The 72,089-nt window shown below is 37.9% G+C and overlaps 2 protein-coding genes across 2 annotated transcripts; both read left to right on the top strand.

Moving 5' to 3' along the window:
- The first annotated feature begins 3,871 nt into the window (after nucleotides 1–3,871).
- LOC149285274 (histone deacetylase 7-like) lies at nucleotides 3,872–28,163 on the top strand. Its single transcript, XM_089495622.1, has 21 exons — nucleotides 3,872–3,956; nucleotides 4,803–4,920; nucleotides 5,187–5,302; nucleotides 6,136–6,258; nucleotides 6,736–6,845; nucleotides 7,468–7,639; nucleotides 8,604–8,809; nucleotides 9,261–9,464; nucleotides 9,879–10,095; nucleotides 11,272–11,405; nucleotides 11,513–11,633; nucleotides 13,293–13,342; nucleotides 15,338–15,445; nucleotides 16,461–16,516; nucleotides 16,660–16,747; nucleotides 18,264–18,383; nucleotides 19,266–19,363; nucleotides 25,867–25,985; nucleotides 26,126–26,259; nucleotides 26,898–26,982; nucleotides 27,997–28,163. Exons 1-21 carry the CDS (start codon nucleotides 3,872–3,874, stop codon nucleotides 28,161–28,163), a joined length of 2,631 nt encoding a protein of 876 aa, XP_089351748.1.
- A 19,099-nt stretch (nucleotides 28,164–47,262) lies between these two features.
- LOC149285275 (twist-related protein 2-like) lies at nucleotides 47,263–47,751 on the top strand. Its single transcript, XM_089495644.1, has one exon. It carries the CDS (start codon nucleotides 47,263–47,265, stop codon nucleotides 47,749–47,751), a length of 489 nt encoding a protein of 162 aa, XP_089351770.1.
- The last annotated feature ends 24,338 nt before the right edge of the window (nucleotides 47,752–72,089 follow it).

The following is a 72,089-nucleotide window of genomic DNA, read 5'->3' on the forward strand; positions in this document are numbered from 1 at the left end:
AGATTACTTAAGGAAGTGTCTCATCTCTGTTCTGAAGGTTTTCCCTGTGCTTCCTGTTATTGCAATTACAACAGTGATCAACAAACACTGAAGGTGTTTTAGAAAACCTGAACAACATTGTCTAGAAGGAGCTAAAGTCCCTTTTGCTCCCTTGGGTCAGATTTGTGGGAATCCCCGTTAACTGCAAGGGACAGATACCAAAGTTTTGCTAACACTACCGGCAAACAAGTTGACATACAGATGTATTGAGAGCAGATAGTTATTAAGCAGGAAGCATGAGTAAGCCTGGACTATTTCTAGAGAACTTGGGTTCTCTAAAGTCGGTGAGCTTTTTGGGAATATTTACTGTGAAAGGACTTCTAGATTACAAAAGGCCTAACAACAAACTGCAGACAACCGCACTCTCGGAATTATATGTGTTGGCAAGTTTTCTTCTCCTGGCTTTATAAAAAGACCTTCTTAAAGCGTTTCTGACTCTAGGCTAGGGCTTTCCATGCCACGAGCAATCTAATAGGAAATTCCACACCTGGGCCATTACACCAACATTTCAGAAGAATATTTCCCTGCTACACAAACAATGACACAGTCCTTCAGGTGAACTTCTCAACGTGTCATCAATGTACATCTCTATAGACAAATATCGTCCCATGTTGGGAATTATGGTAACGTTTCCCTGCTCATTGTACTAAAACACAAGGTTGGGGTTACCTTTAATACATAAGACATTATATTTTTAATAATACAATTCCAAGATCAACAGAGCTTGGATCATAATACTTACCAGCATGGACTGGCCTATGTCATTCATTTCCACGTTCCTTTTGCTTTATAACTGGTGCCGAAAATATGATAAGCTTTATGTGTGTGCCCAAAATGCCCGGCTTTCAGTCCCACAGCTACATTCATTATTTTGTTTTTATCCCCCTCAAGGCAATACAGATAATGATCAGTTTTTGTTGTATAGCTTGGTAATCCATAGGACAATAAGCAATATTATCATAAAGTGACTCACTGTCAGGCAGATTTTCTAAAATGTGCTAAACCAGTCTTATCTGTGAGATGTTTATTTTGAAACCCGATAGCTTGCATTTCAAGTTTTAAATAATGCAAGTAAATATGCCCATATTTTTCTAAATGCTTATACGCACACCTGTTGCATTCCTGTCCTTTTTACGCACAGTAGAAATGGTGTCCGATATGAGATCTTTTTAAAAAATATTGTGCTGTTTTCTTTTTTAAATGGTTCTAGTTTTAGCCCAATCTACTAGCCCAACACCTCAACTACCTATCATAATACATGTGGTAGACAATACAACGGCTCAGGGTTAATCACTGTGGAGGAACGGACTTCATTAGCATTGCCATAAAGGAGTAGCACAGTGTGATGCTTGTGCAGGGAAAGTCACTCCAGATATCGCATGACCAACAACAATGGTGATCTCCCCATCTGCAGATAAAGGAAGTTTATTGGAATTTTTATGGGTCAATTGTAACCACTATTTTTGTTCCATAGGACATCCCTTTTAAACTTGATATCAGCAAAGCTGGGGGCTTTTGGGTAGAGTTATGTGCCCCATTCTCATGGTCTCACTCAAGCTTCTATAACTGGGTAGAATGCGAGTTTGCCCTTATCCACTTTTTACTGTTTTTTCTTTAAACTTGATTTAGTGTGTTAGTCTCACTGCTTATCGTCGTCCAGGTAGTTGATTCATAATGTACAGAAATCTCTCGACGGAGCAGAAAAGGCATTTGCCGTACTCGCAAATAATTAGCTGGTCAAGAATTATTGATGATCTCCTTCCATTCATGGAAGGTGAGGAATGCACCTCTATGGACACATCTCTGTGACTCTCATGATTTAGAAGGTTAAACATTAACTGATGATACTTCAAAAGAAAAATAAAAGAAATGACTCTGGAATATTTAAAGTATTTTTTACTGTATGAGATAATAATCTTCTGTATGCAAATAAAAGTGAACAGAAATATTTTTTTTGTAAATTCTGCAATGTTTGGGGTTAAACTGTGCACATTCATCTCCCGAAACAGGACAATAAAGGTGTAGTGATCACTGCTTGATACATATGTGATTTAATCTTAAAAATGTTCTTCTCCACAAAGTCACAAACTAACTTGTTATTTTCTTTAAATGTAATTTCCTTTTCATCTCTGCTAATTATCTATACTATGTGTACAAAACATGTGAATTATTGTTGGTTCTTTTAAATTGGGGCTAACATTGTGAACATGGAGCTATTCAAAGTTTGAAAAAAAGTGGATTTATCTCCATAGTAACGACCTGTATGGTCCAATCAACAGGAACATTCCATTGGTTGCTACAATGATAGGGCCATGTTTCCATGACTTTTTCGTAAATAACCCCTCTTGTTGTCAAAAACCAGTTTCTTTAACGCTTTCTTTTGTCCGGTGTTGTATTTGAATACAAGGAGGATATATAATAACTGAGCAGAATTTATCATTCTTTTAGTGATTCTTTTATGTATAATTGTTGCAGCATTAGCTTGATTGGGTAAAACTATTCTAAGATTGTGATGTAATGTGATGTAACATTTAACAAGAAAAGCACCTTACATTTATACATGTGTAATAGCAATCTGAATTAAATGCACTTGTGTCAATGCGGACATGTCTAAGACTGAGTCATACAGACAAAGCCAAGTTATGTCACTTTTTGACTCCTTTATTTGCTTATGGCTGTTGTAGACACAGCCTTTACCTGTGTAATAGCCATGCACAGGGATGCTGCCTTTCGAGAAGGAAGGTACATTGCCTTTCTTTTGTATGTTTGACTTAGATTGATGCTTCCTGGATCCAGGTCTCTGAAATGAGAGCATTTGATCCAATTTAATCTCCTGAGCCACGTTTCCCAGTTTTCAGTATGTTTTCACATCAGCACATACATCTCAGACGTTAGCAGATCCTCCTGTGCTAAGTAAAGACCAGCCCAGGCCTTTGGGAGGATATCCTGAAGCCCACATCCGTTGCCTTGAGAAATGGAGGTGGGAACCATTGACCTAGAACGTTGCTTCTGGAGTAGTTTACTGTACTGCATATTAATTGGAGAATTGAGGCCTAGTTTGAGAGCAAGCAAGAGATTTTGGATTGATTTTATGTTCATCGAACTTTCTTTGCATTGACTCGTTCTGTTCCTATACACAACATTTCCCTGTTTTGTCTTCTAGTGGATTTGAGTGTTCCAGTCAGTGCTGTCCTGACTCAAACAACCCCCATGGAGTTCCACCTTGTTCAGCACCTCAGCCAGCGCCCGGACGCGGCAATCTTAAATATGAAACAGACCCAACAACCTATCTTCCAAACCATCAGCCAGCACCAGCAAGCAGAGCACAAGATGCGGGTATGTTTATATTAACCTGATACTTTCCTGGGTATTAGTGTCACAATGTGGTGGGAACTAAATTATAATTTGATATGATTTGTAAGGGTGGCATCAGGTTGCAAGGAACACTGAGAGTTTTTTAAGGGCCCCTGTCTACCAAGGTCAAGGTTTGGGTTATGTGTCACTATACTTGGTGTACTATACTAGTGCATTGTAATGGCACAGAATCTCAGAGCAGTCTCGCTACACGGGCATCTGCATGGGAAGGTGTGAGTGAGAACATAAGGCTGTGCAGCGATGAAGTAGGCATTACAAGAGGTGGGGTGGCACTGGCATCTCTAGCTTTAACAAAACTTAGGTTATATTGTCCCCTTTGACAAATGGGTCGTTATGCAGTCACAGATAGATTTTATGGTCAGACCATCACAAACACAAACCTATATCGACAAGCGCTCTTAGACGCATACAGCCTCAGTCATTTATTAATCACATGCTTACCCAACCACAGCTGAACATGGAGTCTGCTTGCCGAAACGCGGATCATGGACGTCAAGAGCAAAGTCTGCGGCAGCTCGTGCACAAGGAGAAAAGCAAACCAAGTAAGGATGCATCTTGCAACATGGTTGTCACTGTTGTGGATGTGAAGAATAAACGTGTGTTAGCTGGATACAATGAGAATGCCAATTGTTTATAACCCTTTAAATGCTGAAAAACCTTGCTAATTACTCCTATAATTTATGTTAACTCATATTGATAGTTTTGTCCATTTCAAAGGGCTTTTCAGAGGCTGGGTAGCTATATATTATCATTTCTGGCTAAGTGATCATAATATGTAGTACAGCATTTCTGTGCAATCACAGGCTTACTACACAGGCGCTGTACGAAACATCTGTGAACGTTCTGCGCCATTTTGAGAAATGTTGTATCGTAATGCAAGGGCGCCCTCTATAGATAACTCAGCAACAATCCAACAATATATAGGTTTCATGGTCACAAATAAAGCAGATCTAGACGTTCTAAGCGGTCTGTGTTTTCTCTGGATATTTAATATTTCTTGTGCTTCTTAATATTCAGCTTGTGCCTTTGGCTCTGTCTTTTATAGGGAAATACTAGGTAAATGATAGAGAAAAAAATTGACTGCCACTTAACTGCCCCAAATTTAAATTGTATAGCTCTGTAGAACATATTCATAAATAAAGGTTAATAATATGTATTATTCATAAGACAGATCAGGAATATATGTGAGCATCCAGAATAGACTGTTTGTGTTCATATTTCAATCCTGTCTATTGCTTTGTACTACTTATTCATCGTGTCTGCTGCTCTCATGTTTCTTCCACAGTTATTCTCATCTTACAGTCTTGTCTCCAGGTGACTGGAGTCTGTGTATATGTCTGCAGGAGTTTACCCGTGTAAATACAGATTATTTTTCCGTGTCCGTTCAGGTGCCATGGCTAGTCCTGCAGTGAAGCAGAAGTTGCAGGAGATGATCCGCAATAAACAGCAAGTTGCACCAGATCGCAATAATATTGTCAATCACAACAGCCCTGCCCTGCTGTACAGGTATGTCCACGATTAATGGTTTCATAGCTAGTAAGGGTTTACTCATTATACAGTATGTTTTCTTCTGAACTAGTCTTGCATAAAGTATAGTTCAAATGGGTGGAAGAGGCCACTAAAGAGGCCTAGTAAGTTTTTATTTCAGGAGGCGATTTATAAAATCTTGATTAGGCAAGGTTATAATCTGATGCTTGGCTCCTTAACCTACAAACACTTATTGCTAATGTTTCTGTTGTTTAAGCATTGTATGATTGTGGTCTCTTCAACAGGCCCCCAGAGATTATTGAACAAGAACCGCACCCATCCTCCATCATGGCTAACCTCATTCCTCAAGTGGGTTCCAACAGCTGTAATCCATCCGAGCATTTCCCTCTCAGGAGGACAGGTGCGATTTCATTTAGAGCATTGTATTGTCACTTAAACAGGAGTCAAGATTGGGTCATAGGATCAACTTCTTACAGATGTAGTCCTCCTTGCATCGCTGTTGAGTTAAGCTGTTCCACCAGCCCTGACACCTATGTCCACTAACTTGCATGGATTTTTCTGTACTTAAAGATCTACTGGATTTGAAAAGTTCATTTTTATAGCCATTATAAGTGTGTAACAATAACCTGCCCTCCTTAAGTTACAATGTTTCGCCTGTTCTCCCATTAACAGGTTGTTCAAACCTGGGTAGTCATCTGTCTCTGTAACCACAATAATAGACTCCCATTTCAGTCTACAGTGATATACAACATCAGTGATTGGAAATTGTGGGGGGGGGGGGGATAAGGTGTCTTACTGCAGCACCATTGGCAAACTTTCCCCTTTTGTTACTTTTATTTTTAACCAGATGGAAAGGAAAAACTATACAGTTTGGATGTTCATACTGTGGCACTTTTATTAAAAGGCTTTTTTTTTTTAGCAATTAAAATTGTTTTCTAATGAGTGAGTTTAATTCTTAGTACTCAATACTGTGCAAACAAGATGAAGTTTAGTATAGTAAGAAAATTATTTACTCCATGAAGGTGGAACTTATATCGAATTGTAAGCCCATGTCGATCCTGGTACTATCCATTCTTGACTCAAGGGGAAATGTACCCACTCCTGTTATTGTTTAGGTACGGCTTCACCTCTCATTTTACTGATGTCCGTTCCCTACAGGGGGCCCAGATTTAGCCCCTACACTTTGTACAGTGTCACATAAACTCTATGCACTGCCCTTTATCTCCCCTTCAGCCTCTGAGCCTAACATGAAGTGGCCTACCAGGTTCAAGAAGTCTGGAGAGCGGAGGAAAAACCCACTAACCCGTAAGGAGAGTGCTCCACCTGCGCTCAGAAGGAGACCCCTAGATACGCAGGGTGGGTTTATTACATATAAATGGGTCCTCTGTGCCTCAGATTAACCTACATCGCACATTTCTAGCATAAATAGATTGGCGAGAGTACATTTGAGAGAGAGGAACTAATTGAGAATACATTGCTTGTGAAGGTTGGAATCGGCCACTAGTTATCAAATATTACATTCTCTGACGTGAATACAATATGTAGAAGTAAATGATGAATTGACAACCATGCTTATTGACCAGTTATAAGGCGCACTCGCCAAACGAAAACAATGTGGATCACTATTGTCCCCACAGTACATTGTTGAGTTGTAATGACTCTGTAAGCCCCCTTGTTTATCCAGCAGGAACATTGTCTTCAAGTGCCCTATTTTTGTTCTATCCAGTAAACTTTTCCCTTTAAATAGTATTTCTATAAAACATATTTTTAGTAATCTGTGTGAGACCTGCTTGTGGCATCCTTTGTAAGTACAATCTGTCTGTTTCATTGCAGACTCTTCGCCCAGCAGTAGCAGCACCCCAGTTTCTGGATGCAGCTCCCCAAATGATAGCATCCCAGCCGAAAACGGAAGCCTTTCCTCCCTCCCAGGAGCTGCCTCTGAGGTAAGGAGCTTCCCATGTTGTACACTGAGAATAAATTGAAATAAGCTGCTGGAGTAACACCTTTTATACACTAAATAAATACTGGTACACATTTAATATATATAATGTATATATATGATATATACACAGCATTCTTAATGGTGGAAGCAATGGGTAGGGTGATAAAGGGAAATTAATTAATTAATTAGATAATGCTAGCCCTGCCACCGATCGCCCCTTCTATGACATTCATTTTTGGGCTTAATATGTCTAAAACAATTACACAGATTGATAAACTACTGTATTTACAATAAAGTCATTAACTTCTACTAAAAGCTGCGGCGTTTCCCCTTTAACAGAATAGGAAAACAAGCCAGCGTATAGATTAATCATTGGCCTTTTTGCATGCTTTTTTCCTTTAGTAAATAGTATTTGAGATATGTAAACATGTCTAATGGGTTTTATTGGGTACAGTTATTGCAACATAGGCTGTCAGGGCAGGGCAGTCTCTGAACTGAACAATGCTGATACTTGTCTGAATCACTTGAGTTCCATCTGAGTGTTCCACAAACTGAATTAAAAATAATTGACATTTTCTAATATCCTACTTGAGAGTCTGGCTTAAACGGTATTCCTTATTCAGGGGGACATGGAGAGGAGAACATTGCCAGGTCTGGTTCATCGTGTCCCACTTGTGTCACATCCCACGATGTTCATGCCAACGATAGAGGGTCACGATGGTACCAACTCTATTGCAACAGCTCGCCTGCAGCCAGTGATCATCCTGGAACCCTCAGGGACCCCGTTAGTGGCAGGTATGTGCTTTATAAATCAAATCGAATGCCATTGTGGAGACTTGAGCTAAATTGATAATAAGAAATAAAGTTAGCAAGCAATATTTTTATTCCATTTTCATTTTTGAGCACATCAGCGAGACACAGCAATCTGATTCAGACATGCATGGTTTTAGTTTAGTTTACTTCTTTTTGGGGCTGTGTGTCAACAAATATGGCCAACAATATCAGATAATAAATGCCTTTAGTATCATAATCCATTAATAGAATAAGCTATAATAGAATGGGGAATTTTATTTACTTAAATCATCAGAGAATTTGTATTTCCCAAGAAGCCTAGTGGAGTCAATGTGTATGTATAATAATGTATAACAGCTATTCCATAGAAAAGAGCACCAAAATGTATATATTTGTTAACTTTACATTTATTTTTGAGCTTCTTGTTAAACTAAGCAATACAATGGTTCAAGAAAAAAATGAGATTTAAGTAAAAATCAACAACTTAATTTTCTAGAGAAAGGCAACTCTTGGTTTCAATAAATTCTTGCACATAAACCGAGCATAAATTGTTTTTTGGAACAGATATATTCCACCGAATTACACTTTATCAAAGCACAGCGCTCTTTACTACCATCTCGTGGTTGCTAAAGGGTAGCAATAGTTTTATTCTAATTCACTGAGTTTTAGCAATCGGTGTATTTCTGTTTAACATGCCGATTTAACATGTTGTAGTAAAATTGGCAAAAAGGATGTGTTTGAACAATGACATTTGTCTAGAGTCTTAAAGGAATCACTCATTTGAATGATAACACAGGTAATGAATTGATATCAATTCTCTACTATATCAATTAGGTATCTGACTGTGTTGTTCACCGTGTTTATTGATCTGTTTCCGATGCTTTTAGAACAAAGGTAATTACTGTAACGTGAAACAGTATGTCTGTTTTTCCGTCACTAAATATATGTATATGATTTTTTATTTCAGTTCAAGGCTTGGGATCTGTGCCTTTACAGTTTGCTCCCTCCATCATTAGTACCCCATCGTCAACCCCGGGTCATCACAGGCCTGTAAGTCGGACCCGTTCCGAACCTCTCCCTCAGAAGACCAAAAACCTCTCGCAGCACCTGTTTCATCAGCAGCAGTACCAGATTTTCCCGGACCATATTATGAAACAGCGCTCGTTCAATAAGGTGAGGGCTACTTCATGGCCATCAAGGGTACTGTGCTGTTAGATTCCAATAGCGCAAAAAAAATAAAAAAAAAATATATATATATTTACAGAGCATTTACCCTCCGGCTTAGCACATCAATTATATACATGGTCCGTCACAGACAAGGCAAAGCTATGAAAGACATTCTTTATCATTACCTATACAGTTTAATTTTAGTACTCGGAATCATTTGTAATGCAAATAAAGACCATTTTGCATAGTGTACACAGCTAGCTTGAGCAACGTTCACATTATTTAAAGACTATGTGCCAATTTAGACTCCTAGCACCGCAGTCTATATTTCTCTTAAACGGTTCTGTTAATGGGAAAAATAGTACAAATGTCCATAAACCATAAGTGGAGTACAGGAGTCCATGTGGCTTTCATGCATGTGGTCAGGCGGTTCTAATGTAAATCTGTTCCTTCAAAGCAACGTTCGTCAAAAACCAGCGAAAGGCGAAGGTTAAGCCAGATCCCATCGGAGGAGATGGACGACAGTGGAGCAGCTAGTGAGATGTCCACGGAAAGCGGAGGAAATCCCACAAGAGCGCGCGGAGAGTCTTCGAGGGGCAGTCAGCTCGAGGCACACAGCGGCAGCCAGACGGTGGTTTCGCAGCAACACTTTATACAGCAGGTACACTCAGCCGCGCAGGCATCCCGCTTTCCGCACTGCAGTCAGTGATATAAATATATCACACACACACACATATATTAGAAACCCATTGTATGTATAAACAATGGGAAAAGTATCTTACATTCTTGGTCTCAGGACGTGCGTGATTATTTCTCCTGATTAAGTATTGTATCTCCCCATGAAGTTGCTAATTCTTTTTGATAAGTTAGAAGGAAATTGCCTAGACATGCTAGTTTGCCCCTTTGCAGTGAAATACTTACCACCTCCAAGACATTTATGATGATTCCTAAGGTAAAAGCATGTGCAAACGTAGTTTTGATAAGTTAGTTAAGCTTGGAGCTATGAAGATGAGCTGAACTGTAGGTAAGCCTGATACAGTGACTGTACTATGTGATCTTTTTGGCTTCCTTTTAGGCATATGTATGGGACCAAAGTCACCATCGGAACCATCAGCATTTGAAAAGGGCTTCACCGTTCGAAACTCTGATACCAGTACAGGGATGTGAACATCCTCCTCTCACCAGAGCAAAGTCTTCTCCTGCTTCAGCTTCTCTGCCTCCTTCCGATCCTTCTTCCAAAACAATATCGCTACCTGTCCCAGAACAGACAACCAAACCTCGCTTTACGACAGGTAAGTGGAGGGATCACAGCCTCACAGGTGCCTTCCTAAAGATAGACACCGATAATGCTACTTTCCTTACAATAATTCTGGATTATAGATCACAATTGCACCATATGTAGCAGTGTTAGCCATGATACTGCAGGTACCAAGCAGAGTCAGTGGTGCCCCTATTACCCCAATTAGCTGAGTAGTTAGTAGCAATGCTAGTTAGGGTTCCTAAGTCATCTGGAAAGCGTACACTAATTTTACTCAGTTATCCAATAAAGGCACCACATGGACCCTGCTTGTTCCCTGTTTTCCATAGCATTACATATATAGAAATAAGAAAAAATATTATTTCACTTAAAACACCATCATACTTTTCAGGTCTGTACAATGGGTAAGCAGGACTTAACAGTTAGAGCATCACATAACCATTTAGGCCTACAGAAACAAATCTGTGTAGACGAGTTTACAATCTATTAGGAGGTGTAATGGGCAGTTTGTGTTTTGGTTGGATACCTTGTTAATACGAGCATCTTCCTCACACGATTACTGATCAGACCACTATGCCTTATTACCGGCTCCTGCATTGATAGCTTGCTGTATCACCCAGCTTCTGCCACATGATGGCAGATTCAAACCTTGCAGGAGAACCAGGCGCATCGCTAAATAGTGCCCCCTAGTGTCCACAACGTTTTCTAGGACAAATTCACTAGCGCAGTGCTACGCTCCCACAGGGAAGTACTTTACATATGTTACATAGTACATAAGGTTGAAAAAACACCTAAGTCCATCAAGTTCAAGCCTTCTACCTTACCTTCCTATTCTTGATCCAAAAGAAGGCAAAAAAAAAACACCTAATGAAGCTACTTTGAATTCTACCATCAGGGGGAAAAAATCCCTTCTTGACTCCAAAAGTCAATCGGATTTCTCCCTCGTCTTACATAAATGGTCCGTATGGCAACTCCATGTGATATTTATAGTCATTCCTAATTGAGAAGCTTGTCAATATCCATCACAAGCTAGCTACCTTATTGACAAAAATGTCTCGAAATATATTTCAACTGCAAAAAAGTAAAGGCATTGTACATTGTTTCTCCAATTTATGATTGCTATAGTAAGCAAATACTTAGCACGCCTATAAAAAAAAAAACGTAATTTTGTCTAGCAATACATTTCATCACCCTTGTTATTATTTGGCAGGAATTGTGTATGATTCCACCATGCTGAAACATCAGTGCACTTGCGGAGACAACAGCAAACACCCAGAGCATGCTGGGAGAATCCAGAGCATCTGGTCCCGTCTGCAGGAGAGAGGCTTGCGCAACCAATGTGAAGTAGGTCATTCCTGCGACGCGATGGTCAGGGAAGGTGTATCAATAGCGAGGGTCCTTGACTGGACAATTATTAATTGTGTTATTCTTTTCTTGTGTCCGTGTCACAGTGTTTGCGCGGCAGGAAAGCTTCTCAGGAGGAGCTGCAGTCTGTACACACTGAGACTCATGTTTTGCTGTATGGCACCAATCCTCTCAACAGACTTAAACTGGACAATCGCAAGCTGGCAGGTATGTCCTATTGCTTTTATCATATTGACATTTACATCTGAAGGAGGCAAAAACTACTCGTTGTGTCCTCTTGGCAAATGGATGAGATACAGTGTCCATTATTAAGTGTAAACCGTGTCAGGTGAGCGAGCTTCCTGACTCCCTCTAGTGGCCATTAGAAGCAAAACATCTTATTAATGCTAACCTTTATAAACGTACACAGCACCATCATTTTCTGTAGCGCTCATTATCACTAACAGATGAGTATTTGACAGATTGAGAGTAGTTTCAAGAACGCTATCACTTAATAATTAAATACAAGAAAAGAGTTACAGGTTAAAAGAGTTAAAAGGTTACATTAGATTTTTGTCACTCAAAAAAATGTCACCAGGGTATTAAAAAAACTAAATTATGATTGTTTATTTTTATTTGTGAGCTTCCAATCTAGCCGTTAGATTTATACTTACTGGGAAAATACTTTAAAGCAGCTAAACTCTTATAAAAAACAGAACATGAAGGCTTTTCTACATTTTTTTATGTTTTTTTTTTCCTCTAAAATATTCTACATAATATAGTAATTTTCTGGTAAACTTCACCAAATGTCGCTAATAGTGACAAACTATTCCTATACAAAAAGGAATATAACAAAAAAAAACATTAGAAAAACAGCTTTATATAGTACTATTAGTTGTAATGTGAAATATAACAACAAAAATAAAAACTTTTAAAAGTTGCTTTCTGCAATACTATTAGCTATTACCGGAGGTAGCTTGTGTACTTTAAGCATTAAAAATAATGAAGATTAATTGAGCTTAAGTTATAGTAATTTAATTTCTTGCGCAGTGTGGTACAGTAAAAATAGTATTAACGGTACAAGAGTCTTTTTGGCTTGAATGAGCAGTCCCAGAGGTTAATGAAGATTCTCTGGTTTTAATGATGATACAAATATATAGCATAGTTTTGGTTTTGATGAACATTTACCTACTTATTAGCATGAGCGATCATATAATGGACACAGAGATTAATAATTGATGCAGAGATATCTCTTAAAGGGCATCACTAATTGTAAAGCTAGGGTATAGCCTCTCCCTGTGGAATTAAAGGAAAAAATACATCAGCTTTAGGCATTTGGGGAACTGAAAAAGCAAGAAAATAATTTATAAAGATATGACTTTATTAGAAAAAAAATAAACCCCGCAGCTGCATCGGAACTCCCAAAATTTAAGTCAATCCGAGAAAACTCATTTTTTTAAAGATAAATATTTCAAGTTTAAGTTGGCTGCTTTAGACTTAAAGGGAACAACAAGTGCTGAAATGGTTTATTTCCTTGTCAGCTATGTTGAAGAAGTACTATTGAGTCAATCCCGCACAGTTAAAATCAACCCAATATATAAATATCATATCTAATTATAGCTGTGCATTTACATTCAGAGTGGGATTCTACAGAATGACAATCCAACAGAATATCAAAACTGAATGCAGTGTAAGAGGAGCTGACAAAAACAAGACATCTAACATATCAAACATATCTAAAATGTAATGATTATGCAACTGCAGCTTCCGTACAAAATGCATGTTAAAAAAGCATAGACATGTTTATTCAATGCATTTGCCGTTATCCACCAATACGTTTAATTTTTTTTGCCTCCAAATTGATCCAACAACGTATTGTATTTGCAGGCATTTTAGCACAGAGGGTATTTGTGATGCTGCCTTGTGGAGGACTTGGGGTAAGTAAAAGTATTTTTTAACTAATAATTTTTTTATATAGCATTAGCATCCATAAGTGCCCCTCATCGCTGATTACACTGGAAAATATAACATGGTCCTCAACTTAGTGACACATACCTTCTGTTGGGCTCCCCCAAAGATAACTAACTGTGTCCCTACAATTCACTTGTTGCTGAATATGCATGTCTACCCCTGTACTCGCATTTCTCTTCCCGTTTTTCTACCAGCACATACTTCTTCCTATGTTCCTGTCACCATCTTCCAACCACCACTCTATTACACACATTCATTTCTCACCAGCTTTCTATGCACACAAACAACTGTATTCAGGCGCGCTGCAATGTGACTGAATGTAACATTCCTATACCTTGCTCATGCCTTTCGGTTTTCCTACAAATGCCTCATGTAGATGAATAGATGTATCATTCTCACGCTGACTATGCTTGGAAGTTGTCCTCTAACAGTAAGAAAACAGACCCCCCCCCCCCCCCCGCTGCCTTCCCCTCTTACTGTAAGAACAGGGGGTATATTAGAGATGTGGGTATTATTTACCATTCCCCTAGAGAAATCAGTCAGACAGATATGAGAACCCTTCATCTGACACCAGAAGCACATACTTCTGTTTTCATTTCTTTTTCATTTAAACAAAATAATGGACCACAGCGTCTCTCTTTCTGTAAACAATTTTAGGTCTTGTATCAGATGTACATTACCGACACATTGTAAATATTCCAACCACAAATACCTTTCGTTCTCACTGTCCTACATAAAGGGTAGGATGTGACATCAAGGCTGATGGGGCCACATTCTTTACCTTTTGTTACAATGGGGCCCAACATTGAGTCACCCAACCTAGTCATGTGCCAGGCTATCTAAACCTCAGGGGATGATTGAGTTAAGGCCTCGCACATGGCTTTGATTATCCCAGAATCCCCCAGGTTTTTCCGTGTCTCCTTTGTTATTTGCCTGGCTCTGACGCGACCCTGATGAAAACAAGATGTTTCACGGGAAATGAAAGAAGAAGAAGAAAAAAAAAGATAAAATAAATTCCTTTCCAGTGCGTTTATTCCTGAAAACAAACCATAATTGAGATCAGAGGCACGAGCGGGCATGGGCTTTCAAGGCTGTAGCCTCACCCAAAATCATTAAGTGTTTTATTCATATGCACTTCAAATAGCGAGATGCTCTCATTCTCCGGTAATTCACTAATACATCGTGGCGTTAGGTTACCAGATGTGATCCGGACCACAAGACTCTGATGAAGCTGTTGGTAAACTATGCGCCTATCAGCACAACACTTTGCGAACTGTTTTCATCGCAATTGCTGAAGTGGCATTCAAAATTGCTAAATCATCATTTTATGGAATTATTATTACTACTATTTGTAAAGATTTTTTTCATTCGGAACATTGTATTCTGATTAAAGCCTACCAAAGTTCCATTTACAAGTTGATGCGAAAAGTCAAAGAATGAAGTCCAGATGACATCTATGTTGTTCCACGGAGCTTCATTAACTTGACGCTCCATAGCAAAACAGTTCAGATTCCTCATTCTAACTGCATCTAAATCCATCTCCCATTATATGCGTTAGAAATATTGTTAACACATTGAGTACCACATTAATCCTGCCACACATAATTTGACAGTCTATAAGAACCATCCGGCCCATCTAGTCTGCCCGCTTCCCCAGAAGGTAAACTGAAAAAAACTTAAAATACCCCATTCCTCAGAAGGCACGCATATTCATACGTATGGGGTGAAATTTATAATATATGGGCTATTTATGTTATTAAAAAAAACACTTTTTTAGGTGATACGTGTTGCCAATATTGTAGTTTGCGTGTGCATAAAATCACATTAGAGTGTTTTATCTTTATGTATATGTAATATACATATAAGGTGACAATAACAGGTTGAACGTTGTATGTAGCCCAGTAAATTGCGGATGCCGGTAATTGTTACGTTAGCCCTGACCAGCCTCTTTGCTGTTGTAGGTGGACAGTGACACCATTTGGAATGAACATAATTCTTCAAATGCCGCTCGTTGGGCTGCGGGCAGCGTGATTGATTTGGCATTTAAGGTCACCACTGGTGAATTGAAGGTAAGTGCTAGAGAAGTATAGGAGAGGAGGATGTCTCATTGCCTTCAACAATCACCAGTCAAGTAAAGAGAAGAGTTACAAGACGTTACTAGAGATTTCCTATAAGGCAATGATAAACCAAGTGGTATTAAAGAACATATTTCATACATTGGTCATAAAACATAACATTTTCAATAGAAAATGTCTACTATGTAACAAGGTCAATTTCACCAAAAATATTGGTGAAGTTTAACCGTAATGTGCTTAATCATTAATTTAATTTTTGTATTTATTCTGACTTTTTTCTTTTTTTCTTTTTTTTTTTCTATTTTTTTTATGTATCTTTTCCTTGCCATTTTCAGTAGAAAATGTCAGATTTAATATTACTTGATTCTTATTTGTAAATGTAGTTGTCAGTTTAAAATTAGTGCAATTTTACACTTAAATATCGTTACATTTTTATTTGTAGATCACCCGCAGATTCTGCAGTGCTGTTTTAATGAGGGAGAATATAAAATTATCACGCAAAAATATCTAAGAAATGCTAGTACATAAGGAAGCATTATTTAAACTTAAGAGAGTGAAGTTTAGTACATTTATCATTTTTGCATTTTTTTTTCTGACGTATTTTTCAGCAGATTAAAAAGGGTAAATAAAACCCCAAATTTGTATGTGTCTTTCGCATGCAATCATATCTTTTACTTCTATTCAAAGGAGGTATTTCACAACTTACATGAAAGTTTACCTTTGATGTGTAGAAGTAAAGCAAAATTGAAAATGTGGCCATGAGTGTGTTGATATACAGAAATATATCATGGGTCAAATTTTATAAGACAAATAACAGCAGCACGTGTTCAAAAGTACGTATGAATGTGTGTTAGATTTGAAACAACGGTCGCAGTTATCGGACTTAGGTGCTAGACAGACTACTATGGATGTACTCAACATGTCCAAATAAATTAAATCCCTTTGTTGTATTTTATTACCCACTGTGCACACAAACATTTAATACTAATGTTTATTTTCATCTGTCTAGAATGGATTTGCATTGGTGAGACCCCCAGGACACCATGCGGACCCTACAACTGCCATGTAAGATCACATACATTTACTGATTTATAAAAAATATGCGACAGCTCCCATGAGCACAGTAGACATTTTAAAAGTGTTTTCAGGCACAAGTGTCGAATCGGGTATTACTGTCTATCCTGACGTTGGGTTTATTGTCTCCTTAGGGGATTCTGTTTTTTTAATTCCGTGGCCATTGCGGCAAAGCAATTGCAACAAAGACTAGACATCAGGAAGATTCTTATTGTGGACTGGGTGAGTACGGCTGTGCTGTGGCACTAGTATACACAGGACATCATACACCATGCACCCACCCCCCCGCGGTTAGGAGCGAATGATCACATGCACGGGAAACATCGTATATACCATATACCGGATATACCATCATCAATATAGTCAGCTTCCATGCAAGGGCCCCCAAACTTAGTGTTTCTGTATGCCAACTATGTAATCTTATAAGAGCTTGTATTTATTGTATTAAGCTCTGTGCTCCAAGGGCTTTAGGAAGAAGTCAGTCCTCCTTTGGGAGTTCCTTGTATGTGTTTGGAGGCATCTCCTTTCTGGATGGAGCATGTTGTCTTCCAAATCTGCTTTGCACTACCATATTAATGTGACACCTAGCTGGAATCATCACCCCCCCTTGAAAGTTGCCAGCTCACTCCGATGGTGTCCCTACCAATGTACGCTTTTTTTTTTTTTTACCACATTCTGTCTTTTTCCAAGCACCTTACAGCATTTTTGATAAGGCTTTGCCCATTTTCAGCCTATGTAGCATTTAGAAATCTTTAAAGAAAATATTCTATCGATATTCTATCGTCTAGGGTGCGATTGGTGCGTCTGGGTTCTATTGGAATATAAACACAGTATTTACTTAAACAATTTATAGTTTTGGGGGATTTTTTTTTTTGTTTTTTTTGTTTTGCACTTTGGTTTTGTGGCACTATTCTCTCTCTCTCTCTCTTTTAACAAGAAGTATTTATTTTTTGTGAGAATCGAGACCTTGCTTCATTGTTAGGTTTGGCACAAACTCACCACTTATTTGGTAACGTGGTTTCTCATGCTGGAATTTTGGCCAATCTAATTTTGTATATAATTTAGGAAGCTTGACTTGTGCCACCTTTGGTTTGGAAACGGAGTACTCTTGTTGTATTTGTGGTGTTTCTGTTTAGACTTGAGACTGTCCTGGTTTAAACATAAGCTATTTTTTGAATATGTGGCTGTGTCCCTTTGAAGCACAGGATCATTTGGTATGACGTTGTGGTCCAGTTGGTTTCCGTGTTGGTTCTTTACTAAATAGTTATGGGCTGTGGCTGTTTTGGTTCTTTCAGTGTGGTGTCAGTTCTTCTTTTGGTTTTCGAAGCACTGGTCATCTGCACTTGAGTTGTGGTTGTTTTATTTTTCTCATATTAAAGCAATGTTAGATGATCTGCAGAAAGGAGTCTCTGTTGTATCATATAAGGGGAGGTTGCATTTTACTTTTACTCTGGGGCACATAGCTTGACTGATAAAACCTTTTTTTTATTATGTGATAAATACGCCGAATTGTTATGTTATACATGCTACCTGTTATGTCCTGCTTACCCATTGTACAGCTCTGCGGAATATGATGATATATAAAACAATAAATAATAATAATAATATTGCACCCTTCAAAGTTGATAGTTGTTTTAGACCAACAACAGGTTCCTATTCAACTTGCTCTGCAGTAATGTTTCAGACAATATTATCTTGATTTGGAATAAAGATTCCTTTCTTGTTTTCTTTTCCATAGGATGTGCATCATGGTAACGGAACGCAACGAGTGTTCTACAGAGACCCCAATGTTCTTTACATCTCCCTGCATAGACATGACGATGGCAACTTCTTCCCTGGCAGTGGGGCGGCTGATGAGGTGACAACTTCGGCAAAGACACAGATCTGTCACTGTGTTTTAATCCACTACATTTATTTTTCTTTATTATAATAAACCGCAGACATGGTCTGTGACACAACATTTACAATAAGCCAGCTGCTTCAGTTCTTTACAATAATGGCAGCCAGATGACATGGTTTGTTGGGGCACTAGGCTGCCCATCCCTCCGCCACTCATAGAGTTAAAGGTTGGGTTAGCAAACTTCTAGAACTGACATTTAAGATCATGTGCGCTTTCTACTACAGAATGGACTCTTGGGGATGAAGGGCTGAGAGGATTTTGCATCATAAACAGTTTATCATCGTGACTTTGATATTCTGAGGAACAAAGGATTTTTTTTGCGAGAAAGAGGGAGGGAAGATGTGGAACAGATGGGGAATAGGCATTCTTGCCCAAAATAACCCCTTTGAAAACTGTGTTATAAAAATGATAGACAGAATGCTTGCATTTCATCATTCATAGCCTGCAAGACAGAACATAAAGAAGAAAACTTTTAATCTCTCAAACTGTGAACATTTTAACTGCATGAGGAGTCACAGGCCCAGGTTTTTGCAAACCATGTAGCATTACCCCCCGTGACCAAACGTCACTTCTGAGTTTTTCTGGGGGAGTTAACACTCGTAAACTCTTTTATATGACTACCCATGCCAGCTTCGTAAATACTTTTTTGAACAGTGCCCATTTGTATGTATAAAATATCGAAATGTAGAAATGGCTTCTTAAAGCGGCAATACTTATGTTGATTAATTTACACACTTATGTTTGTAAATGTGGATTTATATATATATATATATATATATATATATATATATATATATATATATATTTGTATGCAAAGTGGGTACATTTGTCTGGTTGCAGGTCGGTGCCAGCAGCGGCGAAGGCTTCAATGTGAACGTTGCTTGGACTGGCGGCTTAGAGCCTCCTATGGGAGATGCAGAATATCTTGCGGCTTTCCGGTGAGCGTCTCCGTGTCTTTAAACCAGCCTCTCGTCCTGTACCAGCATCTTCCTTTATCTAGGTTTCCCACCTCCTCTTCTTCTCCCACTTTTCACTCCTTTTCGTTTCTGTCTTTTCTGAACTTTTAGTGCATTTTAGTGCTGGTGGAAAGTGCCGGATGAGGAGAGCTGGGGACTGAAGCCCTCTGGGTGTCCACAGTCACAGGTATTACTTGGGCAGCATCAGTGCAGCCGACTTATCCCCGAAAGTTATCAGTCACTTACACTCATACATATAATAGGCACAACATGAGAGTTTGCCAAATGGTTCCCGCATCTTCCCAATACACACTACGTTATGCCAAAAGGGTGTCTGGTGCACGTGAACTCAAATGGTTAATCCAAATCTTTTTTAACATGTGCAATACAAAAAATGCTCAAGGCCTGAGAGGAGTGGAGTAAGTGCAGACCGGTGCCATTTGGGAAATGTAATAAGGCAGAACCAGGCATTATCAGCCATTCAGTTGTTAAACTGGCCAGAAAACCAGTCTGGTCTTTGTAGCCTATGTCCTGAGCTGTGGAAATGATCTCACTATTATGATACATCTATGTTTTTGGTCCTTCCTGTCTATACTTAGTCCACCTTATACTTTTGTCAATATGCCGTTATGGTTACTTAACCCATTGATTACTTAATGCATGGAGTGTACTAATTATGCTGCCCCTGCTTGAACTGTCCCCAATTTAACCAGTTTGCTGACAGGGTAGCATGTAGCCTATTGCTCCGCAATATAAATCTGGACAGACGACCCCGTAAAGACACCACTCTTCACCACCAGCACCACTCCACCCTGTCTATCTGCTTTCATTTAAGTTTTCTCCACTTTTTATCTTTCATTAGTGACTGTTTCACACTTTTTTATGCAACGGATGTGATGTGTTTAGTGAGTGGACATTCAATCGTGGAGGCTGGCACACCTTAAGGTTGAACATAATTACTATACAAAGTCAAGTTAACAGCTATCTCACTGCTAAGTTTTAAAATTAACTTTTATCCTATGGGTTTTCGTGCACAGATAACGCTGTCATGGCTGTATCAATACGTATAATGTATTCCATTTTGTCTGTGTCTCCTTGACAATGGTGCAGAGAGCTTTAAAATTCACTGATGACATAAAGATCCTGCGGGGCCTACAGCAATGTAGGAGAATGGTGGGATGTTGTGCACTCTATACTCTAAATCACTGTATACTAAGAGTTCAGGCTGTTGTGATGGCTCAGCCATAAATAAATCCACCAAGGGATGTTAGCAACCAAGACTTTGATTGTGTAGGGGCCAACTTGATAATCCAAACCCCAGCGCTGTGTTCGTATATTCCAATATAATGAAGTATTCAGCCAGCGTTATTTACTGCAATTTGGAATCTTCCATCCTCCGTTAAATTACCACTCTGCGGAGCTCTAAGGTTTACCGTCTTCTGGGTACCTTTTATCTCGGTGTGCTCCTGGAGCCGAGCTTCATGGCGAAGTTACCTTCACACTTGCCATTCAGACTCCAGCACATACATAGACGCGGCTACGCAGTATTATATGCCTGTAGGGCTCTGTTTAAATAAATGTTATGGTTTCAGTCATACAGAGTCATATAAACACTGCCGCACACGGATATTTGTTTATATATGCTATGTATATAGCAAGAGCATGAAACAGCAAAGCGTAAGAAGGAAAAACTCCCCCCCTCCAACAAACCTAAAGTAACAGGCACAAGGGGGAAATGATCCGCAGCTCCAAGTTTAAAAACTAATCTCGGAGTCACAAGATCGCGATTCCAGAATACTTGCTACTAAAGACGAAATATTATTGGCTTACTTCCCCTTGCCTATGTAAAAGGCTTGATTTAAAGGAACAAATATGAATGATAGTTATAATAAACCAAAGATTTCGTATTGATTTTTTTATGTGTTTCCTTTGCTGTACTTGTATTCAGGGTAGCCGTATGTGTTTCCCATGCATTTTTAGAACCTACTAGAAGGCTGTTCCATATTCCACCACTGTCTCAGCCCACAAACAAATTATTTGGACAAATATTTGATATATATATTGTCACTTTATAAGGTCAACTCTACCTCTACTTTAAACTGGTAACTCAATGACTGTCATAATAGAGTATAATCCACCGGCATCCTCTCCCTTACAGTCTCCTAAAGCATCATAGATCAGGACTGTGCATTTGAATGGTCAGAAGTAATTGTCTCCTCGACTTGAAGGATTTCTGTGATAAACAAGTACTTGACTCATTAAATAGTATGTAAAGGGGGCATTAAACCCCTATTTTGTTCGGTTATCTCTGATCTAGTTATCTAGTAAAGTTCTAAGCAGAGTTTTACCATATTGAAAATAGAGAGACTCAAGTCGAAGTTCTGAGTAATGTTTTGTAGAAACATAGAATTTGATGACAGATAAGAACCAATCGGCTCATCCAGCCTCCATGTTTTGGTTGATGGAAATCTTAATCAGTCCTTGGTCTCGACTTTCTGGATAGCCATATGCATGTCTAAATTCCCTCTCTATATTAACCTTGGCCACTTCTGCTGCAAGGCTATTCCACTTATCTACTACCTTCTCATTTGTAATTTATATATTACAAAAAAATTGACTGTTTCTTTTCCAATTTAGACTTTTCCCAATAGTACAAGAAAACGTTCTGGCATTAAAGAGGTTAATTCTTAACATAGTAACTGGCAGGTCTATTACAGGCAGTTACACAAAAAATCTACATTTCTCCATTATATTTGAAAGCCTCTGAAAGTGAGAGGTCACTTTAATTACACCTGTAAAGCTTTATCTTAGTGTAAACAGGTTTATTTCCTTAAATAATATGGCAACATGATGACATGCCAAACCAAACATTTTATTAGCCGGAAATGACCCACATCTCCCCTACTTGTCACAACAAATACTTGCTTTCTACACAGCTCATAACTATAATAATATTTTTATATATATATATATGGCATTAGCTATACAAGGCTACAGTATTGTGCTTTTAAGGATATATTTTACAGTTAGTACATTTTTAGAAAGCAACATTTATCATAGCATAGAATGGAAGGTGTTACTCCTCTAATATAACTTAATTTAAACATCTGCTAGGACAATAAGCTGTACAAGGTATAGATGAGGTGTCTCTATCCAACAATATGCTGCCTTATTTATTTTTGACTTGGGTTTTTAAGTAAGCATGGAAATGGAAAGTCATACAAAGCATCACAACAATCAACCTTTACACATGAAAAATAGGATGTGACATTAGTACAGATGAAATCCTATTTACTAATATGAGATTTCAGTAAAGAGATCACCTGCAGGTTGACATAAGTTCAAGCGGTGACCACCTTTTTGGAATATTAGTCATTGAATGTGACATTTGCTATCTCCAAATTCCTGCTGAGTAAGTTGTTGCCTTCTGTATTCTTCGGTTTTGTATTCCCTTTGTTTTAGTAATCATAAGGAAAATTAGTATATCTGATCGAATGTCTTCAGGCAAAATATCCAGCAATTTTGTGAAAGGAACGAACATTATCTTCTGAGAGAGAACCTAGAAGGTGTTTGCTGAGACATGAGCTTTAAATGTATTTGGCTAGCTTCAGTCCCCATCAGGCTAGGTTTCCACTTGGGTTTTTTTTTTTGCAAGGAAATCTTGGCGTTTTTCTCCAATAGAAGTCTATGGGAGTGAAAAAACGCCATGAAAAAGCCATGTGGGTTTATTGCCTTGGTGTTTTTTATGGCGGGTTTTTCCACAGTTACAATGCAGAGGATGGACCCGGTATCTGTGTGTCCTACGAGAAATAGGCTGGAAACAGTTTCACACAAAACAAAGTTCATAGTGAATTTTACACCATTTGGAACAAACAATTTGCACCATCATTTGGGGCCAATCTTCCTAGAGGAGCAGACATTCGGAATAAAGCATGCCTTACAAACCACAGAAACGAGACAAAAGGGTCCGCCGGGGCGTTTAAGTAGAACTCTACCAAGGAAATGACATCAGGAGGGGGCAGATACTTGCCATTTATCCTAATCCCTTTTAGCTGGGTGACAATTCCAACGTGTAAAGGCTGGAAAAACTGCCTAAGGTCAAAAAAGCAATTTCCACAGGAAGGCTGAAACGCCAGAAAAAACGCCAAAACGCAGGAGAATGCAGTGGCAGTTTTCTTGGCGTTTTTCCTGGCGTTTATCATCAAGAAAATAACGCAGGACAAAAACCCAAGTGGAAACCTAGCCTCACTCAAGTATTTGAGGAACATGTTAAGCATTGTTTGGTTCCAAGTTTCCACCTTGACCTCTTTTTAACAGCAGGTGGTTTTTGAAAGGGATGGATTGCCATTCATTTACTAGGCAGTGGTGAAGACAAGCAAAGTGTCATGGAGGTTCTAGATCCCAGTACATGCCTAATTGTTGGATATGACAGCTCAGACCATCACTAATCAAACCATGGAGGTTTTTTTGTGGACTCGTATAGGCCAGAGATTATTGTACTGTACATGTCAAGCTGCCTTGCATAAATTTTTGCAGATGTATCGCATTGAAGGTATTCAGATTTCTCGGGGTAACCTTGTTAGGAAGGAGTTAAGTGGAATTTAGATGTGGCTGCTGCTATTCCTTAATTCCCCTCCACGTATGACTTTGCCTCTTCCTGCCCACCCGCCCTCGTCCCTCTCTTCTACATCTGGATCAGTTTTACATGAAAGGGATTCTATAAATAGGTTTTCTGCACAAAGAAAGCATGATTCCGCTCAGGGCTTTGCTTGGGATCTCTATTTCCTTATTGAATGTTTTTATGAAGCATTTCCTCCAGTGAGATTGTGAGCTCTCCGGGAAAGACATTTATATGTGGTTTGTTCACATACAGTATAATTGTACCATGAAAGGTATAGAATGAAAAATAAACATTAGTTGCAGAGAAGGTGAATGGAAGACAAATTGCAAACTACATGGAATTGACTTGTGGATTGGGTGGCATGGCTTTATATCCCAAATCTGCAAAAAATGGCGCAGCCATTTAATTCATGTTTTTAAAAACAATCTGCTATAGAATTGTTTTAAAGTTGCTCAGTTTCATTCTAGTCTTTCTATCATGACCAAGGGTAGGCAGCAACAGGTGTTTTGTAGGACATTTCCTTAGTTAGCCCCTGGGCACATATGACTTCCACAAGCCTAGTAAAGTCCTTGTAAAGACTCGTTTAACTGTGACTCCTACTATTCTTGGTTGTGATAAGAGATGATACACAGCATGTGGAGTAACAAAGCCGGAGTATCACTGTGGTCTCCTGCCGTACATCTGTTGGGTCACTTTGGTTATACTGAGAGTAAAGATCTTTGTTAGCTCTCTATACTGTAGGGAAAGCCAGCAGTGCGATTTGCCATGAATACAAGCAAAATAAACAATTTGTCAAATAGTGTTGGCTGCCCATTTTCACGTAAATTATATTTAGGCTAGGTTTCCACTTGTTTGGTTTTTTTTGCTAAAAACGCCCATAAAAACGCCAATTCAGCCACACAGCGTTTTTTTTAGTGAAAAAACACTGCGGCCAGATGTTAGCTGTTCTTCAATAGGAAATCGCAGAATGCCATATCCACTTGGCGTTTTTCTGTTTGGCGTTTTTTCAGTCCTCTTTGGCGTTTTTCTGCTTTTTTGGGCTCTGTGGCAGTTTTTCAAAATCGCAGCATGTTGACACTGGCGTTTTTTGCAAGGAAATCTTAGCGTTTTTCTCCAATAGAAGTCTATGAGAGAAAAAACACCATGAAAAAGCCATGTGGGTTTTGCCTTGGTGTTTTTTTATGGCGTTTTTTTCCACAGTTACAATGCAGAGAAATAGGCTGGAAACAAACAGTTTCACACAAAACAAAGTTCATATTGAATTTTACACCATTTGGAACAAACATGCCATTACAAACAAACATACCCAACTGGATCCTGCGTGCCAAAAGCAACAGCAAACAATTTGCACCATCATTTGGGGCCAATCTTCCTAGAGGAGCAGACATTCGGAATAAAGCAGGCCTTACCACAGAAACGAGACAAAAGGGTCCTCCGGGGCGTTTAAGTAGAACTCTACCAAGGAAATGAGATCAGGAGGGGGCAGATACTTGCCATTTATCCTAATCCCTTTTAGCTGGGTGAAAATTCCAACTTGTAAAGGCTGGAAAAACTGCCTAAGGTCAAAAAAGCAATTTCCACAGAAAGGCTAAAATGCCAGAAAAAACGCCAAAACGCAGGAAAATGCAGTGGCAGTTTTCTTGGCGTTTTTCATCAAGAAAAAAATGCAGGACAAAAACCCAAGTGGAAACCTAGCCTTAAAAGGGTGGACATTGGAATCTGTTTATCTACTATTGCCTTCATAGTTAAGTGCAGACACACTACAAATATATTACACATAAGCATGCATGTGGATCCAGCAAATTATAATTAATGTCCAATGTTTGTCTTTTGAGCTTCTTGGTAATGTTTTCTCGCTTTACAGGACGGTGGTAATGCCAATTGCCCACGAGTTCTCACCAGACGTGGTGCTGGTTTCCGCTGGGTTTGATGCAGCAGAAGGACACCCAGCACCTCTCGGAGGATACAAAGTAACAGCAAAATGTAAGTAGTTTGGAGAGCATGTATGGGCAATTTTGGAAAATAATATTCTTGTAAAAGCAACATTTTTCAAAAATGTTGTATTCTAAATTAATCTTTTAATGTGATTGGAAAAAATACTTTGGTTTTGCTTCTCCAAAAAGGTTTTGGACATATGACACGTCAGCTTATGAGTCTTGCTGGAGGGAGAGTGGTACTTGCTTTAGAAGGTGGCCACGACCTTACATCGATATGCGATGCGTCTGAGGCTTGTGTGTCTGCCCTTCTGGGAAATGAGGTAACCCATTATATGATGCACAGTAAAGTGCTTGCGAATTAAGTTTTTATGTTTTGGTCTCACCTTAGAAAATTCATCAACATCTAGAGCTTTAAAATAAAGCAAAAAATGAAGGAAACAGTAAAAAGATTTGAAGATTGTTTGAGCACCTCTATCTTTCTACATTTACTAGAGACATATTAACTAGTAATGTGACAATTCAGTAATTCATTATATTTAATGTTGGAATATTCACCCGTGTATAGTACATAATGTATATGCCATATTGTTTGTACATGCATATAGTACTACAAGGACAAAAACAGTATCGTACTTGAGTTGTTACAGCGGAGGCTTTTTGTTGTCGCTGTTAAAAAATATATATCGGGTGAGCAGATGGCTCCTGTAACTAGGGATGCCTAGAGATGTTTTAAAATCAGTGCTGCCCTACATGTTACATTTTTTTAACCCCTTAATCACAAACCCCGTACGTGTAGGGCTCAAAATGCATGGTTTTCAATGGGTTTAGGGCCCGCCCATAGTCCTTAGGGGGTTAAGCATCCCTATTCAGAGGAGCAATCTGGTCAAGCTAACAGAATACAAGGCGGAGAGGGAGCTCACAGGTGGGGTCATCTTATAACCATGTCTTGTTTTACTAGCTGGACCCCATCCCTGAAGAAACATTACGGCAAAGGCCAAATCCGAATGCCATACGGTCTTTAGAAACGTGTATCCAGGTCCAAAGTAAGTTGTTTTGGCTGTTTTCTTTGAAGGGGAAAGGGCGTGTTTTATGAAAAGGAAGCATCTCTATCAGCTATAGCAGCCTGCCACGCAATGCTACACGGAATAATGCGTGGCAAGCAATTCCAGCTGTGAAACACAGAAGGACTTCCCTGCATCATCACAGCTTTAGAAGACATTGCTTCAAAGAGCTTGTCACAAGGCTCCATAAGTGATAAATCAGTCACAAATGTTTCTGGGATCTCATTCCAATTAATACCAGAACTCTAATGAGAGTTCAGCAGCAATAGAGTTGTCTTGAGAATATGTACTGAGTAGCCAACTTGGCCAGGGTTACTAAAAGATTTCAGCAGGTCCCTTTTAAATAGTAAAAGCGCACCCCTTCTTCCTCCTGCAGTGATCGGTCCTGGAGGCTAGGAGGATCTAGTTGAACTTTATAAAACTCAAGCTCCTTTTTTTCCACCTACGAAGCGTTTCTCAAATGCATTTTTCACGTCTCACCTCTTAATCTTGAAGTAAAATCCCATTTTTTCTTCTTCAATCAGATCTTTAAAGCTTGCTTGTTTTTAGTCATCACTCCTCTTGCATCTCAAAAACACAATTACATTGCCTAGTAGTTTATATATGGTACATATCAGTTATCATTATAAAATATCTAAATTATACTACTTTTTCTTACTGTTTTCACCTTTTCAAAACAAAGCATTAGCCTGCTGAATTGCAAACCTATTTTTTCTTGGACTGTTATAGACTATAGGCATACCTCTACCTTCATCTTTTAACTTGATCATCATCATCATCATCATCATAGTGTATTAACATTTAAGGAGGGCTTGTAGCATTGTTCTCATCTGTAGTACTGAAAGTGCTTTTGTTTATGCTAGTAATAATTTGGTACCTTCTGGACTGCTCATATTCCTTGGTATGTGTTTATAAACACAGGTCTGTGAATTAACAGAGCAGATAACATTTGGGTAAGCAGTGCACAACTAGGTCTGATTGAGTTTTTTCTTGCAGGTAAATACTGGACTTCCGTTAAACGTTTTGCGTCCAAAGTTGGCTACTCACTTCTGGAAGCACAGAAGCATGATAGGGATGAGGTGGAAACTGTGACTGCCTTAGCGTCCCTGTCTGTGGGAAGAGGGTCTGTGGTGGCAGCTGGGAACAGGTATGGCAATATATGACCCAAAAGTAGGTTTATTAAAAGTACACTTAAGCCCTCACATACTCTTTAATGCATACGATGACAGGATGTTACCTTACGCCTCACCCTTTATTGCATACACATCTATAGGGATTCTCCAGCATTATCTCTATACATTAACCTCCAGTTAGCTATCTTGCAGGAGATGCATTCCATTGTGTGAATCTCTTGCTCAGCACTGGCTCATGTGAAATGTTCAGGTGGTCCGAGGAGACCCTCACATTATTCCCCTATTACTGGGACATTACGAAGCAGTAGTTGCACAGGGTGTACAGAGTGCGCACTATGAAAACTAATTGGCACGTTCTATCTCCACAGTATTTCTCAGGACGAGCCTATGGAAGAAGATTCACCCATGAGTCTATGACCTGAGAAAAGTCCGTGGTTCGCTTCTTAGTTGGATTTAAGTCAACTGTCCTTTGTTGATACAGTTTGATTCTTTGCAATAATGACATTGTCCTATCCCTGTGACTTTGTTAATAGGGACGTATCATTCCACTGATCACTAGTACACAAATGTGTGCCTAAAATTACATTTCTTGTCTGAGCATATACAATTGCTACCAAAACCAAATATGCTTTTTATTCACATGATTTTGACTTTGTTGAATAAAAGCTAAGGACTTTACTACGCTCTACCAAAGGTATCACTCAGGCGACATAATAACTGAGTCGACAGGAGGACCAAGGGAAGACTACACAATGGTGGTGTTTTTGTTGCACCAGAAGTAAAGCAACCAATCTTTGCAAGACCTAAGAGGATACACAGACATTTGATTTTGTTTCAAGTCAAGTGTCTTACTACCCACCAAAAATCTAAATTGAGTAATCACAGATAGAATGTAAGTGTGGTTTAGAGTCAGGAGAAAGCACATCGGTTGTATGTAGTTAATAAACTCGTAAACCTCAGGACTATTTGAACTTTCCCTTGGAGTTCAATTCATTTGAAATTTGGTAGTAGTGCCAAACAAAGGAATGTTATCTTACCACTGCTGAAGTTAAACTGGTTTTGAATGGCAATTGAACTACGTGTATCTTATTTTCACAAAAAGGGAAATATTGGAGACCACTGTGGACTTTTTTTTTTCTTCTGAGCATAGATATAGGAGACACCTATGGCAGACCACTCACTGGATTCAAGACCTTGAAGATAGAGCTGAACCGAAAGACATTTAAATATTAAGTGCCTGGCACACCTGGAATGTTACAAAGAGCCTTATTGCCTATAGATTCCTCATAACCACTAATCCCCACTTTGAACGGATTCTATGTTGTTCATTTGCACTATGGGGTTAACCCCCCCCACACACACACACATAACAAACAGATAAGAACATTTATGAAAAAAATCTTTGGTCAACTTTTAAGGGGCTACATAGAGAAATGGTAAAGGACTTTTTTTTTTTGCTGTAAAATTAATGCTTTTTGAGACCTTTTGAACAAATGGTGATATATCAAAGCAAATTTCACTTCCCAGTGTGCATCAGCTTGCAAGCGGGGAGGGTATTTTAAGGCATTGGGGGGCACATATTATATAAGGAAATGTTGGAAATATTATTGTATTGGTCTGTCACTTTTTTCCATTTTCGTGTTTGCTACAATCATTTTTGATGGAACTCCTCTGATGATGTGACAAGGGTAATACAGCTGCTATGACCAATATCATTTGTTACAGATGCAAGCGTATATATGGGCAGTGTATCTGTATAAGCAGCCATTGTTAAACCTAAGTCTGGGCCCTATATGGTTGTATACTGACTTAGCTTCATATGCCAGCATTTGTCCTGTTATTCGTATACATATTTCTTACCCTACCCTAACACTGAATATCCTGTTTTAGCGTTAGGTCCCATTACAAAAAGTGTACATTTCACTTTTGTCTAACCACTACACGAGGACACCGAAACATGTTTACAGATTTGAGCAGCTTCAAGAAACCCATATGGGCAACTGGACCACAACTGCCAACACTCCCAGAACAGTTGGAGTACAATAAGGGTTTTGACAATTCACGTACAATGGTATAATAACTGAATATGGGTAGTTGTAGCCATAAATTGGATTTGATGGCCTACTTGAGAATAATGGAAACTGCAGTTTAACAGATGATCTGGGGGTGATGGGCATGGTATTAAGAAGTACCAAATGAAGTCTTGCACAAAGATAGTTGCATGGCCGTAGTATGCTTTTTACGACTCAATAAAAATGTCAGGTAGGTTCAGCGCTGTTAAAAAATCCGTAGGATTAAAGAATAAGAAAAGAGATTTACTCCACCGCTACCGCTGCTTTGGGCTGTTTTCCTTTCATCAGCCGCCAGATTCTCTGCCCATTTCCTTCACAAAACACGTCAGTCCCAGAGCTCCATAGAACTTTGAAGTGATTGCGAAAGGCATCGATATCAGTGCATCCTTTTCCTTAACTACCATCCAACTTTGTACCCCTGTCAGGTGTGATAACTTGTGAAGCGTGAGGGGCTACGTAGTAAATCAAAGCAGACAGTTGCCCAAAATCTCCGCTCACTGGATCCTGTGGATCAAAAACAGCTTTTATCCTCTGGGACTATGACTACTTCTAAAGTCGTATATACTTTACCCCTGCACCCTCGCAATTTTATGTACTTTATTACTTTAAAAACGTGTCAAGAAATAACATTGCATTTTAGTTTTTAAAAAATTCTAGAGCTAAGAAAATCGTCTTATCGTCCGTATTTGTGAACATCTGGTCTAGATAAAGCATGGTGTATAATCTCCGAGCTCTTGGAATTCTCTGCCACACAAGTTTGTGTAACTCATTGTATCCACGTGTGTATAGCGTGCGCTTCTACAGCGAGTTATTTCCTAACTGTGATGGTTACCAGTGTGATTGTTTGTAGGCTGAATTCCCTTGTCTTAATATTACGTCGTGTATATAATGTATAAATGTGACATTCCATCTTTCTGTATTTTTTGTGGGGAAATTAGGGACAGAATAATTGACAAAGCAATAAAATATAATGACACAAAGTTGATAACATACCAATGAAACTGTGTTAAATATGTTATATTAATAGGGGTAAGACATACAGAAATAACCATGTCTGTGTACATTTTTTCTATAAAGTAAAAGAAAAAATGGTTCCAGGTCACTTCTACCTGTGGCGTCACTCAATGTTTTGCTGGCCAATGTTGTCTTCTGCTGATGTTAACAGCAGAGTATGATATTACGGATATCCCACGCATTCTGAACGTACTACCCAAACCTCCAAACTCTAGAAACGACAGTTATGACATCCAACGCTGCGGAAGATCCCTGCGAATCAGGCTGGGCTGGCCATACAGCGAGTTCCTGGTGGGTCACTGAACCCGGGACTATTTTTAATTGCAAAAAACATAAAATCACTTAAGGCTATAGAGCAAGTGCCCACGGCTATTTTCCGTCCCAATAACCTGTTTATCTTTTCTTGGCTATTTGTACAGCAGCACATTTCAATCCTAAAATACATGCTTGTGGCTTTACGAAAAGAAATGCACATACAGAGATCTACCTAGCACTGTGCTTGTATTCATATTTTTACCTTTAATACTTGGTGCAAACCCAGATCCACAACTTACAGCGCCATGCTATGGACCTTCTTTACATATTGATGAATGGGCTCTATAAAATAACATTTCATTATCTGCCCTTATATCTAATAATGTTTGGTACATCACAATTTATAATGAGTAACCCCCAAAAAAGAAAAGGCATTGATAATAATGTAGCATCTCCTACTCTGTTGATCTGGTCCATTTGCAAGAATGAAAAAAACAAAAGTAATAATTAACCCTTGCTGCTCTTGAATTAATTTTGTTATCAATGAATCTACAATCCTTAGTCACTCAACAAGATTATATCTTTCTTCTTCTATATTTTTTCTTTCTTGTACTTAGGCCTGAACCCACCCTAACAACGTGTTTTGTATAGCCACATGGGATGTAAGAGCTTCATAAATATTAATAAAGTGAATCATTAAATAAAGACGGGCATATGAAACAGCTTAAGCCATACATACAGACAGTTATATTGTTCAACTAACATCACCCCTAAATAAGGATAATGCCTTTAACTATATTTTGATAATAACTGCAATATAAATAGTTTTCCATCAACATGACTATAATAGGGCACAGGCCAGTTCTCTATTGTGCATGGTACGAGCGAGCATTTGAGGAAACGCCACCATAAATCTATGCAGCAAAAAAATATTTTTCAATAATAATAAATGTTATCCTCAGTAGCTGCAATGAATAGGCATCTCCTAAATTTCAGTATTATATTATTTACCATGTCCACCTTTTGCCATAGCATCTACTGGGATAAACCATTTTACCTATTTTTAGTAAAGCCACACCAATATCAAGCATCACATGACCAATGCTAAAGTGGATTGCTTACATTTTGCTAACTTAAGCCACAGCTCATGGTCCAAGTGTGATATCATTCCAAAATGTAGGATTGGGTTGGTTGGATATGTATAAAATGTTGTTGCATACATATGCTGGGAAAGAATCATTTAGATCAACCAAAGGAAATAATATTTGAAATCACTATACTGGTTCATTTCTTTATAAATTATTTATGTACTTTTATAGTAGTATTTTGGGAATGCACCCCCTGAGTGGGACATGGCTTTTCTATTAAGTTAAGCCATTGGCCAGTCTCACAGTTTCTTCCTTACAAAACTATATAATAACATTTCTGCTACTCTACTAAATGCCACTGGATGTCACCATTTCCCAATCAACATTAAGTAGTCTTCGGTGAAGGCGACACTCAGAAGATTGTTTGTCTTAGAATTAAACTATATACAGTAAATACAAGTATATTTTCATTTTAGATAGAAAGAACCAAAGTGACAATTATGTATCCTGTTATTGAAAAGTATCAATATAGTATGTGTGTAGGCAGAAAGACAATATCTAAAGAAATCTTGATGAAACTATACAGCCTGCTATCTATCCCAGTCAATGAAAAAATATATTATAAGGAATTTATTTTTTTATTATTATTTTAATATTACATTTACAAATTCAGATTTAGATTTTTTTCATTCTTTTCAAAGATAAAATTAGTACATTACATTACCGTCCTTAAATGTGATTCATATATATATATATATATATATATATATATATATATATATATATATATATATATATATATATATATATATATATATATATATATATATATATATATATATATATATATATATATATATATATATATAGTATGTGTCTTACAGGCCATAGGAGAGTAGAGAAATAACACTCTATTAATTCCATAGTTGCACAGTATGAGATTATAAATCAGAACATATAAATAATCCATCTGCCCTTTGGGCACAAACATTAAATGGGCAGTATTATTCCCACCAGCGAAGAATGAATATTAAATTACTTCTTAATTCTCACTTAGAACCATTTGCGGATGTGCCTCAAACAGTTGCTAAAATTCAGCTTCACCAAAATCCCACACCAAGAAGCATTGTGATCGATACGGAGAGTGACCACAAGTTCTTAATTACTTAATTATACATTCTATACTTTCTGCAAAAAAAGTTAGTTACCTCATCCCATAGATATCTACACAAAATGTATATGGCCATACACACAAACAAGTATTTTTACGTAAGTACTTAGAAGTGCCTAGAAATAGTTTCAGCAATGTGATTTATACATGGATATTGAGTATATAGCTACTGTGAATATTACATGCTTTGATACATCTTTACACCATATAAGAAATTTGGCATCTTCCGCAAAATCGGATTTCTATTTTAAGGAGAATTGGCAGGAAAATCTTAATTATACAAACAGAATGAAATGGGTACGTCAAATATAAAAAATACCCCAAAATCATAAAAAATATATTATTCACATAAAAACCAAATGGGTATATTCAAATGACAGACACTCCTGGTATATGAAATATATAATGCAGCGTTAACTCATGTATTGCTCCAAAATACACTAATATAGGTAACAGGTTCACTCGTAGAAAGACACAGGGCCCAGTGCCAATGTCATAATGCCCAAGTGTCCCTCTTTTCTATTATCTTAAAATGTTTGGTGCATATGAGTGCACCTCAGCGTTCTACAGCCCTAAAGTTACAATGTGTATAGAAACAGCAGAACTAAATTAAATTGTGTAAATAAAAATAATTGTTCTCATATTGCCTTACTTGGTTACAGAATAAATTATCTAAGAAGTCATGGTAAAGCCCACTTACACCTCCAACCACAACCGATAATACAAAGGTGTCCATCTTTGGCCATTTGAAAAGTTGGGAGGTATGTAACCCTCAGGTACCATCGTGTGTTTAAAAAGTTACCTTGGGGTGACAGTTTGCATGTCACACTGTTTGTTGGGAAGTATGTCTACTTAGCAAGCAAACAGAGACAGTCACCTAAATCTAACACTGTATTTACACAATTTCAGTATTCCCACTAGATAATGAATAGAGCTGGGCACACTCCGGGGCTAGCGGGGGGGGGGGGGATTGTTGGTGCCCGGGAATCAGGGGTGATTACCAGGCCTATGAAAAACATTTGATTCTGTTTGACTCTGCCTATTTGCCCCTTTCATATCTAATTGGGAATAGCTTATTCAAATATTTTTTATTATATTCAATATCACTTATGTAGTATTCGATAAACTATATAATCTGTTGGGTGCCAATACCTAAAATGGCCATTATTTAATTCTTAAGAATCTATGTATTTGCATGAAAAAAGAATCTGCAGATAACACCGCTTTCCTATGCACCATAATGTTCATATGAAGGCTTAAGTGAGTGTAAGCTCAAGGCTATGGTAGGATTTATAAAAAAAATGGAATGCAAGCTCTTATCTGGATTTGGGGAAGCACAGATACCCATGTGAGAATCCCCCCCCTTACCTTAAACTCTCCTACCTTTTGATTATATTTATAAGCGAAATAGTGAAAAGATGTTAATGCAAAAATCACCAAGGCGACAGCACGTGAAGTGCACCAGGGGGACCGAGGGGAATGCTATGGATATTGATTTTTACTTGCAATGCATATGGTTTTGGTTTCAGAGACTTAGTAATTCCAGAAATCTCTAGCACTAAAGCTTCTTCTGTGTCGCACCTCTGTGATTGGAGTAGAGAATGTGTTAATGTTTAAACACTAAAGGCGATATGCGGCATCTACACCATCCAGACACTTTATGGGTCAGTAACGGCATGCCGCATTTATTAGATTTAATTTTCACATATTTTAAATCTGAAAAGAAAAAAAAAAACATGGATCTCCTCCAGAAGGGCTCTATAATATTAAAATGGTTTACTATAAACAGATTCAAGATTTCCTATAAAAGTATTAAGATTTAAATCATTCAATTTAAACCCAGTCAGCAGTATAATTTCTACAGTACATATAAACATTAAAACTGCAGTCATCAGGACTGATAGGGGTGATTGGGAGTTGCGGCCCACAAAAGCAGATGCAAGAGATAAGGAAAAGGCTGGCATAGTTGTGAAAATGTATCTTTAAACTGTGTTTGCATAATGTATTATCATTCAACGCTTTATTTTCTGTGTGCCTGCTGTCCCATGCTGTGTGGTGTTGCTCAGTGAAATGTAGTATGTCGTGTGCCCTGTAGATTTAAAGAAAAAATATTCAAAAGGGTATTTCTGTAATCTGAATACATATTGGTGGGATTCTCAGCAGTTGCATGTAATCTGTGTGAACAACCCTAAGAAACATGAAAAGTTTGGTGAAAAAAGAAAAAGGCAATACTGCTCCCTTTGCCAGATATTGGTGACCATCTGGTTGTATGTTAACCAACCAAATGGTCCAAGTGAAATAGCCTGGGTTGTCTTCTCTCCAAAATATATACCGTATTTGCTCGATTATAAGACGACCCTGATTATAAGACGACCCCCCAAAATCTGAATATTAACTTAGGAAAAAAAGAAAAAGCCTGAATATAAGACGACCCTAAAGGAAAAAAGTTTTACCAGTAAATGTTAATTCATGTAAACTATTTTTTTTAATAAAAGCTATGATTGAGAAAAATATTTTTTTTGTTTTTATTTCTTGTATTTTCCAACCTGTCCCCCAGTTACGCACATCTGCCCCCAGGCTTGCCACTCCAATATGGCACTGTGGCCCATGATATGCCTTTTAACCCTCTATATGCCACTGTGCCCCATGGTATGCCTTTTGACCCCCTATGTGCCACTCTGCCTCCAGAAATGCCTTATACCCCTATATGCCACTCTGCCTCCAGAAATGCCTTATACCCCTATATCCCATTCTGGCATTTAGGGGGTTAAAATGCATATTATGGGGCAGAGTGGCATATAGGGAGGTATAAGGCATTTCAGGAGGCAGAGTGGCATTAAGGGAGTTAAAAGGCATTGTATAGAGCACTCTGCCTCCAGAAATGCCTTATACCCCTATATGCCACTCTGGCATTTAGGGGGTTAAAATGCATATTATGGGGCAGAGTGGCATATAGGTGTATAAGGCATTTCAGGAGGCAGAGTGCTCTATTAAATGCCCCCTTAACGCCACTCCAGAAATGCCCTATGCCCCCATTTAACACACACACACACACACACACACACACACACACACCCTATACCCCCATTTAACTAACACACACACACACACACACTCTCCCCTCCCCTCCCCTCTCAGCCCTCTCTTACCGGTGCTTCCAGCCGGGGCAGCGGGTTGACGTCGCCTTCTGCTGCAGCCGGAAGGAGGTGGAGTTGGCAGCGGGGGTTTGTATCCGTCCGTCGCGTATACTTTCCCCGGCTGTCAGAGATCAGAGTTCCCCGCACCGGTGCGGGGAACTCTGATCTCTGACAGTCGGGGAAGGTTTGCGCGACGGACGCAGACAACCCCCGCTGCTAGCCACACCTCCTTCCGGCTGCAGCGGACGTTGTCTACGCGGATCGCGTAGACGTCAACCCGCTGCCCCGGCAATACAGCAGGAAGCACCGGTAAGTGTGTGTATGATGGGGGGGGGGGGGTGAGACAGGAGGACCCAGGTCCCCTGCAGCGGTGCGGGGGATCTGGATCTTAGTCTCCTAATCAGACTCTATTTGAGGTCTGATTAGAAGACGACCCCGATTAGAAGACGAGGGGTATTTTTCAGAGCATTTGCTCTGAAAAAAACCTCGTCTTATAATCGAGCAAATACGGTATATACTTTTTTGGGGTATTTTGAGTTGGTGGGCTGCTAAACAGTCCCAAATGAGACATAGGCATCACAAAATAAAATTTTAAAATTTTATGTTTGGAATGGGGAATGGGCATGTTGCGCCCATAACTTCCAGAACCCATTAAAAACCTACACATGCGGGGTATTTCTGTAATGTGGAGCTGAGCAGTTTCTCTGCCCTGTAACTTTGGGTAGAAAAAATCTATGCATGTAAAGCTATTCAAATTCAGGACTCTTACATAAATATATTTTGTGGTATTTTGGTCAATTGAACTGGTTTGTGAACCATTTTCATAGTAAAATAGTGGGAACATCTGTTCTTTTTTCATTTTTTCATTATTTTATTATTTATACTAAATATATAATAATAATAAATCTATAATTTGGACCTGATTTTAACATACATGTGATTGCATTTACAATTTATGTATACTAAACTATATAGTGACTCCTCATTTTATATGCAGCTATACAAACTTTTGTAGTTATATGCCACCATAGATGGTCACACATTTCAACAATATTCTAGTTAACCCATTGTGTGCCAGAGAAGCTGAAGGTTTACATGTTTTTTATAACTTAAACTTGTTTGAGGACTGCACCTACTGAAGCTAATGGCATCATGAGCCCCAGAGCTAGTGCCCCTCTTTTCTAGGAGCTCAGAATACTTTCTGGGTATGAGTGTATCACAATTTTCTACAGCCCTAAAATCCACAATAATTTGTACATTAATCAGGCATCTGCCAGGGTTGGGGCCTCAGAGAGTATTGTTGTCTGGGTTGTCATTAGGCCTGGGACTGATCCTGAGTGTATTTCTGAATATTGGTTAATGCTAATCCCCGTTCTGTCATTCGGGTGAGTCAAAGTTGCAAATTTGGGATTTTTTCTCTCCACAAATGTAAATAGTAACAGCAGGGTTTAATACCCTAAAAAGTGTCTTGGGGATGGCAATAAGGATAATTTGAAATAGATAAAGAATAGAAAGTTCATTTTTAAACTTTATTGATTTGTCCTAGGCATGAAATGTGCACTAGGGATTAGGTCCTTAAGGTCAACCCAAATTGTCTCCTAGATAGCCCCAAAATTATATTTATCAAGCTTTGAGAGATACACCTCCCACACAGGATGCTTTGTCTGTCATCCCATCTTTACTGCCAATGGGGTTTGACATCATTTGACATGGTTTTACTGATCGGGGTGTAAGGAGCTCAGGTCTCATGCTACCATCTTCCACCAATGTGTGCTATAGCCCCTTACTCTATTTTGTTATGATGTCATTGGTGAAACTGCACCCAGAGGTACTCATCAGCTAATCCTGCCTTGGGTGGTGATGAAACTTGTTTTGTACAGGAAAGGATGAACATCAGAAGCTTGTGGATTTATAGTATCTCACAAAAGTGAGTACACCCCTCACATTTTTGTAAATATTTTATTATATCTTTTCATGTGACAACACTGAAGAAATGACACTCTGCTACAATGTAAAGTAGTGAGTGTACAGCCTGTATAATAGTGTAAATTTGCTGTCCCCTCAAATATAACTCAACACACAACCATTAATGGTTGCGCATAGTGGAGAAGAAAGTCACAGTAATATAATATGTGGCTGGCACCGTGTGGTAAAGAGTTAAGGAATGGGTACTTACATTTTTTGGGGACTTAAGCAATTAGTCCCAAAAAACTTGCATGGGCGATACAATCCTTGCCTGGGGATATCTTTAACAGCAGTCCTGTGTAGTTCTTTTTTTTAGTTCTCAGGATAAGGTGCACATAAAAAGTCAAAAATATGGTGAGCAATAAATGGATTCCTCACACCTTCTGGCGTAGGTGGAATGATCCCCACCAAGGATATTGTGAGTACCCATTCCTTAACTCTTTACCACACGGTGCCAGCCACATATCATATTACTGTGACTTTCTTTTCCACTATGCGTAACCACTATCTCCTGTGACCTCCAAGTTATTTACCAAGCCAAGAAGAGGAAACCTTGGCGAGTGGGCTGCTGCTATTTATAGGACTATTTATTTTATTGCTGTTTTTATTGTTCTTAGCGCTTTTACCTTCCTATTTTTTGCTACACAAGCATTAATGTCTAACCTTGGCAACAAAAGTGAGTACACCCCTAAGTGGAAATGTCCAAATTGAGCCCAAAGGGTCTAAATTTTGTGTGGCCACCATTATTTTCCAGCACTGCCTTAACCCTCTTGGGCATGGAGTTCACCAGAGCTTCACAGGTTGCCACTGGAGTCCTCTTCCACTCCTCCATGATGACATCACGGAGCTGGTGGATGTTAGAGACCTTGCACTCCCCATCTTCCGTTTGAGGATGCCCCACAGATGCTCAATAGGGTTTAGGTCTGGAGACATGCTTGGCCAGTCCATCACCTTTACCCTTAGCTTCTTTAGCAAGGCATTGGTTGTCTTGGAGGTGTGTTTGGAGTCATTATCATATGTACTGCCCTGCAGCGCAGTCTCCGAAGGGAGGGATTATACTCTGCTTCAGTATGTTACAGTACATGTTGGCATTCATGGTTCCCTCAATGAACTGTAACTCCCCAGTACCGGCAGCACTAATGCAGGCCCAGACCATGACACTCCCACCACCATGGTTGACTGTAGGCAAGACACACTTGTCTTTGTACTCCTCAACTGGTTGCCACCAAACACGCTTGACACCATCTGAACCAAATAAGTTTATCTTGGTCTCATCGGACCACAGGACATGGTTCCAGTAATCCATGTCCTTAGTCTGCTTGTCTTCAGCAAACTGTTTGCAGGCTTTCTTGTGCATCATCTTTAAAAAAGGCTTCCTTCTGGGATGACAGCCATGCAGACCAATTTGATGCAGTGTACGGCGTATGGTCTGAACACTGACAGGCTGACCCCCCACCACTTCAACCTCTGCAGCAATGCTGCAACAGTCATACGTCTATTTCCCAAAGACAACCTCTGGATATGACGCTGAGCACGTACACTCAACTTCTTTGGTCGACCATGGCGAGGCCTGTTCTGAGTGAAACCTGTCCTCTGAAACTGCTATATGGTCTTGCCCACCGTGCTGCAGCTCAGTTTAAGAGTCTTGGCAATCTTCTTATAGCCTAGGCCAGGGGTAGGCAATCTTCGGCTCTCCTGATGTTGTGGACTACATCTCCCATAATGCTCTTAGTCATAATGGTGGCAAAGCATCAAGGGAAATGTAGTTCACAACATCTGAAGCGCGGGTGGTTGCCTATCCCTGGCCTAGGCCATCTTTATGTAGAGCAACAATTCTTTTTTTCGGATCCTCAGAGAGTTCTTTGCCATGAGGTGCCATATTGAACTTCCAGTGACCAGTATGAGAGTGTGAGAGCGATAACACCAAATTTCTATTAACACAACTGCTCCCCATTCATACCTGAGACCTAGTAACACTAGCCAGTCACATGACACCCGGGAGGGGAAATGGCTAATTGGGCCCAATTTGGATATTTCCACTTAGGGGTGTACTCCCTTTTGTTGCCAAGGTTTAGACATTAATGTGTGTTGAGTTATATTTGAGAGGCCAGTAAATTTACACTGTTATGCAGGCTGAACACTCACTACTTTACATTTCTTCAGTATTGTCACATGAAAAGATATAATAAAATATTTACTAAAATTTGAGGGGTGTACTCACTTTTGTAAGATACTGTATATTACTGACAATATTGTCAGATTTAATATGAATTACAAATACCTTGGTGTGACTAACATCACACTTTTATCTTGGTGCAAATGCTTGTAATAGACCACATTTTCTTTTTCTTCAATATAAGCTCTATGAAACAACGTCTTACCCTCTCCTGAGAGTTTTGAACAAATGTGCATATTTTTCCCAGACCATTTAGGCTGTTAAGCTACACCTCATGATAGTCCTGGACAATCTCCAGGAGCCAGAGAGTAATGAAGGGGTGTAAAAAGCCAGGCCTTGAGGGACATCCTACAGTACATCCTACCTTTGAACAGGAGTGATTTAATCAGTTCAACCTATTTTAACTGAGCTGCAATATCCAGAGAATCTGGCCCGTTACTGGCCCTCAGGTTCTGGAGTAATGGTTCCTAAAGATGTCCCTGGTAATGGCTATTTTCCATGACTACTTGTATATACAGGCTTTGTATCATGCTACGTTCTTGTCTCCAGAAAATCGTGTTGGCTCTTAAATCTAAATTCTACACAAATTTATCAACCCTTGCTTTATGCCAGTGTATTTAACCAGTTCTATTGGAAGCAGAGTTTAGGAAGTAAAGGAAAACATGAACAGACATGGCCGGTTTCCTAGCATGGAAATCCCATGTTTAGATGGAAAATGGGTGCATTATCTCAAAAAATTTAATAAATTATACTTGTTTCAAATTTAATTTATGTTAAAATGATGTCTGTAGTGGATGGAAGATCTTTTCACAATCATTAGAAGGAATATTCAATGATTATTATTCCTACACATTATTTATAATAGTTTGATAGATTATTTTTGATATATAATTCAGTATTTACATAACTACCTCCATATGCTCACAAACTCAACCACGTTCATGAATCTGGATAATTTTAATTATTTTGCAGTAATTCTGTTTTTTTTTAGCTATTGCATATTTTCGCCCATATTGTTTGTGTGAATGTTTGAAGCATGTTTCCCTCTTTTGCGGGTTTCCTATCCTTTGAAGCTCAGAAAATGTCTTTCCTGCATGGGGAGAGTCGGGTTCTATGAAAGCTGCTGGTAGGAACGTGAATGATTGGTTGTTGAGAGCTTTCACCCTGGGGGGAAGAGAAAATGTTCGTGCAACTAATATTTTTGATGGAAACCTTATGAACAAGGTTCGACTCTGAAGTATTCGGTGACATCAGACACGGCAAACCCTCCCTCGCTTGTTTTCACTGAAAGATAAGGTGACTTCATAAATGAACATTCCTTTTCTTGAAGGATTTTTAGTGAATATTTTGATTTGGAGTAGAAATGAAGACTTTGAAATGAGTGTTATCATCTTTACCATTTCCTGATGTTCTCATATAACTTTGACAGGTTTGTTATACTGTTTACTATAAACATCTTTAAAATCGCAAATACTTTAAAGTGTTTTCTTTAGACACACTACACTACTTTTTATTTTATCTGTAAAAAATTCACTCATAATTGACATCGCTCAGTGTCTACCCCCCTCCCATCGCCATAGAAGGGGGCATTATAACTTGTCCTTAAATATTAAGTCTTTAATAAGCCATGGCAAATTTCCTATTGTCACACTAATGGTTGTAACCAAACTATATGGTTACTCTGGAATTTTTCCCATTCATCCTGAGACTTAGGGTTGCAACCTGGATGTTGTTAGGTATATAATAACACATAATGTGCCACTGTTTTTTGAAAATATACTTAAATAAAGCATGCGCCATACCATAAGGGGGTTCTCTATTTTGGAAGAATTGACTTTTAAAGGAAAGATATCATGGAAAAAAATCATAAAGCGGCATTATGTAGTATGGGAGAATGAGGATACATATGGTAGCCAAGCTAGAAACAATGTATTGATGAAATTTGTTTGTTTTTTTTACTGAAACTTTCCTACCATATCTGTATAGTATTTGCGTACACTTAACAACTACTGTATGTAAATGCAAAATGCAGACCATTTGCCACTATGGGTCAAAATCTTCACATGGGCAACCGGTCACACTAGCAGAATGTGGCACAATCATTGGCAAGTCAGCCCCTGGTAAAAGAATATTGTAAGAAGAGTTTCAAAAAGTGCATGTTTTATACTTTTTTATACCAAACCTCTCTCTGATTTAAAATGTAAACCATCGGTTAATTATCGTTCTTTTATTTTTTTTTAAATCCCTGTGCATGTGATACCAAGATCTCTGCATCTTGTTTGGGAATTACTGCTCATTCAATGTTATGCCAGCTGACCGTGAACACAGGAGACTGTGCGAACACGCGTCATTTAAATAACAAAGATTAACCCGCAGTGACACTTTATGTAAGTCTCTTATGATCCATAAACCTCAGACACCTAAGGTTTTTTCCCAATACACCTGCGATAATACGTAAAGGATATCAGAAATGGACGGGTAGATTAATGTGTTTTTTTAAATTCACTAGCAGATGATTAAAAAAAGATTTTACCGTGCTGTTTTTACTCTAACCACACTTTAATTTGCAGAATCTCAAAGCCCAATTTTTTGTCATCACTTTTTATTACTGTTCCTTATAATTGTACATGCATTATATGCATTATTACACTTCTCAATTACCAGTGTCTAGATTTTCTCTAGTATCTCTCCATCTAATCATTACCTACAGATGTTTTCACATAGTTAATACGAACATGGGGAAAATGATACCACTATGGTTTTGAGTGATTAAATTATTTATTCTTTGAGCAAACATGATTTTAGCCATAATTATGTATAATCATATTGTGAATTTAGTCAATAACCTAACCATATTGTAAAAAAACACATAATCTGGACCATTTGGGGGGGGGGTCTTTATTTTTTGTGCATACATCACATGCAAGAAATGATATGTACTATTGCTTGTTAATGATGTCCTTGTAAATGCTATTGTGTTGCCTCTGTGTTAATCATATTGATCCTATGAACACATTGTGGTTCTGTAACATTGTGTGAACACATGAAATACCAAATTAAAAATATGTTTTGTGTCTTGCAAGTTATTCTCCCTGGAGGCATCAGATGGACAAGTTCTGAACTGACAACTTTTAATAGGCAGACACAAGGATGTTAAAAATATTATCCTACCAATTAACTTTGTCTCTCTCTCTTTTTTTTTTTTATAATGACCAACTGATTTTTTTTTCAGACCGTCAGACCGTGGCATTGAACCCTTTACATTTATGTGACCTACCAAGACAGCTCAGCAGGTACTTGTAAATGGCATGACTTGGTTTAGTAGTGAAGGGGTTAAGTAGCATGACAGACTGCAGGACATCAAAGATAATGTGCTGGTCATGACACATCTGTATCTTATTTAGTAAGAATATGGTGCTAATTGTTCACATATGCCAGAGCTGAACCTTGTTCAGAGCTGTATGTTGATTTAACCCTTCTATTGCCGCAGGCCACATAATCAGTTTTAACCCTTTAACACCAGCTTCACGGCTTTCCCAGTTCCCGAGATGTTCACGCAGTTTCCACCTTTGGGATTGTATCGTCATAGGTTCCAAAAACAGAAACATCTTATTTGTATGTTCCCCTTTTTTTTGGAAGGAACTGATGCTTCATGCGGTTGAAGAACTACTATTCTGACAAAACCGTCATGGGAATTGTAGTCGTCCATTAGGAGAATGAAACTACAGGTTGGCTACACCTGCTAAAGTCCGCTTGAGAGTTGTGTGAAATGCTGTAAAAAGGCACTTAGAAGTATGTAACCAAAAAAGATGTTACATTGTCAGCTTGCCTGTTCCGACATTATTATTATTATTATTATTATTATTATTTTGTTTAAATGGGCAATTTGTAATACAATAAAATACTTATTTTACACCCAGAAAGGCACCTGTCTAGAAACCTTCTGAACTTAAGAAATACTTTCTTTTGCCTAACATTCAGTAAAAAGCTGTCAATGCCAGAAGTAGTGTTGTTATTATTTTTCAAATGACTTGCTTGCTACATGCTGGAGGCAGCATATACAGTAGAATTAGTACACTTCCCTAAATAAATTAGTGTAGAATATGCATTTTACACAGTGCTGGGGAGCACTTGTCCAATACTCGTTTATTGTATGTAAAAGTGATATGGCTATTAAATAGCCAACAGCCAAAGGCTTATATCACATACAACATTTTTTGTGGTGTAATAATTTTTATTATTATTATTAAAAAAATTTATGTCACGTATAACTGTGTTGGATCTTAGTCAAAAAACAAAATACTGTCTGCGCTTCTCACCCTAATAAAGTTGGCGACAAATATATAAACATAATATAAATGAGAGGTTTTGGTTATATGAATTGGCCAAAGCATAATTAAGTTCACCCGCCACGTCAAGGCACACTCTCAATAGGGTGAGAACCTACGCTCACCTCCTACATAGTGGGCACACAAAGCAGTTTATACTGCTACCAAAACCAGAGTGTGCCTTGACGTGGCGGATGAGCTTAATTATGCTTTGGCCAATTCATATAACCAAAACCTCTCATTTATATTATGTTTATATATTTGTCGCCAACTTTATTAGGGTGAGAGGCGCAGACAGTATTTTGTTTTTTGTATACATTGTACAGCCAACACACTGTATTTGCAGCATGCTCACACTGTTTGGTAGGCCTCATATTATACATTTGTATTATTTGAGCCTGAGACTAGCTTAGCGCACCGACATTTTTTCTTTTCCCTGTTTGGATCTTAGTCAGACAGGCTAAGAAGCGTCTTGAACTTGTCAGCTGCTGAACGACACTGGGCAATGATAGCAAATAAATGGTTAAAGTGGGTTCCTTGTGACCTCAGTAAACATTTGAGTCATTTTGTAAACATGCCTATGTTCTGGGTAGGTTGCTTTTCCTCTATGCTGCATTGTGATCACTGTTCAGTGCTGTCTATCTGTACCACTGAAAAAAGAAGGCGAGCTGTCCAGAATATTTCTGATCTGAGTAGCTCTCTTGTTGTTCAGTTTGTGTTCAAATGCTGCCAAGGACAGAAATTAAGTGTTATTGTTATTTTTACCATTATTTGTTTTCTTTGGAAGAGTAACAACAACATGCTTGCTATCCTGTTTAGACAACGATGATTCATTTTGATTTTCCATGAATGAGTATACAGCTTTGTAGCTTGTGTGTATATGTATGTACATTTCATATTGGCAGCAGTGACAAAACGTGTTTGATCCTCTTGATATATCGGATTGAATTGATATAAGAGGGGGAAAAAACAAACATTTGCTGGCAGTTTATGTTGATCAGGGGAACTGGGGACACAACCAGAAAATTCTCATAAAATGTCCGGATAACCTACGCCAGCCGCAAATAAGAAATTTTCTTTACTTCTGAAGACCACATTTTTTGGAAGCTAGTATGACATTATTACCTTAGATCTTGCAGTAGAATACTGAACGGACTCTGTCACTATCAACCAGTGTCATAATAAATAAAATAATAAAGTATTCTGCCTACCATCAACCTTTGTTGCTAGAAACCTATCTATGAATTATTGATACTATGTACTATATATGTACAAATGATGGCATGTCCAAAAAACGTAAGTGTTAGCAATAATCTTTTGGTGAAGGCCCCACTACCCCCATCAGTGGCGCCTAAGGGGTCTTATGCCGCCTTTTTGTTACTTTTCTGTTGATGGGCAGTCTGCTTCAGCCTTCCGTTCACTGTGCATCTGTGCCTTCAGGGCTTAAATCTGGAACCCATAACGTCCGGCAACGTTTATTCTACCTTTTCATGATGAATTGGTTTTGACTGAAGTGAAGGAGAGAAGGGGGAGGAAGGGGTAGTTGGAATCAAGAAGGAGGGAGAGATGCTATGGACCCCTCCTCCCCAGTTCATCGGCTTGGGAGATCCAATCGGAAGAATCACCAGGCCAATTTCTTGCGAGATCCCTCCTTACATCCCAAAATGAGGAGTGAAAGAAAAAAGGGAAGGATTGGAACATTACTCAGGAAGACTGCTGAGTTTAGGAGCACACACTCTCTGTTTGAGTCTGCTGGGAAGTTCTTCTGACTATACCCAATAGCTACCTCGCCTCCCACTTTTTTAGGTAACCACATCTTCTCTCACATTCAAGGTCCTGTCAACCTTACTAGCACATCCTCTCACATTCACCTGGAGGAAAATCTTATCAAGAGTTCAGACAGCAAGTGCCAGTCCATCCGACATGAAGGAAGAAGGAGTATGTCCTGACTCCCCTGAAGGAAGCCTGGTAACCAGCGAGGAAGAGGCTGAACGCCAGCAGAGGAAGGCCATGCGTAAGCGCACAGTACTGGTAGGCAAGGAAGCTGATGGGAGGCAGCCCGTTTCACCACCCTGTAAGCGTAATAAGAGGAGCCCGCATATTGAAACCTATGAGGATGTACACACTCAGAGAATCATTGCCAACGTGAGGGAGCGACAGCGCACCCAGTCTCTAAATGATGCCTTTGCAGAACTGCGGAAGATCATACCTACTTTGCCATCTGACAAACTGAGCAAGATACAGACCCTGAAGCTGGCTTCACGCTATATTGATTTCCTCTACCAGGTCTTGCAGAGCGATGAACTGGACCACAAGATTGCCAGCTGTAACTACCTTGCCCATGAAAGGCTCAGCTATGCCTTCTCCGTGTGGAGAATGGAAGGTGCCTGGTCTATGTCAACGTCTCACTGAGCTCTCAGGTGATGCCCCTTTGCTTGATGTTGAGAAGGTATGTGAAAATACTGCCCCGTTCCTCAGGCACAGAATGCTTATGTCATGTCTGCATTAAATTACACGTGTCCAAAGAATGCAATGTCTTATGACCCATAATTTGGATGATTATATATATATATATATATATATATATATATATACTCATAACTTTTTTCCATTTGGTGCTTCCAGAATAATTTATTTAATCATTATAAAATCATCCCAGTGTATTGGTGATAAATAAAATAAAGGCTATATATATGAATTTAGTCAATATCAACATAATTGAAAATCAAGTGCAATGGTGAATACAACAAGTGTATCAAACATAGATGTTAAGAATGGCTATAATTCTATAAACGCCATACCCCATTATATTTTGAGGTTTCCATCTATAGTGACACCAAGAACCCTTGCCCACAGTAACATCTGTTAATTTTGGTGTGTTTATTATTAGTTATAGTTTTTATAAACCCAATAAGGTTCTTTAGCCTGTCAAATAAAAATTATTACATTATCTTACAACTGGAACCATAATTCTTCTCTTCATTCTAAAAACATGTTTCAAATTGTATTTTTGATTTTTTTTTATATAAATAGTGGATTTTATCCTACTATACAAATTGCATTTTCCATTTTCAAAATTCACTTTGCGTGTGCATGTGTCATTTCCCTCCGAATAAATTAGTTCTTGGCAAGTCCTATGCATATTACCCTTACAGAGGAGTCTTCATTGGCCAAGGCCGTATTATCACCTATTGGCGCACTGGAACCAGAGAACAGGTTCTTCTCTGCCACATTGTGCCTTCTTTTGCCAGAAGTGGTTACATTTCACAGAATACTTATTCATACAAACAAACTGATCAAACTAGGCTCTCAATTGCAATGTTTCATACGTACTAAGGAGGATCTACCAAATTGATTTTGTATTGGCATTAACCCCACTCTATGGAATCACCATGTTATGTATTCACGTTCTATGCAAAGTTTGTGCAACGTCATAGGAGTCAGTATACTATGTATGAACTATATCCTCTTTATTTGCATGGAAAGCATCACATTGGGTTTTTTATAATGCCACACATGGACAGTATTTTAACCCTGCCGGCTAACACATTCACACAGTATCTGTTGTAAGATCCCCTGCGGCAGAACATGTTTGCTTCTTATGTTCTGAAATCTCCCAGGGTGCTGAATATATACAATGCTGCAAGAATTCGATAAAGACAAAGTATTTTTCTCAATCGCCTTAAGTCAGCGCGCAACGCCAGATACAAAAATTATTTGTTAACATGCAACAATACAATAAAGATTAACTATGTGAGTTATCTACCAGAAATATGTACTGGGGAGTAATATTTAAAAAAAATAGTTAAGAACGGTGAGACCGTTAATACTCCTTTTGCTCGAAAATTAGACATAAAAATGTACGTCTTATTTTTCAAATCAAGCATTATAGCTTATAGCAGATGTTTTTTCCCCCATTAAATTATCACTTTTCAAAGGCAAGCGTGTCTTGAAGAAAATACAGATTTTTCTCTTACTTTAGTATATTGGAGAGGTTTCTGTCACCAGAGAGAAAAATCTATTCCACTTGTCATTGCTTTGTCCATAATCCACTGTAAATTATGACATTGTAATTTTGCAATCTATATGATGTACATGTCATAGAATTATATGCAATGACATAAAATACAGTCTGTTATGAAGATAAATTACAGTTTTTCATCATCCTATATATATATATATATATATATATATAGTTAATTTTTTTTTACATTTTTTTTGCTATATATCGTCTACTTTGGACAGATTACGTATTTTGTTTGGGAAACAGCCAATGGTTTATACCTTAGAGACACTTGTAAAGTAACGTTTGTTATTGTCGGTTTTCTGAACGCTACATCGTTACAGCCCATACAGCTGTTCGGTAGCCCCAGCTCTGTCCTGTTTAATGATACCTAGATCGTCTGATATAAACTTAAAAAAAAATCCTTTAAACATCTCAATATCGTGATATGTTATGTAGCCCGATCTCCAAAATGTGCTTCTTTTCCCTTTACGGTGTGTTTGACCTATATCAGGTGTAGTTAGCAAAGCGATGGACATGTGTTAGTTATTGTTCCCTCTAGATTGTAAGCTTGCAAGCAGAGCTCTCTCCACCTAATGTACTGGTTTGTCTTAGTCTGCCGATAATAGTCTTGTCATACGAATATATGTATTGTAAAAAGCGCTGCGTAAATTGTTGGTGCTATATAAATAAAAGATAATAGTTGATCCACACATTTCACTGTTGTAGCTTAATTAAATTTTATATAGACGCATTGTCTAGCAGAGTTATTTAGGTGTACTGACCTCACGTTATACGCTCACATCACCAAAGGGCAGATACCATGGTGAATACCATTGTTTGGTTTCCAGAACAATCTATCATTGGCATTGCCTTCCTGTGACAATTACTCTTCAGCCACGGTCTCGCTCCCCTTGTCATTCAAGTTTAAGAGAAACTATGAGTATAAGAAAATTAAATGAAAATCACTGCTTTGTAGAAGTTTTCGTTAAAAAAGAATAAGAGCATCATTAGCTGGTTCACAAGCATGCATGGTTACCAAAACCCATCTGCATTGTTTAAAGATGTCCTGGATTTTAAACTTGTATTCTGAAACATCGGTAGATAATGTGAAATGGTATTTTTAATTGAATTATCCCGGAAACATAATACCCCAAAACAATGACAGCTGTGTATACACGTAGAAATGCGTTCACCCGTTGCTGACATTCCCTTATACGATAATTTTTTTTAAGTATAGTTAAATGTAAAATTGTATGTAATGTATGACTGGAGAACTGATTATGTCTCCAAAGGACCTGCGGAGCAAGGTGATTTTTTTTTAAAATAAAGATAAATTAAAGCAATTGTTGTGCTTCTGCCCATGAAATAGCTGTCAAAACATATCACGTTACCAGTAGCAGGACACAATTAAGGTGATATTTTTTCGAGCCCTCCACAGGGTGAAAAAAAGTTTTATTAGACAAGTCAATTTTCAGAGACAAATGTCAAAATCATGTTTGTTTCATTAACACTTGACCTCTCTGCTCCAGGAAGGACCTTTAACAAATCAAAGAGACGCAGACGCCAAATGTCAACTGTAGGAAAGCAGTGGCTGTAATGTATAGTATACACGCCAGGGCAGAACTGGGCAGAGGGCAAGCTAAATGTTTATGGTCACGGAAAATACATCTCACATTTAACGATGTCTCCCACCAGTACTTTACTTCCATCAGCATTTTCTGTGATTAGAAAGACTATTATTATTATGTATCAATAGTATGGACGCAAACAAGTACTTAAAGAGAATGCTTCATCTATCTATCTATCTATCAATCAATCTATACACATACACAATTATACAAGGAGTTTTTTTCTGTTTCACACTTGGGAACTCCTTGATAATATTTTTTGTTTGTGATTGAGAAATAACTTAAGACAATATGGTCTGACATTTTACTAACATTGACCTAGAGAGAGAAAGTATCTGTAGGTTTTTGGTAGGTTTTCTTTTTATGCATTTTTTTCTAACTCTAAGAAATGTTTTTAAAAAAATCATTTATAGTTTAAATACCGACCGAAAAAGTATATAGGTGCATAAAAATATTGAAGAAAAAGTCCAACATGCCTTTGAAAGCACTCCAAAGGTTTTGCACAAATGCAATATTTCAAATTATGGCCAAAAACCAAAACAAAAGAAAAATTAACCTTAAAACTATATCATAGAAAAAAACAATTGATGGTGTGTTATGTAGCATGGTTTTGATAAATACATCGCAAAAAATAAAGACTGATAAGTATATTTAAATGGCTTTAAAGAATGAATTCCTTTTTTCACTTTCCAGATAATAAACATCACATTTTGCATTAGCCCTTGGAGCTGCAGCAAATATGTGACATGTTTCACAACTTCCCTTGGCACAGAGGGTTAAAAAGTGTTTGTAGAAATTACTCTCGTGAATGGTGGTTTCTGTATTTATTATTATTTCTGTGTTGAGTAAAATGTACTGTTCTTTCTGTCAGTATTAAAAGCAAGAGCTATGTATTGTGGCCGCCGTAATTGTTCTGCCCTGGAGGGGATGTGTTCTAAGCCCACCGAGCCTGGACTCTGCAGTGATATAGCCTGGTAGTGTTTACAAAGAACCCCACAACTGTTTAGCGATCATAGCCTAAAATCAATAAGATTAAGGCAAAAACATTCTGTGCAGAGCTCTGACTTTTTTTCTTCCAAAATTCAAATATTGCACCACAATATTTGATCTCCCCAGGTGCACTTTTGCACTAAACATATAACCTGGGTGGGAGGGGAGTATTTAACATTTATCAACATGTTATATTCTTATGATATTGGGTTCACATACATCATACAGAATACACCATAGACCATATTAACACTGTGTTTTTCTGTACTGATAAAGACCAAAAAGGGTTAAACCAAAGTGACATGTGGCGGTAAAGGAGCTCACGGTGAAGGCAATGCCGTTAAAAACCATCCCACCATAGGAGTTCTCTGTATGTGCCGAAGCCACGTATCATACAAACTAATGTTCTAGCAAAACATTCCTCTGTTTTATCTTTTCCGGTATTGTTGCACGGTGCAGATCATCAATACAAATAAACATAAACAAATAATTATATATATATATATATATGTATGTAAATATATATAAACTGTAACAATTAACACTACCACCAGGGCATATCTTATTTATAACCATAATATTTATTAATAATCCACCAAAATGAATTGGGCTTGTGCTGTGACAGATATAGTAACAGACAAAATGGATCTGTCAAGCATTAAAGACTTAACTGTCCAAACCTCCATGGGTTCCTTATCACCAATATTCTATAAACTATGTTAAAATGCTGTCTAATCTCTCTCTCTCTGTCTATTAATGAGTACAGTTTATAGATTACATTCTCTAACATTGCTATGAGAAATAAATGATTGGATAAGCCATGATGCTTTGATACGTTCTACCGTACCTCTTGTAGCTCAGTATTACTTTTCACATTATGATAAGACACAGCAGTCTCACAGTCTGATTGACATTATTATTGGTGTATAAACGCTGAAATCTTTTTCAGCATCAAAGCGAGATTTTCCTTCTAGATCCAAGGTGTGCACTTCTTTTTGTCTCGAGAAAAGTAACAGGTGTTTCCTGTTGAGAAACTGAACTGTCTATAAAGTGTCTATATTGAGATATACAGGAGTTCGGTTTACATTACAAGGTCAAAGTGCTTCAAATCTATTGTCAGTAATCGGAAAACTATTTAAAATCAGTATCTGATAAAAGGCATGGTATAAAACTCTCCCGCTACAATATTTTCTCATTTTCATTGGCACTGCATTAACACGTCAAGTAGGGTATAACAATTATAAAAGTATTTCTTATCACGCTTTTTGTTATTAATATCCTATTATATACTGCTATTATTATTATTCATTGATTTGTATAGTGCCTTTATAGTCTGTAGTGTGGTATAATAAACCCTGCTCAAAGAGCTTACAGTCTAGATTAACAGACCCCTTTTTTTAAAAAAGCTAGTTTTATTTTTGTCAAAAGTCAGCATATTGAATGACATTGTGCCGCAAACACCAAAAAATTAATCATATAAATACCAAGTAAAATAATAACGGAATATGGCTTTGCTCATGAGAACTTACTGCCTAAGAGGCTATTTTATTTGTCATTAATAAAGCAGATTAGTTCTAAACCCCTCTAATTAATAACAGAACATCTTTCTGTCAGCGCAGTTGAAGATCTAAAGGAGATCATGGAAGCGAAATACTACATAAGATACATATGATAGCGTGTGTTGCAAGAAGTAAAAACTATAAAGAAGCGTTAATTCTTTTTTGCATTTTTACAATGATTTTGTAACTTAAATATAGTGGGAGTACATTTTATTACATATATTTTAAAGTTACGGTCTCCTCTTGTTTAGTAAGCACAGTCTTCACCAGTGTCCAGAAGAAACATCCCCATAGATATATAGTCTTGTGGCTTACTTCACTAAGGGCTGAGATGGCCCAAGAATAGTCTCAAGATGAAAATTTGCAACTGGGAATTTTTGTAAAATGTTTCAAGGGGAAAAGGGGTTGCTAATCAAAGAGGAAACTACTGCCAGGTCCAATTGATCAGGTCGGGCCTACCTTGAAATTATATAACTTGCAGGAAACCTGTGACAAACGGGGTACCAAGAGATTCCTGCAAGTTGTCCCTATTTAGTTGGGTTCTGGATTTGAAGAAACCTGTGAAAACCAAGAAATGGTCTGTGAATCGCGAATAACCCCAAAAATGTAAACCTTCATATATAGTCGTTAAGCAGACAAAAAAATGCATACCCCGTGGGCTCTGATCGCTGCACACCTAACATATGGCTGCTCACTGCTGAAAAAACTGTATATCATAATAGTATTATTAGTAAATTAGTATGGCATTCCCAGTTTAATAGTCAATGGTTTCACTTTCAACAGATCAAAAATCTTAACTAGATTATAGGAAATTAAATTATGCGTCCTACAGATGTAAACGGTTACACTGTGACCAAATCTAGAAAATTAATCCCACACCTATAGTATTAAGTTAAATATCCTGGCTCTTGTGTCTCACTGATTCATCAGTTATTATATTATTTTATTAGAAGTAAAATCATATTACCTTGGGGCCTTTAGTTAAAATCACAAACTCAACAAGTCCATGAGAAGTTATAAAGTGCATGAGCATTGTATGGTACTTGTGTCAGCAACATAGCTAGAAGAACGCCTATAATCCATTTCCTGCAATCTACGGCCATGTCCAGCAAAAGCATACATAACAAATAAAACGCTTTTGATTTAATGCAAAATAGCAGTGTTTCCATTTGTATTTTTTTTTTTAAAGAGAAAAGTGATAGAAGAAATAGTACTTGAAAGCTGAAGTAGAGATATAAGATGTAAGTAAATAAATGTGTTCATGCTGAGAGGGAAATATAGGGAAGAAAGAATATTTAAGATACAATAAAGTGATGAAGAACAAAGTGTTAGAGGGCGGGGAAGAGATCAGAGATATGCAAGATTAAAGCTAGGGCATTGATATGGGGTGGGAAAGACAATGGTGGTATCAAAGAGGCTACAAGACAAGAAAAAAAGGGGCGCGATCTACAATTTTGCATTAGGATAGGGTCTGAATGGAGAAAGATAAATGGAGGATTGGAGCGACTAAGAGATTATTACGGCAGAAGCAGGTTGGAGAAAAGAAAAAGTGGGACATAGAAGACAGGGAGGAGCAAAGCTAGCAGGAAGACAGACAAACATACTGATTGTGAGAGAGGGTAAGAATACTGTAAACGGACAAGCTTGGCAAAAAAAAGTCTGAAAGGAACGAAAAAAAAAAAGAAATTGTAAAATTAATCAGGAATGTAAATCTTAAATTTTATTCTGCAACAAAAAAATCATCAATATCCCAAATGCGCAATAAGAATATAGAAAACAATCAGATGCTTGTTAAGCAGGAGGTCTCGAGCTCTGGTGTATGAGCGATCATTCATTCATTATATTTTTTTCTTTAATATATTTTCTATAAGATAAAAATATTAAATTGATGTCTAAGATTGTTATACAGAATACGATACAAATAAACATGTTCTAGTGATCATATTCTAATGATTACACTTTTATGCGAAAGTCAACTATTTTGTACTGTCAACAAGCATAGACTTCTCTGCATTTTATATATAACAAATTGGACATTTTTAACACATCCAGTTGCGTTCAGTTCTCTACTTAGCTTTCTTATTGAGGATGTGAGAACGCTAACATGAATACAGTATTACAAACATACGTGGAGATGCGGAGCGCAGTGCTTGCTTTGATAAACCCAAAGCACCTGGAATATGTATTCAAAACGTAATGTTTTCTCTGTCACCCTGTATTATGAAATGCATTTTAGGAGTAGCCAGGTGTTTTGTGCCACCATGGCCAGATGTTTACCGCTCGGATATATAGCCAGCTATTCTTTTACCTACTTACCCTTAGGTTTAATAGTCTTATGAACTACTAAGCCTTGCATACCTTCTAGCATTTTGAGTGAAAAAGAGCTTTTTAAGGACTAAATAATGTCAAAGGAGGGCTCACAATTAAATATTAACTCTTTCAGCACCAACGCTATGCACAATTCTTTGCCTCTATAAAATGGAAAGATCTCAAGAGTAATCTACAAAATGTGGGGATCTCATTCCTTAAAACAAGGCCTAAATAAACTAAATTACAAGGACGGGCTTAAGTATCCCCAAACTATTCTATAAATCATTTTGTTCCGTGTTCCTTTGATCACAGAGTTGATAGAAAAGCAAAGGAGCTAGAGAGTTGTCTTAGTTTAGACAGACTTAGAGCATGCAGTCCTAAATACCCCCGTGAATTGTAAAAATAAATAAAATTGATAAGTAAGCAGAGAGTATGGGAAAAATAAATAAAACATAAAAGAATCCAGATTTCTTTTCATGTGGTAAATCCATATAATTTCCCTGCAGAAACACTCGGTGTACAGGATGTCAGAGACCTTTTACAAATGAAACAAAAATATAGTAATTAAGAACTTCTATTACCTTTTGGCATAAGCTTTGCTTTATTTTGGGGTAATTTAGCCTGATCAAGGCATCTGTACTTTATTTGACTACAAGGCCCATCAGCCAGTCAGAGACACTGAATGTAAGGCTACTGCTTTCAGTAAAACCACGACGAATTTAGCCCAATATCTAGTGAACAGTTTTGCACATTATAGCCAACACTGCCCTTGTCCAGATTGCAATGTCTGTCCAAGGTCATCCAAGGTAAGCCATAATTCTCACACAGTAGTGGAGATGTATAAAATATAGTATTATTTCAAATTGTAAGTAAAATGTTTATTCCTATTACAAATACTTTTATTTGCCAGGGGACCAATGGCAATTTCCTTAAATATTTCCCCCTCGGACATGAACATCTTATTTGGGGGTCTATAGAACCAAAATACCGGGAACCCTTTTTTCCTATAAATCACTATTAGCAGAGTGGCGATCTGGGAAGGTAATTTAAGCCACTTTGCATTCATATTTAAAGCGACTGGACAGAACCTCTACATTTGTGCATAAGGTTGTCTGATGAACCGCCTCTTATACTGAGATCATTTATTATTAAATTTAGAACCCTTAACAACACCATGGTTTACACAAACTGTTTATTTCTATTCTTTTTTTTGTTCTATATGCTTGTAGCATGCTATGAGGCCGCCATTATGCTTCTTGAACAGGTGCAAACATATTCACCAAGACAGAGCATAACAAGGCTTCTCGTGCAATTTCCACAAGTGAAACTGATTCAGTGCAGGACTTGAACTTCAAACAGCAAAGGTTGTTGAAGCCTTAGATTAAAGCGGGTCCCCGGAGACTGCAGAGGAACGCAGGCATTTTTATTAACCCGTGTTTAAAACAATTGTGGCAGGCGATGTGGCCACTTAAAACAGAATCCATATGCCTTTTAGAGTGCAAATGAAATTCTTGCGATTAGTCCATTAAAATTAAATAAACAAATAATATATATATATATATATATATCTTCTGCATACATCTTGAACAGTAAGTTGTGCATCAAATATGTTACATTTTATTCACGCAGGATAATTGAAATACTTTTTTTTTTTTGCTTACATTTCAATATTTTGTCTGGAATATCCTGATTTGTCTCTTTTTTCCCAGATTGCTTATGTGTTAATAGAATACAGTCTGACATCACAATTTGCTTTGGACAAAAAAAACTACAAAGTTTTAAATTGTTATGTAAAGCATTGATTTCATTACTAATTCATAAAGGCTTTGCATAGTCTACAGTAGCCGAGGACAGCATGTACTGAAGAAGGTATAAACTGTATGGCTATAAAGGATGTAGATATTGCTGTCTTCAACTCCAATGATGCTCAGCTGTAGTGTACGAGAGCAAGCCTGTCCTTAACAATCATACCCCTAACGCTCCTTTGTTATTACAAGCATGTGTTAGACACTGGGAAACCATCCATCAATCTTTTTCTCATTTAAGCTTCATTTCGTCTATTTTTTGAAGTACAGTGACAACTTTTTTTTTTTTGAACCAGCTCCGCAGTAAAAATAATAAAAATATATTTTGTTTTTAAGAAATAAAAATGAGCTGTGCTTCATGGTCTTTCAACACCTAGAACATTTTGAAATGGATTTGTGTTCAGAACAATTGTGCCCTTAATTAATACGATGGAAACCTTCTCAAGGTAACACTGTTCCTGCCCATCCGACATGCATATCACCAGCAATTTCAACCTTTTTTGGGGTTTGAACTTGAAGCAGCAAGTCGGTAACTAGAACATTCTTCATCGGATGGGACGTGTGATGGGTGTCTGGATGAAATCTCACAATTATCAGGGTTATGCTTGCTGTGGCTTCTTCTGTTGATGTGTTAGATGTCATAGATTATGGATCTCTGGGGTTTATTCACTAAAGGGAAAGTTGATAGGAGAGCTGAGGTTTTCTCCCACCCTTGTAGGTTTCTCCAGCAGTGTCTGAGCTGGCCCTGTATAATGCATAAATCAATGGGTGATGAGACTTTGGAGAAATCTCACTGAAATAACTAAACATTATCCAGGGACAGCCAAGCTCTTCCTGAAGAAGAAGCAGCTTAGAGGAGTTGGCCCTTTATAATACACAATGAAGTAAAGGAGCTGAAACACAATCTCTACTGTAGAGAAAATACCCTATTTGTAGTTCTTCTGGTAGCTAATACAGAAAAAAAATACAGTTTGCAATTTTTTTACATTTCATGTAATGTTTAGTTTAATCCTTTACTCACTTCTGGCAATGCACATTATATTTATTCCCAGCTTACTACATTTAGATGTTGCTCCAAAACACCGACCCGCCTTTAAAAGTTGCTGTTTCTTCCATGGTGACATATATTTGTATGTCTCTAAAAAGAATGTATTGCATATGGTTTTACTCTAATACTAAAAAAAAATTCTGAAACAAACGTTCGTGGCATCTATTGTGCTGTCTATTCCTAATGCAAAAAGACTGAGTAAACACAACTTTGATCTCAAAAGACAGAACTTTGCTCATAAATTAAATCTGTCCAAAATGTCTAAGCATTTTGAGGACATCAAACATACCCGCAATATTTTTCTCAGAACGTTATAGTTTTAAGATTAATGTTAAAAAGCAGAGTGCCAGAAATATCTGATATTTTCACCAAAATAGAATTGCATGTACTGGAAGATGCCAATTGAAAAACATGGGATTTTTAGTAAAACTTTGACAACATGTCCCTTGAGATATTTCTCTAACGCTAAAGCCGCTTTGATTGTGAGATACAGCGATACATGATTAAGTACTGAACTTGTATGTCTCAATTAGGTATGTTTAAAAAAAATTGCTAACGCCTCTGCACGAAAAGTCACATAACGTTCTGGACTCGCATTGTGTGTGAGTAGGATGGACGCCATGGAACAGTCTGTTACTGTCTTAATTGGAGCATCGTGTGTAACCAATGAGAGACAAGCAGAGCAAAAATTCCAATTTGCATTAGTTTGCACAGATTTGATAATATGCCTAGTCGTACTTGGGGCAGATGGGTTTTAAAGTCTACTTTGACCCATTCCCTATCTTTCGTATAGACTAATGGGTTATTTTTTCTGGATCAGTTAAAAAGTATACACCGTGACCCCTTGTCACATGTACAGAAACTAAAACAAAAACTCAACATGTGCCTCATAAATACCTAACTGCTTATTGGGTTTTATACTTAATGATTAGAATTTTTAGATACCTGTATAATGTAGGGAAGTTTTACTGAGAGGGTGGTAGATAGTTGTGACAACCTTCCAGCAGAAGTGGTGGAGGTTAACACATTAAGGGAATTTAAAGAAGCATGGGATAGGTAGAAGGCATTCATGAGTCTAAGCCAACACCAAGGACTGATTTTCTTTTTATGGAAAATGGGCCGACTAGATGGGCCGAAAGGTTTGTCAAATTGTATGTTTCTATGATTAGACTTGGTTACATGAGTTCCAATTCTTCTTGATGTTAAGAAAATATCATGTATATGGTTAATTTTTAAGACATGTGAGTTCCAAAATGTCTTGTATCTGCATTGTATGGGGACATTTAAGTGCTTACTGAAGGGCGGTGTGGTCCCTTAGAATACGGAGCTAAGATCTCTGCCGTGTGAGTTCACTCTGCCTCCATATATTACAAAATGTATGTGCCCTGATTGATAAACTTGATTTGTGACAACGGTGGCTCTAGCCTCAACCTGGGCCCATGCAATGCAAGGACAAAAACATAATGATGGTGAATACTATAGATGGCAGGATTCAAGCAATTTAAAAAGGCTCTGTAGAATGGACATGCACCGATAGGTGGATTACACAAGAATGAGTGGGGTTATCATAACCCCCACCCCTTTACCAGCCCATGAAACCCGTAAATATAGGGCACTCAGGGAAGGTTCTATAGGGAGGTATGTATAACTAGAAGCTCAATGGATTTGTCGTTGAGCCTCAGAGTATGGTTGCCTAACTTCCAGGCCAATTTGTTGACTTCTCTACCCGTTCACTGCAATATTCCCATTATCTACTTCCAAAATAGGGCAAAGAAAATGAAAAACTCTTCTATTCTGGTGTGTTTTTGATGTTGATGATATAACTGCAGGGAAAAATCACAGTTTTTTATATTTTTATTAATACAGTGAAAACCAGATCACTATTAACTTTTTTTTTTAAGTAGATGAAAGGGGAAAAGCAAGAATATTGCAGCTTTCTTGTCTGTTTTCTCCGTGCGTATCCTGCATATGAAGTACAGCACCTGTTCTCACTTACACCGCTATTTAAATGTCGAAGCAGCACACCTAAGAACTATATGAACATTTTAAGAATAAAGTAGAAGAATAGTTAACAATGCTTCATAAAAGCCAAAAGGGAAGAATTTTAGGATGTGTTAATCTACACAAGGGTATAAGTTATATAAGAGCATATATAAAAGCAGTAAACTGAGCACATAGCAACAATGCCACATTTTTTAACACTATGTAGTATATAAATAGGGGACTCGTCATCAAAATGAGAGGCTGCAGTAGATGCCTATGCACATTCTCAAATGAACATTGCAAAGGCAAACATGTTTGTAAAGTTAATACTTTCACGTTACTATGCCGTTGATGTTGTTATGTCAATAAAGACCTGCTTGGGTCGAAACGTTGACTGTGTTTTAGCATAAATTGGCTTATGTGTGGATACATGTTTGCTGTAATTTTAATGTCATGAACAATGTGATAGTTGTTTCTATCTTTGATATACTTTTGGGATTTGGCAGGCAAATTTAGCGGTGTTGGTGTCCACCACTGAGGGTCGGGGGGCTTATATGTAATGTAAGGAAGTGATTTTGGCTAATACGGTAATGGATCAGGCATAAAGCTAACCCAGAGTCTAAGACAAAACCAAGGACTGATTAAGGTTTTAGCCTTCATATGGAGACAAACGGACAGACTATATGTGCTGAAATGTTTTGTTTCCATGTTTTACTGAATTATTTACATTTAGCACTATTAAAAACTAAAGTACAGTAACTAAAGTACAGTTTTACAAATGAAAATGTTTTTCTTTTTTGAGTTTAGTTTTACTGTACTTCTTCTACATAATGTATCATAAAAATCCAACCTGCCTGGACACAGGCTCAAAGCTAGCCAAACTATAATGCAAAGATTAGGTAAACGATCGACTTTTCACTGGCTTCTAACTTTGAAAATCAGTGAAGAGAACAATATGATATTTTTTTCCTTCAAATTATGTTGCCAATCCCTGCAAACTTTCATTTAGTAGATTTTCAGAACCAATGAGTGGGAGAAAATACAACGTTCCATGTACCATTTAATATTTTTTTTTTGACAAAGAAAGAGCCAAACCCAATGAAATGGCCTGGTTCTGTCATTAGAAATTGAGTACATTCAGGACATGTACTGTAGGTAAAATATATATTTTTTAAATACATGTTTGGGATTTAAATAAAATGCATGAAAGTTTTGCATGTTCAATATACAGGGGATTTTAGGGGTAGATTACTTATTTTAATACACTGGCATAAAGATATTGTACAACACATTATTTCATAAACCCTATTCAGTACAAGGAGTGCTGTGGGTTCTCCCACACTGGTGGTGAAGGTGTTAATAGATTTTGCTCTTATGAATTCAAACACTTTTATATTTCATTTTACGAGGCTGTTACCAATGTAGTTTTGCCAAAGGCAGTTTAACAAATCATGCAAACTTCAAGCCCAGTGCAGCTTGGATTGTTTTCCTTTGATTACAAAGAGCCATTATATAAAGGGAAATGATTTACTATGCAGTGGTCATGGAATGCTGTCCATATACAGCTCTGATGTAAGATGTTTATTCTTTAGGCGTACAATACAATTCCTAATTTTTCCCTTTAATCCCAAAGTTTAAGATAATTGACCTTCATTTATGTCAAATGAGGCTCTGAAGGAAAAGGGACAATGTCAAAGAAACAGAGAACACAGTAGAGAACCTAGTAGTTTTAAAAATAATAATTTATCCGTATCTAGCTTAAATCTATGTTCAAGTGGGACACTACATGTGTATTCACCCAATATATTATAAATATGTAAAAATAAAAACTAATAACAAATACCATATGGCATTCCAGAGTACTAAAGGCCAAACTCAGCAGATACACTCAGTTGCAAATTAGTACGTTAACTTCCCAGAAATCAAATCAAATTACCCTGCCAGCCATTTATTGGAATATTGGTCAGGACTTCCCCAGCTGTGAGATGTTCCTGCAGAGCTGACTCTCTGTTAAAGTTGGTGGTACTCCGCTGATGTCATGTTGCGAGCTCATACCTACTTATGTGCTGGATCTCACTTGCTCTGTTTCTTAGTTACCCAACTCAGAAGCTAAAACTGGAATATTAGTTTGGGAAATAGTAGAGAATCACATAGGAACGTGTTAGACAAAACATTGTTTTAGATGTGTTCCCTGTAACACTGTAGTTTATACTATACCTAATTGTGACTGATCTCTGCTGGTATCAGTTTTGGGGGGCTTATTAGCTGAGGCCAACATTGCATGACATTCCCAGATGTTGTTTTTAACATAGTACAATTTCTTAGATTTTCATTTCTGATTTCACTATAAAGCACAGTTTTGTATGGAAAATCTCCTTTGTCGCTGTTTCACTCTGGAAATGTTCTGAATTGTTTCTCTTCTCTCATATAGCCTACGTAGCAGTGGCTTAATTATAAAATGTAATGGGGTACATCAACTACTAGACTTCTGAACCTAGAGGACCATCAGAGTCCTGCATCAGAGCCACCAGACCTAAAAAGAGACGTGGTGCAGATGTATCTGTTGTTTCCCACACGACTTTCAATGGTTACCCCAACCTCCATTCTAGAATAAATTAAGACAATGGGAGAGGGATAGATAGAGGACCTTTGGGAGCCCCAAACCTCTTTAATATATGATCTAGAGAGCATCAAGTCTCAAGCAATCTTCTAAAAAAAAACATTTGGGTCAGGACAAGCCTCATAGAGCAAAATCATCATCACAACTCACTTATGTGATTACACCGAAAAATCTTAAACTCTCTTCTGGAATATTATAATTTATATAATATATTAAAAGTCTGCAAGGTATTTACAGCAATACATCACTTATACTTCCCTTAATGTTTGTTATTCAAAATTATTAAAACTGTCTTTTCGCTGTATGATTTACAATGCAATGCTAACAGAAATGCGTAGTTGTCTTTTTTAATATAAGTCTTTGTGCTGTATAGCGTTTTGTTTCTAACTTAACTGCCATACTGTGCGAGAGCTGATATCTTCATACACCAGCATGATATACTTATCTTCTATTGCAAGTAAATTCTATACGTTCATTTAAATTAAATTAAATAGCTTAAAGTCTATATGGAGACTTGAACAAGGCTTTATTTTTTACTATTGGTATTTGATTCCCAGGGACATAACAGCACCAGATATATTACAGAAATTGATGTAATAAAACACACTAAAATTTTTATATATTAAAATAGTAGGAATTTCTGGTTTTGAAATCACGCATCTAGAACTATCCTGTCGTCCTTTTGACCCCACAGCTCCGCCACACCACCCGAAATAACTTTTTGAGATAACGGGGGGAATGTAAAACGCTATAAAAATACACAAGGCTGGATATATTCACATTCTGGAACACAATCATAAAACCATAAATAGCCATATACTGGTTCTTAGGCAGTAGGTGGTCACCCACCCCATTAAAATAGAAACAGAATTTGATGGCAGATAAGAACCATTTGCCCCATCTAGGTCATCCATATTTCCTGATTTAAAGACTTAGACCCTAATCAGTCCTTGTTCTTGTCTTAGATTCAAGACAGTTTTATGCCTATCCTATGTATGTCTATTACTTCTGCTGGGAGGTTTCCATTATCGCCTACGCTTTCAGTAATGTAAAACTTCCTTACACTATGTCTAAACCGTTGGCTCTGTATCCCCTAATTAAGGCTTCCATTATCGTGTTCTTGCTTGTACTTAAATGTTAACTTGATTCCCCAAAATTTTGTTTGCAGTAGTTGCGAAATTAGTTCAAATTTTACACCCCTTTACCTTCATTACCCTTTTCCCTTTAAACATTCCCTTAAAACCCCAGGGTAATTTCCTTTGAAGTTAAACATAGCTATTTCCAATTAAAATACATTGCCAGATTTTTTTCCCCTCCTTTCTCTCTTTCAAGACTTGTCAATTAAACCTCGTATTTTCCATTATAAATAAAAATACATCTGGGAAACAATGGGTTGTGGGAAATAAAATAAAAAAGCAGGGATGTGTTATAGAGTTCACCCTTTCAGTGCCTGGTTGATCTCCAGTAATAAATGTACATTATTTATAGCACAGAAGAGATTAACCATTTTGTTGCTTATAGTACAATAATGCATCAATTTCTGTTTCGCAGGGAGAACGTATTTTATTGATCTTGAAGGGGAGGCAGCTGAAGCCACCATTGTCTCTCTTTAGTAGATAATCTTAAAAACCTTAGAAAAACAATTATAAAAAGAAAACCTTCAGATTTATTGCTGGATTGCAGCAAACCAAGTAGAGAAACAACTTTTTTTTTTCTTGAATTATATTTTCCCATGACCGTTTTAGCAAATTTATAGGGACTTTGTTTAGCTTATTCACGAATGTAGGAGCCTGCAGTTGGGTTGCAGCTTCAGCTCACTTACATTATGCTTATGAGTATACATGGGAACCTTCCAGGGCAGGCTAACCGATCGCTTCTTATTCTGGGGGAGAGCCTTTGAGAGCGAGTGGGACTAGGACTAGTGGGAGTGTAGGCAGGACTAGCCCTTCTTTGGCAGGGGCTAGCCACACATAGGGCAGGGCTAAACAGATGGATAAAGAGAGAAGACACCCTAGAGCTCCCAGGTATGCTTATACAGAAGAACAGTGTTGTCTAATGCAAAAGTCCCCTGCTAACTACCACCTTTGTGAATAAAGTCCTTTGGCATGTACAGTAACTGCTTTGGTAACAAATGCTGGTTAAAAGCCTATTCAAGAGGCACAAACATATATTTTTTAGCAGCCAAGAACTGTGTTGACAGATAGAGAAAAACTCAAAACTTTTAGGAGTTGCGATAACTAAGGCTTCTTTGTGCATTCCACAGCTGCAGCTACACCCATCAGTATTACTCGGCTGTCAAGCCCTATACATTTTATATTAAGTCATTTTCTCAATAACTTCATACCGGTAATAGGTAAAGAAGGATTACAATGATTGGGTAGAACCCACATCTCCCATTCTAGAATTAAAGCTAGAGGATACCACACTAAAAGGTTACAACAAATCAGGACACCTGTGTCGGTGACGTGTGGCAAAAGCCATCTTGTGATGCTACCTATCTGGGAGCCATAATGGAGATTTGTGCTGAAACCTCCCAGGGCTGTTCAGGAGAAATCTCCCCAATTGGTCCATGCCCACCGCTGGGGGACAACTACCTGGGGCAGCAGGACAATGCCAGAAAAACAGGACTGAAAAATCATGACTGATCGGCTTTCTATAACCTCAAGCATTACACATTAGAGTTTTCTAGCAAAAGCACTCTCTCCAGATAACAGTCTTAAAGCTACTTATTGCTAGCATATTATTATATATTATTCACAAAGCACTAATAAGTTCCTAAGTGCTGAACAATACAGCAGAGATTGGCTGGATGTAACATTAATTATGTTCACTGGTTGTTTTATACATTCCATTGACTCATGCCAAGTGTTTCCCCCATGCTGAAGCCAAAGTTTTTCATGGTGCGTCTTTTGCCAATGCATGCTGGGATTCTGCAGAATACCCTCGTATGCCCCTTCCTCGGCCCCCCAGTTATTTTTTGTGCAGGAGATGTGTTTGGCCGAACGTATCTTCCTGCACATGACATACTTACTGCCACTCAGCTCTAGAGCTGGGTCGGAGAACGCTGTGGGTGGGGGGTCTGTTCAGACCCCCACGCTCTTGTGGAGTGAACACTCCCTTTAATTTTAAGGGCAACACAGAGGTAGGGGGCAGCACCAGGGCTGCAACTTTTAGGACAGGTGTTTTATTTATTTTTTATTGCTTTGACAAATGCATATTAAAGCACGCATAATATGCATTCTTTTTTAACGGTCGTGTCAAGGACATTAAGCTATCCCTTTAATGTTCAGCTCTTGGGAAGCCCAGCCGGGCCTTGGGTAAAATAAATAGCTGTCTCTCCCTCCTGCTATTAAACTAAACATCTTGGTTGTGGCTTGTTCTGATACATACGTTTTATACATTTTTACAGCTCATCATTTCAGCAGCTATTGAATGCCATAACATAATTAGTATGGGCTTTCTCTCAGTGCCTGTACAGAATATAAACATTGTTTAAAACATAATATTGCCTTGATTAATGACCCCTCTGTGAAAAAGGTAACCGAGTACAGCAATAATTTTTTACTGTAGTTTTCTGAGACACACGCAATGGGAACCGTGATTCTTGACTTATATAAATAGTATATATAAAAATATAGTCTTTATTTATAAAGGTACCAAATTAGAACACTATGCAGCTTATGGTAGATAAAAGAGTACATAGTCCAACTCCTAGTGACTGACATTCTAGGTTTTTAATATCTTTCCTCTTTACTTGTTGGTGTTTATATGTAACCCCCCTGCCAATATATTAACTTTGCATATTAACTATACCTCCCAACTGTCCCATTTTCCATGGGACAGTCCTGATTTTAGGGCACTGTCCTACCAAGCTTCCCCACATGGGTCGGTTGGTGGGATCCTTTGATTTCTCCCTAACGACTCAGGTACCTCTAAAATTGATGGAGGTCCGTGCTATTTGGGTGATATTCATATGTACTCCATCCACACACCCAAAAATTGTTGGGGGGTACGTATTAACTCCTGTGTAAACATCATTCATTTACAGACATTCCAGCTTAAACCTGTGATTTTGAAACAGCCTGCCCTATTATAAAGTTGGCAGTAAGCATTGCTGTTTGCACTCCAAATGGATTTGATTAAATTAAACTGTATTAAATACATTCTGCGGGGTTGCACTTGTTCCCAATGGACCCAAGTAAGTGACATCTTTCCCAAAGTAGTTTTTAACTATTTTGGTGGTTGATATATATACACTGTATTTGTTTATCTACTTGATTCCACATAATATACAGCAAAAATTGTCATGTCACCTGGTAACCCTAAAACATGTAAAACCTTGCAGAAGAAACCTGAGTTTATTGGATTACTGATCAAATAATTTTCACAGTGTACCTTTGGGCATCATTCTCAGTATCTTAAAGTGATCCATTTATACTCCATCTGTAATGAAATATCCCTTCTACCCTTTCTTACTGTGATTTCTACATTAAATTTACCATACTCAACAGTTAAACGATTTACATATTTATCTCAGGATGTATGCCATGTAGGATGTGAAGGATACAGTTATGGTTTGGGGCTTGTTTTGGGCTTCACGCTAAGGAAAGAATGCCACAGCCATTCCAAGGTCTTTGGTAATCATGGTTGAGTCATAAAGCAGAATTTTAGAAAACCACAGTAAAAACAAAGATTTTGCTGACAGATTATGCAGTGGATATTTGAACAAGGATTAAAAATGCCAAGTTAGAGTCAGTTTGTAAAGTATTTTGTCACTTTCTTTTAGACTTAGTTTAATTTAGTAAGATGGAAGAGGTGATGCTGGAATCTTAAATCAAATTGAAATTTATATACTGCAACATACAAGCCAACACCAGAAATCGGTCCCAAAAAATTGAATTTGTACAACGAAGGAGAAGCAGGCATGCCGTTCACACGATAAAAAACAAACGCAAAGCTCTCTGACACCATGTATGGCTTCAGAAAAAGGCTTCTAATACACATAAAAAAATTATCTAAGTTTGTCCGCAAAATGCACAAATATCCCAAAGCTTAATTTTTTTTACCAAAATGAAAAATTACAATTTAGTAACCATTAGTAAAATAGTCTGCAAATTTTTTAGCCTCTGTGTTAGAAAAAAGTAAACAATAAACCTTTCAAAAATATTTTTTAAACGTTTTTTTTATGTATTTAAATATTTTGAAATTTACAGTAAGAGTTGTTTTTCCCATTTTCTAAACTAGGGGTCAGAGGTACATTAGATGGATTGTAAGGAACTTTTATTTTACAGAGAGGGTGGTAGATAAATGGAACGGCCTCTCATTAGAAGTGGTAGAGGTTAATACAGTGAGTCGGTATAAACATGCATGGGATAGCCATAAAGTTATTCTGAATCCAAGACAAGAGCAATGACAATACCAGGGAACTTTTAGGCTCCGGCTACCCAGAGCCTCTTTGTGAGATATGGCTAGGACTACCCGCTGACGTCAGTGGGTGGTCCCACCGGACACACCCCAACTTAAGGGGGAAATGGGCAGGGAGTGGGGCATGCCGGGACACCGCTCCCCCGACCAGGAGGATTCAGGTGTCGAACTGGCGGGTGAAGCCAGGTATGGCAATGACTGATTAAGGTCTGAGTCTCTACTTTAGGAAAAATCAGGCACATCAAATGGGCTCTTATTTGTCACCAAAATATAATATCTTTTTGCTTTCTTACTTATCATGCCCACTGCGCGCTGCTCTGCTGTAAATCAATTTCTTTAAAAGGTTTCCGTACAGAAAATTCAAAAGAAGGTTAAAGAAAAAGAACGCATTTTCCTCTGAGTAGCTTTTAAGCAGAGATTAATCATTTGGGAAATAACTCTTAATAAACAGTACATCTCTATATAGCCAGTATTTTAAGCACCTAACAAATAGATAAGATACAAAAATATAAGACTCATTTTCAGATTTGAGGTTGGAGTACTAAATGTAACAGGTACATGTTTAGAGACAGCATAACGTTAAAATGTTTAATGCCGATTTAACTTAGACCAGGTCGGATTTATAAAGAGTAATTATGATCAAAGTTGTAATTGTAAAGCATCATCATTGAAACCAGTGGAATGTTACCACTGATTTCTCTTTATTTAGTATGATGTCCAAAAATCGGTGAAATGTGCTTATATTAGATTTTATATATATCTAATACAGAATGGGGACAGCGCACCAACAAACCTCCAAGAATTCAAATAACGCCAGCATCTTGGTATTATTATATAATTATCAACAATAACAATAATAATAATAAATAACTAAAAAAAGATATCTAATAAATAACTAAAAAAAGATATCTAATTTAGATATAAAACCACAAATATAAAAATGTGTGGTTTTCTATCTAAATTAGGAGTAATTTCACTTAATAGTGGCTTACCATACCATCTTTATGTGGCAGTTCTGATATATTAAGATTTGTACATTTCTGTGCTTACTTATAATGTCTATATTTCTATGAGAAGGATTTAGGAATAACGGTTGACAACATACTTGACAACAGTGCACAATGCCAGCAAGCAGCTGCAAGGGCCAATAAGGTTTTGGCATGCATAAAAAGAGGTATTGATTCAAGGGAGGAGGATATCATCTTGCCTCTTTACAGGTCATTGGTAAGGCCTCACCTTGAATATGCGGTACAATTCTGGGCACAGTCCTTAAAAAGGACATTATGGAATTAGAAAAAGTGCAAAGGAGGGCTACAAAATTACTAAAGGGATTGGGAGTTACTAGTTATGAAGAGAGACTAAAAAAGTTAAAATTATATACACTGGAAAAACGGCGTCTCAGAGGGGATATGATAACATTATATAAATATATGCAGGGCCAATATAAAGAGCTCTTTGGTGACCTGTTCATTAACAGAAATATACAAAGAACAAGAGGTCACCCTCTGAGACTGGAAGAGCGCAGGTTTCATAGACGACAAAGGAAGGGATTCTTCACAGTGAGGACAATAAAAGTATGGAATTCACTGCCAAGGGAGGTGGTGTTATCCAATACATTAGATACTTTCAAAAGGGGCCTCGATATTTTCTTAGAAAGGCATGATATACAGGGATATAAATAGAATAATATTAATATTTTAGAGCTTCCTGATCCAAGGAGAAATCCGATTGCCTCTTGGAGTCAAGAAGGAATTTTTTTCCCCTGATGGCAGAATTGGAAGTAGCTTAATTAGGGTTTTTTTGCCTTCTTTTGGATCAAGAATAGGAAGGCTAGGTAGAAGGGTTGAACTTGATGGACTTAGGCCTTTTTTCAACCTTATGAACTATGAACTATGACTAGGACTATGCTATAAGGTGTTTTGTTTCTATTCATGTGAATACATGATTACCAGTAACATGGTTATCATATACAAGTCTTTATAATACAGCTGTCTTCATATTAATTATCCTCATCAGTTGCATTTACAGAAATTGCTCTCTGGGTTGATATTTCACAATAAGTTGGTATTTTCTCATAAGAAATGAAGTTGTTTGTTGTACTTTTTTCTTATTTGTCCAAGTATAGAATAGATTTTTTTAGCTACAGTATAAAATAATATTTATTCAATTACAAACAAGTGCTTACATTTATAGAATGGGCTGCGCACAATGAATACAAATTGTGGACTTAAATTTAGCATGTTACCCTATTTTGAAGTTTTTTGCCTTTTTTTATGAAAGGTATTTGTTATTTCCAGTGGGATTAATTAATATGTCTGTTCTATACAATTTGTGTACTAGTTGCATATTTGGAATTCTGTGGCATGTCAGGGAATATAGCTTCTTTAAATCAGAGCAAGGGATTTTTTTCCGCTATTTGCAGTGTGTGAAGCTCTCATATCCCTCACTCAGTATTTCATCTCTGGGGACAGGATGTTTTGGAAGATGAAAGGAGAGCTAATCTCAGCCCTCAATTACTTCCATACTTCTCTTTCTTTATGACCAAAATCCCTTTTAGGAAAAGAGGGCAGGGGGTTTAGCACGCTCCCTCTTCTTGGATGGATTCCTTTCAGTGCCATCTGTTTTGAAGTAAAATATAATGTGATCAGGCTATAACATTTTAAGCAAATTCATCTGGCTGGATCTTATGGAGTGGAGGTGAGATCTAGCTATCTAACCGTTGAAGTAAATACCTTGCAGAACCTTCAAATCAACTCATAGATCTCACATAACTCCTCAGACCCAAATGAACCCTTCGAACAACATTAGTCGCAATATCTTAATAATACATTACAGCAGGAATGGCTCTGCTTTCTTTTAAATAATAGACTGTGGTTCTAGCCCTTGGTGATATTCGTAAAACATGTTTTTTTCTCCCTTGCCGAAGACTGTTTAAAACCTAGCTATTGCAATGAAGACTGTTATTTATACCCTGGCTATTTGTCGTAAAGAAAAATGGATATTGGTCTAAGACAGGGGCGTCCAACATGCGGCCCGCGGGCCAAATGCGGCCCGCGTGACCTTGAGGTGCGGCCCGTGTGAGATCGGCAGCCAGGATCACAAGCCCTGCCGCTTACTTGTGGGGGGGTCTATTTTCTGCACCAGTCCTGCTTCCTCTGTGGGGAGAACGAGGGAGGCAGCGCCCCCTGCTGAAGTCTGTGAGCGGCATCGAGAGCTGTAGTAGGTAAGGGGGTGGGGGAGGTTGTTTGAATGAGTATGCCTGTGAGGGAATGAATGTGGGAATGAACGAGTATATGAATGAATGAGTGTGTGTGTGTGATAGCATGGATGTGTAAGTGCTGGAACCTAGGCATGATGGGACTGTGATTCCTGTTAGC

The sequence above is a fragment of the Sceloporus occidentalis genome, unplaced genomic scaffold, assembly GCF_023333645.1.
Source record: "Sceloporus occidentalis isolate IW3139 unplaced genomic scaffold, rSceOcc1.0.p SCAF_82, whole genome shotgun sequence".
In the NCBI taxonomy this organism is placed as follows: domain Eukaryota; kingdom Metazoa; phylum Chordata; class Lepidosauria; order Squamata; family Phrynosomatidae; genus Sceloporus; species Sceloporus occidentalis.

Bases quoted from the DNA above. Each gene is read 5' to 3' on its own strand.
- LOC149285275 (XM_089495644.1), top strand. From the start codon at position 47,263: ATGAAGGAAGAAGGAGTATGTCCTGACTCCCCTGAAGGAAGCCTGGTA.
- LOC149285274 (XM_089495622.1), top strand. From the start codon at position 3,872: ATGGAGTCTGCTTGCCGAAACGCGGATCATGGACGTCAAGAGCAAAGT. The intron at 13,343-15,337 runs GTAAGTAAAAGT...TTGCTGTTGTAG, and splicing joins TGCCTTGTGGAGGACTTGGG to GTGGACAGTGACACCATTTG. The intron at 16,748-18,263 runs GTGAGTACGGCT...TCTTTTCCATAG, and splicing joins AGATTCTTATTGTGGACTGG to GATGTGCATCATGGTAACGG.